The sequence below is a fragment of the Panulirus ornatus genome, chromosome 2 (assembly GCF_036320965.1).
Source record: "Panulirus ornatus isolate Po-2019 chromosome 2, ASM3632096v1, whole genome shotgun sequence".
NCBI lineage: Eukaryota > Metazoa > Arthropoda > Malacostraca > Decapoda > Palinuridae > Panulirus > Panulirus ornatus.
Genome location: NC_092225.1, coordinates 84,762,693 through 84,834,781, shown reverse-complemented (window position 1 = coordinate 84,834,781; position 72,089 = coordinate 84,762,693).

Genomic DNA, 72,089 nt, shown 5'->3' with positions numbered 1-72,089 from the left:
ATGAGAGAGCTTGGGAAGTGAGTCAGTTGTTGTTCGCTGATGATACAGCGCTGGTGGCGGATTCATGTGAGAAACTGCAGAAGCTGGTGACGGAGTTTGGTAAAGTGTGTGGAAGAAGAAAGTTAAGAGTAAATGTGAATAAGAGCAAGGTTATTAGGTACAGTAGGGTTGAGGGTCAAGTCAATTGGGAGGTGAGTTTGAATGGAGAAAAACTGGAGGAAGTGAAGTGTTTTAGATATCTGGGAGTGGATCTGTCAGCGGATGGAACCATGGAAGCGGAAGTGGATCATAGGGTGGGGGAGGGGGCGAAAATTTTGGGAGCCTTGAAAAATGTGTGGAAGTCGAGAACATTATCCCGGAAAGCAAAAATGGGTATGTTTGAAGGAATAGTAGTTCCAACAATGTTGTATGGTTGCGAGGCGTGGGCTATGGATAGAGTTGTGCGCAGGAGGATGGATGTGCTGGAAATGAGATGTTTGAGGACAATGTGTGGTGTAAGGTGGTTTGATCGAGTAAGTAACGTAAGGGTAAGAGAGATGTGTGGAAATAAAAAGAGCGTGGTTGAGAGAGCAGAAGAGGGTGTTTTGAAATGGTTTGGGCACATGGAGAGAATGAGTGAGGAAAGATTGACCAAGAGGATATATGTGTCGGAGGTGGAGGGAACGAGGAGAAGAGGGAGACCAAATTGGAGGTGGAAAGATGGAGTGAAAAGGATTTTGTGTGATCGGGGCCTGAACATGCAGGAGGGTGAAAGGAGGGCAAGGAATAGAGTGAATTGGAGCGATGTGGTATACAGGGGTTGACGTGCTGTCAGTGGATTGAATCAGGGCATGTGAGGCGTCCGGGGTAAACCATGGAAAGCTGTGTAGGTATGTATGTTTGCGTGTGTGGACGTGTGTATGTACATGTGTATGGGGAGGGTTGGGCCATTTCTTTCGTCTGTTTCCTTGCGCTACCTCGCAAACGCGGGAGACAGCGACAAAGTATAAAAAAAAAAAAAAAAAAAAAAAAATATATATATATATATATATATATATATATATATATATATATATATATATATGTTATACTTAATCCCCGTCTTCCGTGTCAGCGAGGTAGCGCAAGGAAACAGACGAGGAATGACCCAACCCATCCACATACACATGTATATATATATATATAAACGCCCATACACACACATATACATACGTATACATTTCAACGTATACATACACAGACATATACATATATACACATGTACATATTCATACTTGCTGCTTTCATTTCTTCCCGTCGCCACCCCGCCACACACGACATAGCAACCCCCCCCCCCCCACCCTTCCAGTGAGGCAGCAGCAGGAAAAGACAAAAAAGACCACATTCGTTCACACTCAGTTTCTAACTGTCATGTGTAATGCACCGAGACCACAGCTCCCTTTCTACATCCAGGCCCCGCAGACCTTTCCATGGTTTACCCCAGACGCTCCACATATAATAAAAGAGGCCCTTGTGTTGCTTAACGATCGAACTCTAGTTTAATATATGGAGAAAACGAATGAGCTCATTAATCTCTAACATGTTTGTCTAACACAGACAAGTTTGATTTCCCAACATGCGGCACTACTGAATGAAAGCCCTTGTAGACAAGTCAATTCTACTATTCAATATGCAGATTTATGCAATTATGTGATCTAAAATCCTATCATTCCTTTACCTCTGCAGAGAAAGGAACGAACTGGGGAAGAGGGTACAGTTGGCGCAAGTATGAAATGTATGAAGTTTCCATCATGTGTTGTTATCGAGTTATCCTGCTGGGAAAAATGTGTCCTTAAAACTGTAATCACCGGTATGGCTCCCGTAAGACGAGATCCACTGGTGAGATTCATTATTATCTCACTAATGTCAGGCCCTCATCAGTGAAAGATTCGGGGAGTCCGGTGTAGTTGCCCTTGACACATCTAAAGCTTCTGACAGGGTGTGGCATTGGGGTCTCATCTTTAAGCTCCCCTCTTTCGGCTTCCCTCCCTCACCTTGCTCCTTCTTATCTAGCTTCCTCTCCGGCCGATCTATCTCTGTGGCTGTTGATGGATCAGCCTCCCCCACTCACCCCATCACACACACACACACACACACACACACACACACACACACACACACACACACACACACACACTTTCTCCAACAGCGGTGTCCTTCAATGTTATGTCCTGTCCCCTACACATGTTCTCCTTTTTCCAACGATTTCATCTCCTCAAATAATTCAATGCACTCAGACGCTGACGACTCAACACTGCATTCATCCACATCCTTCAACTCTACTCCTTCTTTTCTCACTCGATCTACATCTCGTACTGACACAGCCTCCTCAATAAACTCATACTTGGAAAGGATATCTCAGTGGGGTAGACGAAATCTAATGGAGTTTAATGACTCCCAAGACCCAGTTTCTACCCATCTCTCTATCGAAACTCCTCACAACTCTCGTTTCTCCTTTGACGTTTACGTAATTCCACCTCTTGGCTCAATAAACATACTTGTTATTACTTTAGCATTCACTCTTTCTTGGAAACCCCACATTACGGGAATTGCTTGGTCTGCCTCTAAGAAACTGGGTGTCCTGTTTATATGTCGAAAATATTTTTTTTCTGATCAGTTGTTCCGTTCATACAAAGGATTGATTCGTCCTTGCATGGAACACTGCTCTTACATCTGGGGTGGTTCTAGCTCTGAGAATCGAGTCGAAAACTTATAAACTTTCCCAGGCTAACTTACAAACTTGACCCTCTTTCCCTACGCCGAAATGTTGGTTCACTTTCCCTCTTCTATAGGTATTACTTTGGTTGTTTGCTCCCAAGAGCTGGCTGTTTTTGTGCGACGACCACTAGCTAGACCACACAATACCCGGCAAGCTGCTGTATCACGTGAGTACAGTACGGCCGTTGGCAACTGAAAGGGTGGGCCGTTTTGATAACTGTTTCTTTCCCTACACCTCGAGGGTTTGGAACTCGCTACCCTCTCATGACTTCCCCGATGACTATGACCTGGCACATTTTAAGACAGGCTTTTTGTCCGTGGCTGGAGCCTTCAAAAACAACAAAAGCAAAAACCGACACAGAAGTGATGGTATCTCGAATGCATCATGACCAGTGCCAGTGTGGCAGCTAGACTGTCCGGGATCGATTCTCGGGGTACAGTGCCAAATAGTCTTCAACAAATATCATGTGCGTGAACATAACATGGTCGATATATATATATATATATATATATATATATATATATATATATATATATATATATATATATATATATATATATCGACCATATATATATATATATATATATATATATATATATATATATATATATATATATATCAAATTTGCAGTATTCGTAATTGACTTTCATTTCTGAATGATTTACAATAACACAACGTTTGATCCAAACAATGGCCATCATCAGATGAACAAGAACTCGAAGACGCAACACGGCATGTAGAATCAACGACCTTGATTCTACATACTGACATCTTGAAATAAAATGAATGACGAGGTGGTGGCGAGGCCTTCATATATATATGGAAGAATCAAGCCGTGAGTACGATGGGTTGAGGGAACGCACCATACAAGGATTAAAAACACACAGCAAGAGACGTGGTCAGTTATCAGGCCGTCTCTGGTCCCCCTGACCCACTTTGTGGGTGAAAATGGATCCGAAGGCTGCGAGCTTGTGGAGCAGAGGCCCCAACCCAGGGCCCCTTCACTGCGAGCGAAACCTACATTGCGTCTCCTCTGGCTGTGACCACAAGGACTTGGAACTGTTCTGTTGGTTACAGTCACGGGGTAACAACCTCTCAGTCTCCTCACTGAGACCTCGAACCACTTATCTCTTTTCTTTCTAGTCAACTCTGAAGATCAATGCCTCATGAAACCCACGACCTACGCTCTGCCGAAGACTTAAGAGTGAATGACCTTTCTGGAAACTCTCGCAACATCATCTCATGAATCCAGGAACTATACTACTGCCCACTGAAGCTCTGAAGATCACAATAAATAATCACTCTCAAAGCCTGAGCTAAAAAGGAAACAGACACACAGAAGATGCGGGGGCTTTTGCAAGTCAATGGGAAGAGGAAGGGAGTGCTGAGGGGAGGGAGGGGTGGTTTCCTTTGGCCAAGGAAGTTGAAAATCATCACGAAGGCTTTGATGCAAGGCTCCAGCGTGGTAGGAAAATATCGACCTAACCTTAGGCCAAAGCTCCTAGCGTCCAGAAAGGAAATCACATCCACTGCCTTCGTTACGAGGTTACCTTCGACTCGTACAAGCGAAAGTGATGGATGTGACGCAGATTTCTCAACGTTATAAATATTTCTTACTACCTCGCTAGTCAAGCACTCTGTCGTCCCGACGGAAAACAATCTGTTACTAAAAGACGGAGGAGAGTAAAACGAACAGGACGTACTAATATATATATATATATATATATATATATATATATATATATATATATATATATATATATATATATATATAGTGAAACCTTACAAACTGTCAACCATTCATAAGCGTCAGGAAGGTTTGTGGTGTTACAGCCCTGTGCTGGGTTGTCATGTCTCACCAGCAGAGTGACACACCTTGCGTCCCCCAGCCTACCCCTTTATGTCTAGCAGCCTGGCCCTCCCCCCAGTAAAGTTTCCCTCCTGAAGGATAAATGGCAGACCACGGTGGCTATTTTACCACGTTCCCTCTACCATAAATTATAATCTTTCCATCTATTTCGTCTCTTTTTCCCAGTGTCACGCCGGTCCCGTCCCCTCTCCAACCCGCGTATGACCTTCCCTCCACAAGTTACATAGTTGATGTACCTCACTACCACCGCCGCCGCCAACATTAACAAAATTCCTTTCTCTAACATTAACTCCCCTCCCTTCAGTCACAGCTTCTTCCCCTCTTGCCATCCTTGAGGTCCCTCCTCCTCCTCCTCCTGGTGTACGCTGTTCAGCATGCAGGTTTCCTCCGTCAGGGCAGATGGCGCTGTGTGCTGGCTTAGAGGTGGCGGTGTGTGGCGGAGGGAGGGCGGCGTCAGTGAGGCCGGTGGCTGATTAGAGAGTGGACGGTTGCTCCGGCCAACCAACCGCCACCCACCCTCGCTAGCCGCTCCCGCCACAATCAGGGCTGACGCACTGGCCCGCTCCCCGTGTACTATTTTACCTCTTAATTCTCCACTTTATTCCTTCACCTCTTGACCCCTTGGCGTGACCTGTGACCAAAGACCACGCCATCATACCCGAAGGTCGTATCGCACTGCTCAAGGGTTATGCATATCTAACTGCCCCATATTCATCATTTTCACCAAAATACCACACCCAGGCTCAAATAAAAATGACAGTTTTCTTCGTTCTACACAAATAATACTTGACGAAGGCTTTCGGAACCAGCCCAAGGATTTGCCGTTTCATCACCAACTTTTCCTACCATTTCATCAGAAATTTACGAGACTACAGACCTGATTATATACTTGTCTCATCATGTACCGTCACAGTAATAACATTCTCAGTCACTGACTCGTCATACACATCAGGCGGTAAATAATGTAAGGCATCCAAGTTTCTGGGGGCCATATATATATATATATATATATATATATATATATATATATATATATATATATATATATATATATATATATTGGAAAGGATCACAGTTTTGCGAAGCTAGCACGCTAGCTAGCTTCGTCTCTTAGATGTATATCAACTGACATATTTCTCTCTTGTGTCTCACCTGATGCTGTGATTATTACACGAAAGTGCACTTGGGAACATATCGTGTTTCATTTTCCCCGTGGACTCATAGGAATACACACACACACACACACAAATATATATATATATATATATATATATATATATATATATATATATATATATATATATATATATATATATATATATACACACACACACACACACACACACACACACACACAGAAGAATTAAGAGTATTCAAAAGTGCTTTGCCTTCGCAATGCTTATCAAAAAAAATATTACCGGTACATGTGCGCGCATGTGCACATATATGGGAATATGAGTAACAACAATAGTCTGTCTACTGTTTCTGATAAGGGATAACACAGAGGAATCAGCTCGGATAATCATTCGAATCCCTCATGTCTTCCTCAAGATAACTGGTCTCCGGAAATAATCAAGGCAAAATGATCAGTGATCGGGGCGACAGATTCTCAAAAGCCAACATAAATATAAACTAAAGCTGTAAATATTATACACACAATAGTCATCCCACTGAAGTTCACGAGTGAAATGCCACATATCAATAATTTAGCTGCCATTATCGTCGATTTACAAGTTCTGTATAGGCTCTCCGGAAAGAAATATAAGCAAAGTTTTTTCATCGACACAGCTCTCTTCATTGGCATATATTTGGGTTTTTCTTACAATACCATTTTCAGATTTTAGATGCGCGCGCGCGCGGGTGTGTGTCTGTGTGTATGTGTGTGTGTGTGTGTGTGTGTGTGTGATTACTATTTGTGTGTTACTGGGAGAGTTTTACACTCGTGTTCCCCCCCCCCCCTTTTTTTTTTTTTTTTTTTTCCCAAAAGAAGGAACAGAGAATTGGGCCAGGTGAGGGTATTCCCTCAAGGCCCAGTCCTCTGTTCTTAACGCTACCTCGCTAATGCGGGAAATGGCGAATAGTTTGAAAGAAAAGAATATATATATATATATATTGGGGTGAAGAGAGTGGTGAGAGTAAGTGAGCTTGGGAAGGAGACTTGTGTGAGGAAGTACCACGAGAGACTGAGTACAGAATGGAAAAAGGTGAGAACAATGGAAGTAAGGGGAGTGGGGGAGGAATGGGATGTATTTAGGGAATCAGTGACGGATTGCGCAAAAGATGCTTGGGGCATGAGAAGAGTGGGAGGTGGGTTGATTGGAAAGGGTAGTGAGTGGTGGGATGAAGAGGTAAGATTATTAGTGAAAGAGAAGAGAGAGGCATTTGGACGATTCTTGCAGGGAAAAAATGCAACTGAGTGGGAGATGTATAAAAGAAAGAGACAGGAGGTCAAGAGAAAGGTGCAAGAGGTGAAAAAGAGGGCAAATGGGAGTTGGGGTGAGAGAGTATCATTAAATCTTAGGGAGAATAAAAAGACGTTCTGGAAGGAGGTAAATAAAGTGCGTAAGACAAGGGAGCAAATGGGAACTTCAGTGAAGGGCGAAAATGGGGAGGTGATAACAAGTAGTGGTGATGTGAGAAGGAGATGGAGTGAGTATTTTGAAGGTTTGTTGAATGTGTTTGATGATAGAGTGGCAGATATAGGGTGTTTTGGTCGAGGTGGTGTGCAAAGTGACAGGGTTAGGGAAAATGATTTGGTAAACAGAGAAGAGGTAGTAAAAGCTTTGCGGAAGATGAAAGCCGGCAAGGCAGCAGGTTTGGATGGTATTGCAGTGGAATTTATTAAAAAAGGGGATGACTGTATTGTTGACTGGTTGGTAAGGTTATTTAATGTATGTAGGACTCATGGTGAGGTGCCTGAGGATTGGCGGAATGCGTGCATAGTGCCATTGTACAAAGGCAAAGGGGATAAGAGTGAGTGCTCAAATTACAGAGGTATAAGTTTGTTGAGTATTCCTGGTAAATTATATGGGAGGGTATTGACTGAGAGGGTGAAGGCATGTACAGAGCATCAGATTGGGGAAGAGCAGCGTGGTTTCAGAAGTGGTAGAGGATGTGTGGATCAGGTATTTGCTTTGAAGAATGTATGTGAGAAATGCTTGGAGGGGCAAATGGATTTGTTTGTAGCATTTTTGGATCCTGGGAGGGCGTGTGGTGGAGTTGATGGGGGTGCTCTGTGGAAGGTATTAAGAATATATGGTGTGGGAGGCAAGTTGTTAGAAGCAGTGAAAAGTTTTTATCGAGGATGTAAGGCATGTGTACGTGTAGGAAGAGAGGAAAGTGATTGGTTCTCGGTGAATGTAGGTTTGCGGCAGTGGTGTGTGATGTCTCCATGGTTGTTTAATTTGTTTATGGATGGGGTTGTTAGGGAGGTGAATGCAAGAGTTTTGGAAAGAGGGGCGGGTATGAAGTCTGTTGTGGATGAGGGAGCTTGGGAAGTGAGTCAGTTGTTGTTCGCTGATGATACAGCGCTGGTGGCTGATTCATGTGAGAAACTGCAGAAGCTGGTGACTGAGTTTGGTAAAATGTGTGAAAGAAGAAAGTTAAGAGTAAATGTGAATAAGAGCAAGGTTATTAGGTACAGTAGGGTTGAGGGTCAAGTCAATTGGGAGGTAAGTTTGAACGGAGAAAAACTGGAGGAAGTAAAGTGTTTTAGATATCTGGGAGTGGATCTGGCAGCGGATGGAACCATGGAAGCGGAAGTGAATCATAGGGTGGGGGAGGGGGACGAAAATTCTGGGAGCCTTGAAGAATGTGTGGAAGTCGAGAACATTATCTCGGAAAGCAAAAATGGGTATGTTTGAAGGAATAGTGGTTCCAACAATGTTGCATGGTTGCGAGGCGTGGGCTATGGATAGAGTTGTGCGCAGGAGGGTGGATGTGCTGGAAATGAGATGTTTGAGGACAATGTGTGGTGTGAGGTGGTTTGATCGAGTGAGTAACGTAAGGGTAAGAGAGATGTGTGGAAATAAAAAGAGCGTGGTTGAGAGAGCAGAAGAGGGTGTTTTGAAATGGTTTGGGCACATGGAGAGAATGAGTGAGGAAAGATTGACCAAGAGGATATAAGTGTCGGAGGTGGAGGGAACGAGGAGAAGTGGGAGACCAAATTGGAGGTGGAAAAATGGAGTGATAAAGATTTTGTGTGATCGGGGCCTGAACATGCAGGAGGGTGAAAGGCGGGCAGGGAATAGAGTGAATTGGATCGATGTGGTATACCGGGGTTGACGTGCTGTCATTGGATTGAATCAGGGCATGTGAAGCGTCTGGGGTAAACCATGGAAAGTTGTGTGGGGCCTGAATGTGGAAAGGAAGCTGTGGTTTCGGGCATTACTGCGTGACAACTAGAGACTGAGTGTGAGCGAATGGGGCCTTTGTTGTCTTTTCCTAGTGCTACCTCGCACACATGAGGGGGGAGGGGGATGGTATTCCATGTGTGGCGAGGTGGCGATGGGAATGAATAGAGGCAGACAGTGTGAATTGTGTGCATGGGTATATATGTATGTGTCTGTGTGTGTATATATATGTGTACATTGAGATGTATAGGTATGTATATTTGCGTGTGTGGAGAAGGGAGGAAGAACATGTGGGTTGGGTCAGGGGAGATACAAGAATAAGATAGAAGACGTAGAACAGTCAGTTGATTTGCCCGTTCTACGTCTTGTATCTCATTCTTGCATCTCCCTTGATGTGATCATTACTCGAAAGTGCACTTGGGAACTTAAAGTTTTTCATTTTCCTGTGTTTTTACGCACATCACTGTGACCTCTTGCAATATATATATATATATATATATATATATATATATATATATATATATATATATATATATATATTTTTTTTTTTTTTTTTTTTTTTCAAACTATTCGCCATTTCCCGCATTAGCGAGGTAGCGTTAAGAACAGAGGACTGGGCCTTTGAGGGAATATCTTCACCTGGCCCCCTTCTCTGTTCCTTCTTTTGGAAAAATTAAAAAAAATTAGAGAGGGGAGGATTTCCATCTCCCCGCTCCCTCCCCTTTTAGTCGCCTTCTACGACACGCAGGGAATACGTGGGAAGTATTCTTTCTCCCCTATCCCCAGGGATAATATATATATATATATATATATATATATATATATATATATATATATATATATATATATATATATATATATATTTCACTGTACACGCCGCCCATTCTATCTTGGATCTTTCTGTCCGTATTCTAAGACAAAAAATGGAGACTGAGTCAACTTCCACAGAAATCTTCACTTTCGATTACGTTCAGTTATGACCGTGTCGCTCGATGCTTCCACTGTGTCTTTCTGTTTTCCTTTCTTATATCTGTTCTCCACCAACCCTCCACGGCCTCTGGTACATATAGCACGGCGCGTCGTTGTCTGTCTGTGCCGGTGTGCTCCCCCCAGGAGTCAACAGCGACCCTAAAATGTCGTGGTGGGGTAAGGGGTTTTTCTTTTCTCCCCTCCTCTCCTCCCGCCACAATCGGGTGACGCACTGGCCCGCTCCCCGGTACTATTTTACCTCTTAATTCTCCACTTTATTCCTTCACCTTTTGACCCCTTGGCGTGACCTGTGACCAAAGACCACGCCATCTACCCAAGGTCGTATCGCATGCTCAAGGGTTATGCTATCAAACTGCCCCATATTCATCTTTTCCCCAAAATACACACCAGGCTCAAATAAAAAGACAGTTTTTTCGTTCTACAAAAATAATCTTGACAAAGGTTTTCGGAACCACCCCAAAGGATTTGCCGTTTCATCCCCAAAATTTTTCCTACCATTTCATCAGAAATTTACGAGACTACAGACCTGATATATACTTGTCCATATGTCCGTCACAAAAAACATTCTCGTCACTGACTCGTATACACATCAGGCGGAAAATAATGTAAGGCACCAAGTTTCGGGGGGCCATTATATATAATATATTTTATATTTTTATATTTTATATAAAATTATATTATATATATAAAATTTATATATATATATATTGGAAAGGATCACAGTTTTGCGAAGCTAGCACGCTAGCTAGCTTCGTCTCTTAGATGTATATCAACTGACATATTTCTCTCTTGTGTCTCACCTGATGCTGTGATTATTACACGAAAGTGCACTTGGGAACATATCGTGTTTCATTTTCCCCGTGGACTCATAGGAATACACACACACACACACAAATATATATATATATATATATATATATATATATATATATATATATATATATATATATATATATATATATATACACACACACACACACACACACACACACACACACACACAGAAGAATTAAGAGTATTCAAAAGTGCTTTGCCTTCGCAATGCTTATCAAAAAAAATATTACCGGTACATAATCATCAACTCGCGCGCATGTGCACATATATGGGAATATGAGTAACAACAATAGTCTGTCTACTGTTTCTGATAAGGGATAACACAGAGGAATCAGCTCGGATAATCATTCGAATCCCTCATGTCTTCCTCAAGATAACTGGTCTCCGGAAATAATCAAGGCAAAATGATCAGTGATCGGGGCGACAGATTCTCAAAAGCCAACATAAATATAAACTAAAGCTGTAAATATTATACACACAATAGTCATCCCACTGAAGTTCACGAGTGAAATGCCACATATCAATAATTTAGCTGCCATTATCGTCGATTTACAAGTTCTGTATAGGCTCTCCGGAAAGAAATATAAGCAAAGTTTTTTCATCGACACAGCTCTCTTCATTGGCATATATTTGGGTTTTTCTTACAATACCATTTTCAGATTTTAGATGCGCGCGCGCGCGGGTGTGTGTCTGTGTGTATGTGTGTGTGTGTGTGTGTGTGTGTGTGTGATTACTATTTGTGTGTTACTGGGAGAGTTTTACACTCGTGTTCCCCCCCCCTCCTTTTTTTTTTTTTTTTTTTTTTTTCCCCCCAAAAGAAGGAACAGAGAATTGGGCCAGGTGAGGGTATTCCCTCAAGGCCCAGTCCTCTGTTCTTAACGCTACCTCGCTAATGCGGGAAATGGCGAATAGTTTGAAAGAAAAGAATATATATATATATATATTGGGGTGAAGAGAGTGGTGAGAGTAAGTGAGCTTGGGAAGGAGACTTGTGTGAGGAAGTACCACGAGAGACTGAGTACAGAATGGAAAAAGGTGAGAACAATGGAAGTAAGGGGAGTGGGGAAGGAATGGGATGTATTTAGGGAATCAGTGACGGATTGCGCAAAAGATGCTTGGGGCATGAGAAGAGTGGGAGGTGGGTTGATTGGAAAGGGTAGTGAGTGGTGGGATGAAGAGGTAAGATTATTAGTGAAAGAGAAGAGAGAGGCATTTGGACGATTCTTGCAGGGAAAAAATGTAACTGAGTGGGAGATGTATAAAAGAAAGAGACAGGAGGTCAAGAGAAAGGTGCAAGAGGTGAAAAAGAGGGCAAATGAGAGTTGGGGTGAGAGAGTATCATTAAATCTTAGGGAGAATAAAAAGACGTTCTGGAAGGAGGTAAATAAAGTGCGTAAGACAAGGGAGCAAATGGGAACTTCAGTGAAGGGCGAAAATGGGGAGGTGATAACAAGTAGTGGTGATGTGAGAAGGAGATGGAGTGAGTATTTTGAAGGTTTGTTGAATGTGTTTGATGATAGAGTGGCAGATATAGGGTGTTTTGGTCGAGGTGGTGTGCAAAGTGAGAGGGTTAGGGAAAATGATTTGGTAAACAGAGAAGAGGTAGTAAAAGCTTTGCGGAAGATGAAAGCCGGCAAGGCAGCAGGTTTGGATGGTATTGCAGTGGAATTTATTAAAAAAGGGGATGACTGTATTGTTGACTGGTTGGTAAGGTTATTTAATGTATGTAGGACTCATGGTGAGGTGCCTGAGGATTGGCGGAATGCGTGCATAGTGCCATTGTACAAAGGCAAAGGGGATAAGAGTGAGTGCTCAAATTACAGAGGTATAAGTTTGTTGAGTATTCCTGGTAAATTATATGGGAGGGTATTGATTGAGAGGGTGAAGGCATGTACAGAGCATCAGATTGGGGAAGAGCAGCGTGGTTTCAGAAGTGGTAGAGGATGTGTGGATCAGGTATTTGCTTTGAAGAATGTATGTGAGAAATGCTTGGAGGGGCAAATGGATTTGTTTGTAGCATTTTTGGATCCTGGGAGGGCGTGTGGTGGAGTTGATGGGGGTGCTCTGTGGAAGGTATTAAGAATATATGGTGTGGGAGGCAAGTTGTTAGAAGCAGTGAAAAGTTTTTATCGAGGATGTAAGGCATGTGTACGTGTAGGAAGAGAGGAAAGTGATTGGTTCTCGGTGAATGTAGGTTTGCGGCAGTGGTGTGTGATGTCTCCATGGTTGTTTAATTTGTTTATGGATGGGGTTGTTAGGGAGGTGAATGCAAGAGTTTTGGAAAGAGGGGCGGGTATGAAGTCTGTTGTGGATGAGGGAGCTTGGGAAGTGAGTCAGTTGTTGTTCGCTGATGATACAGCGCTGGTGGCTGATTCATGTGAGAAACTGCAGAAGCTGGTGACTGAGTTTGGTAAAATGTGTGAAAGAAGAAAGTTAAGAGTAAATGTGAATAAGAGCAAGGTTATTAGGTACAGTAGGGTTGAGGGTCAAGTCAATTGGGAGGTAAGTTTGAACGGAGAAAAACTGGAGGAAGTAAAGTGTTTTAGATATCTGGGAGTGGATCTGGCAGCGGATGGAACCATGGAAGCGGAAGTGAATCATAGGGTGGGGGAGGGGGACGAAAATTCTGGGAGCCTTGAAGAATGTGTGGAAGTCGAGAACATTATCTCGGAAAGCAAAAATGGGTATGTTTGAAGGAATAGTGGTTCCAACAATGTTGCATGGTTGCGAGGCGTGGGCTATGGATAGAGTTGTGCGCAGGAGGGTGGATGTGCTGGAAATGAGATGTTTGAGGACAATGTGTGGTGTGAGGTGGTTTGATCGAGTAAGTAATGAAAGGGTAAGAGAGATGTGTGGAAATAAAAAGAGCGTGGTTGAGAGAGCAGAAGAGGGTGTTTTGAAATGGTTTGGGCACATGGAGAGAATGAGTGAGGAAAGATTGACCAAGAGGATATAAGTGTCGGAGGTGGAGGGAACGAGGAGAAGTGGGAGACCAAATTGGAGGTGGAAAAATGGAGTGATAAAGATTTTGTGTGATCAGGGCCTGAACATGCAGGAGGGTGAAAGGCGGGCAGGGAATAGAGTGAATTGGATCGATGTGGTATACCGGGGTTGACGTGCTGTCAGTGGATTGAATCAGGGCATGTGAAGCGTCTGGGGTAAACCATGGAAAGTTGTGTGGGGCCTGGATGTGGAAAGGAAGCTGTGGTTTCGGGCATTACTGCGTGACAACTAGAGACTGAGTGTGAGCGAATGGGGCCTTTGTTGTCTTTTCCTAGTGCTACCTCGCACACATGAGGGGGGAGGGGGATGGTATTCCATGTGTGGCGAGGTGGCGATGGGAATGAATAGAGGCAGACAGTGTGAATTGTGTGCATGGGTATATATGTATGTGTCTGTGTGTGTATATATATGTGTACATTGAGATGTATAGGTATGTATATTTGCGTGTGTGGAGAAGGGAGGAAGAACATGTGGGTTGGGTCAGGGGAGATACAAGAATAAGATAGAAGACGTAGAACAGTCAGTTGATTTGCCCGTTCTACGTCTTGTATCTCATTCTTGCATCTCCCTTGATGTGATCATTACTCGAAAGTGCACTTGGGAACTTAAAGTTTTTCATTTTCCTGTGTTTTTACGCACATCACTGTGACCTCTTGCAATATATATATATATATATATATATATATATATATATATATTTTTTTTTTTTTTTTCAAACTATTCGCCATTTCCCGCATTAGCGAGGTAGCGTTAAGAACAGAGGACTGGGCCTTTGAGGGAATATCCTCACCTGGCCCCCTTCTCTGTTCCTTCTTTTGGAAAAATTAAATAAAATTAGAGAGGGGAGGATTTCCATCTCCCCGCTCCCTCCCCTTTTAGTCGCCTTCTACGACACGCAGGGAATACGTGGGAAGTATTCTTTCTCCCCTATCCCCAGGGATAATATATATATATATATATATATATATATATATATATATATATATATATATATATATATATATATATATATATATATTCACTGTACACGCCGCCCATTCTATCTTGGATCTTTCTGTCCGTATTCTAAGACAAAAAATGGAGACTGAGTCAACTTCCACAGAAATCTTCACTTTCGATTACGTTCAGTTATGACCGTGTCGCTCGATGCTTCCACTGTGTCTTTCTGTTTTCCTTTCTTATATCTGTTCTCCACCAACCCTCCACGGCCTCTGGTACATATAGCACGGCGCGTCGTTGTCTGTCTGTGCCGGTGTGCTCCCCCCAGGAGTCAACAGCGACCCTAAAATGTCGTGGTAGGGTAAGGGGTTTTTCTTTTCTCCCCCTCCTCCTCCTCCTCCGCTGCTAGAGTGAGTAGGAGACTCAAAAACTGGCTGCCTTCACATCCAGACGCTTCTTCGTCTCGGCTGGTCATCTTAGCCGCGCCGGGGACATATCACCCCCAACCCCCACACCCTTCGAACATACTCCCGCTCTTCTCTCTTGTCTTTCCAGCTGCTCTCGAGACGCGTCGTCGTCCGCTGTACCCATATTTAGCGTCACCTCAGGGGTTACTACCCCCCTCCCCCCCAAGCCTCCATCCGCTTCTCCAAAGGGAGCCCACGTCATAATCAGGGAGTCTGAATTCTGCCACAGTGCGTGTGAAAGGGACGGTTATTTATCTTCCCTGGAGGACTGTGCGGGCGAGGGACTTCATCTTGCTCCTCTCGGTGTCCCACTCGACGTCTCCAGGGTCCTTAGGACTGACGAAGGGACGGGTCGCCTCGGCTATCTTCAGCGCATGCCTCCCATACGAACGCATCCCACTATACACGGTGCGGCTTATGTAAAAATCATTTGCCGAGGTGGAGAATACACTTGCACACAAACCACATCAATATGTAGACGCGACAGAATTATGAATTCTAATGAGACTAATGGACGTACAGCAATTCAGAGGCATTCTCTCCCACGAGACAAAAGCCTACTATTAATACAATATGCACGGCGGTGATAAAAGTTATCCCCGGACCGCCAAGCTGCTGCTTTCATCCATTCTAACATAAAACCCACCAACATTTAATTCCTCCGTCAGTCGCAGGAATTATCACTCACTAAATGTCCTAGCTAGTAACGATCAGCAAAACTCTCCACAAAATTTACAAAGATGCATGTAAATAACCCCCAAGACACATCTCGGTTGTTGTTTTTTTTTACACGTAAATGATCCCAGATATATCTTTACAAAGGTTATTTACAGAAAATCAGTAATAGCAAGTGTACTCTGTGATCAGCAGTATAGACGACATGTTATTCTCACATTTGTGGCAATCGAGCTCTAATTTACAAGAGATGCTGTCGGGTCCAAAGTTGCTGGAGAAAAGTTAGCATAATAAGTCTTCACCAAGAAGGGGTAGCCCGGCTCGTGCCAGACCTTCCCAGCATCAGCCACCCCCTACATCTGACCCCTGGCTTAAGCGTGAGGAAAGACCTTTATCCAAGACATAATTTCTGTCTTAGAAGAAGGTTTTCCTACGGTCAGCCTTGCGACAGGGAAATGGTTGGTCTCGCTTGTTCCGTACCTACACCCACCCCCCACTACCACTCCTTGGGAACTTTACTCCCTCCTCCACCATCATGAAGGTACAAGTGTTCATCCCGACCTTCTTCTTGGCTCAGCCTTGCCGGCCCGAGGGGGGACATACGTCTCTACCAGCCTCCCTGCCCGAGCGCGGGTGCGTGGCACTGGCCTCCGTCCCTCTCCGCGCGTCTTCCGTGCATCTTGCAAATTAGCTCGGCCGCAACCTGACTGGTGCGAGCCGATATATATACATGTAATGAAATCTATGGACGACGTGAAACAGATTGTAGCCGTCCGGATCCTCGTTACGGGGAGAAGGCGAGGAGAATTAGATTCCAATTAGGAGATTGGATGCTTCTAGTCTGATTTTCTTCCTGCGAGTTTAGGGAGTTCCCGATTTGCTCATCTAACGACGCCGAATTACTGTTTGATTGGCCTGGGCGTCCTAGGATTGCTTCTTGATAGAGAGGATCCAACTTGTGCGGGCCTGGGCCCCTGCAAGTCATTGCCAACTTGGCCAAGACATCTGTGGCGCAGTCCAAACTACAACTGGGTTACGCCACCATGCAAATGTGTACCCCCACCCAAACGCGCCTCTCGCCTGTCTGTACGAGTACACGTCAGTACAATAAATGGATAAACAAATACTGAACGATTTACTGAATTCAGGCAGCCATTCGTTTAGAAAATATTCACGTTAAGTTATCACATAGTCGATGTGGAGTCATAACAATACCTAGTTAATCAATCACAAAAGAGCTTAAGATCAAGATTGCCAGGCTACCTCAACGCTTTGGATAAACACACGGGTGGAGTCTATCTGCATAGTAGAGGAAGTTTTGCAGAGCAAATTTTATGGGTTATACATTACACATTTAGTGGTGATTCGTTGAACATTACGTGACGTAAATTACATATTGGCTTAATTGCAGAGGTACTGTGTTGACATATATTATGTATTTAATGGTGAACATAAGCGATTTAAAGCTATATAATGATTGAGGTGTAGCAGTATTGTGTTGACAAACATTATGTATTTGATGGTGAACATTAAGTGATGTAAAGTTACATACTTGCTGAACGGCAGTAATATTGTATTGACATACATTATGTATTTAATGGTGATAATTAAGTGGCGAATATTTTCACGTTGGTAGCGTTACAGTAGTAATATTGTAGTAGACATACACATAACTATGTGAAAACTAGGCTCTTTGCTAGCTTAACTAGGCACTTGTTCATCGATTGTTTATGACAATGATGGTAGTAGATATAGGCCAATGTTTTTTTTTGTCTGTGTATGTGTGTGTGTGTGTGTGTGTGTGTGTGTGTGTGTGTGTGTGAGTCTGCATGATAATACCGGTACTGATAAATATAATCATTCAAGTTCTTCTGCTTCCCAATGGAAAGACAATCAATGTTCTAAAGCCGAGGAGCAAATTAATATACTATCATCTCTCGAAAATTCTTAAATACTTTTCCTTGTCTTTTCTTTTTCAGTTTCATAATCCTCTCTATATTTCAATCAAGGCCCAGTCTTGATGTGGACTCGTGTCCGTAACTGGAGCCTTCAACATGACAGAATCTACGGTGTTCCGTGTTCATATTGCAGTTGGGTCATCCCGGCTAAGCATATAACAAGAGGAAGACTACAATGTACTGTAGTAGGAAACCTGCGAAACACCGGTACCATACATGATCTAGACATCTGCATACGCATACATTAACTATACACGATCTAGGCATCTGATATACAATTTTTTATGAATGAATACATTCCAACATTCACTTATAATTGAGGAAAGGAAGTTTACAGTACGGCAATCCTAAAAGTCTCACCGAGAGTAGAGGCACAACATAAGTGTACAGTGGAGCCAGGAGTGTCCTAATGTACGGGTGATATGATGTGCAAACCACTCAGAAACTGCTGCTGACGCAGTACAGGGAGACGGACGGACGGTTGGGCTGTTCAGTAACACTGTTGTCATATGACAGTGACGTGGAAGAAAATGGGGAACATCTGAATACCTATATAAACAAAAGCCCCCTGAAAAATGTACAACAGGTAGAGATGCAGGGCAGAACGTGGAGGCGTAAAAACAAAGTTTATCATACAGACGAGAATCATCTCTAAGGCAAAATGAAATGTTCAAAGAAAAGTAACAACTGCCACTTACAGCAACTTAGGAACTCACCGTGTTTGTTTCATTTTCCCTGTGGTTATCAGCATAAATGACAACGATAAAATCACCAGCAGAAAAGGTCATGTAATTTCAGCTGCATTAGAAATACAATCGACTCAAAAAATGCATTAAAATACCTAGCCTCTGTTTCACGTCCTCCACCGCACAGATCCTCTTCACAGCCGCTGTTCAGTATACAGGATTTCCGTGGGTCCAAGTGTTCCTTGTTAAGAAGGAACCATCTCCCAGACGCTCCCTTCCCTTCCTGTTCGGCGCTCACTACCCACCGTTTCCTTACACTGAGCGCCGCCACTCTAATGGAGCATCGTCTTTAACATTCATCATATCGTCCCAGGACGTATCTGAACTGAAGGCAACTTCTACGCAGCTTGCCATATTAACACTGCCCGATCTCCACACAAGAGGATGGCTCTCTCTCTCTCTCTCTCTCTCTCTCTCTCTCTCTCTCTCTCTCTCTCTCTCTCTCTCTCTCTCTCTCTCTCTCTTCCCTCTTATGTCTTATTCATCTTATCTCTCATCAGTTGATCCCCCTTCCGTCGCTCATGTTTTTCCTCCTACTTATAACCTGAATAAACAATTCCCGTCATTAATCAGTCGCGACGTAGCTACCGGAGAAACCAAGACACAACGATCACGTCAGCGCGTCGCCGGGTGTGACTGGCTGCACATCTCCATCACAGGAGTCTATCAGGAGGAGGAGAGGAATGAAGACTACGTCATCCTCATCGTCCAGAGTTTCGAACTAGTCCACAAGACCCGTCTCAACTGACCTCCTTGAGCACGACCACTTGGGTTGCGATGCTCTAAGGCCTAAGACACTTCGAACTCATCGGATCATCACGCAGGAGGGTCGTACCGCCGTGCACACGATTCGTACCGTCGCACTGACGAAGTTAGGTCGCGCCAACCTGTACGGCGAGATATAATTACAGCGGTGTAAAAATTGGGCCAACCCTTTTAGCGGATGTCTTTGTACCAAACAGAGGCGGGTTTGCTCCAGCATTACTTCATTACAACACCTTTTATTCCCTCCCTCTCAGGGGATACACTTTTTACCATTAATTTTTACTGGGGCTCTCCTTCCCTCTGTCTGATGCCGGCCAGTAGGGGAATTTTGACTGTGGCGCCGGCGAGGGGAAGGAGGCGTATTTGGTTTTAATTTATCTTGAGGCGGCAGCGGCAGCAGAAGCGGTAGCAACAACGGCAGCAGCAGGAACAAGGTCTTCGGTTTGTTGAGCTATATCTAGCTTTATTGCACTAGCACCTGGGTTGGATAATAACACTGTAAACAAACCATGTTCCGCAAACTTTTTACTGGAATTAATTGCTAATTAATCATGTAACCCCAGGGCCCTTTTTACGCGGCTCCTGCAGGTTCAAAGCCGCGCTACATCTAGCAGCAGGGTCGTAATGCATTCCTTTTGAGCAAGAACTTCCGTTAGAGGACTGTGCCTCTTTTCGCTCACTGACTATGATGCAACCACACCGAAGGTGACTTGTCATCCTCATGGTAACCTTGTGCAAGTGAAGTCCGGTATACATAGATAGATAGATTGATAGGTTGATAGATAGAGATAGTGTGAACTGGGATTGTGAATACACACCGGGGAGAGCTTCCGAGTTATATTCTAACGTTTCGGCTTGCGCAGAAGCCTTCTTCAAAGAAGCTGAGTAAGATACAAAGATACAAGCCTAAATATCCCCGCATAAAAATGCCACCTCCCCGGACGCCGCCGCTCCGCGTTCCATACTCTCGACCGACCGTGTTTCTCACTACTCTAGCATGTTCTCCTACTCTCTGTGACCGCCATTTCTGCCGCTGGTCTGCCCCAACGTATAAAGTCTCCACGACTCAGAAACTGTCCCTTTTTTTACTCCATTAACACATTTGTCGCAACGTATAATTCACACAGATAGGTGGAAATAGATAGACATATGGAGAGACAGAGAGAGATTATCATTTATCTATTTACTTATAATTACCACTGGAACTCCCTCCAAGAAAGAGTCCTGATGTTAACTAGGACCTCTTTCAAGTGGCTCCTGCAGTCCAAGGCTGAGCAACTTCCAGTAGCTGGGACATGCGAACTTCTCTGAAGTGAGAAGTTCTTCGACGAGACTGTACTCGCAATGATACAGCCTTGCTAAAGGTGAAATTTTCATTCACGGTGTAACCTGCGCCACGTTCTCTGGGAAAAAGATGGCAAGTGAGAGTTAAGGAGAGAAAGTATACCAGCAAATTTCAGGGAAAAAAATTATTTGAAAAAAAGGTGAACGTCTTGGGAGCAGTGTCAAATGCTTTCTTGATGTTTATTGCCGCTAACACTGTGCGGGACGGGGGCTGTGGTTAGTTGAAGCCATTTATGATATAATCATATGACCCAAGGACCTCTTTTTCGGGACGTCTGCAGCTTCAAAGATGCGCTGCATCTAGAAGCAGGGGAATGATGGATTACTTTTGAGCAAGGAGTGTATTGCAGTACTAGGATGGTTGTCAACAGCCTTCTTTTATTGGTGAGAGTAGAATATATATATATATATATATATATATATATATATATATATATATATATATATATTTTTTTTTTTTTTTTTTTTTTTGTCGCTGTCTCCCGCGTTTGCGAGGTAGCGCAAGGAAACAGACGAAAGAAATGGCCCAACCCACCCCCATACACATGTATATACATACGTCCACACACGCAAATATACATACCTACACAGCTTTCCATGGTTTACCCCAGACGCTTCACATGCCCTGATTCAATCCACTGACAGCACGTCAACCCCGGTATACAACATCGATCCAATTCACTCTATTCCTTGCCCTCCTTTCACCCTCCTGCATGTTCAGGCCCCGATCACACAAAATCTTTTTCACTCCATCTTTCCACCTCCAATTTGGTCTCCCACTTCTCCTCGTTCCCTCCACCTCCGACACATATATCCTCTTGGTCAATCTTTCCTCACTCATTCTCTCCATGTGCCCAAACCACTTCAAAACACCCTCTTCTGCTCTCTCAACCACGCTCTTTTTATTTCCACACATCTCTCTTACCCTTACGTTACTTACTCGATCAAACCACCTCACACCACACATTGTCCTCAAACATCTCATTTCCAGCACATCCATCCTCCTGCGCACAACTCTATCCATAGCCCACGCCTCGCAACCATACAACATTGTTGGAACCACTATTCCTTCAAACATACCCATTTTTGCTTTCCGAGATAATGTTCTCGACTTCCACACATTCTTCAAGGCTCCCAGGATTTTCGCCCCCTCCCCCACCCTATGATCCACTTCCGCTTCCATGGTTCCATCCGCTGCCAGATCCACTCCCAGATATCTAAAACACTTTACTTCCTCCAGTTTTTCTCCATTCAAACTTACCTCCCAATCGACTTGACCCTCAACCCTACTGTACCTAATTACCTTGCTCTTATTCACATTTACTCTTAACTTTCTTCTTTCACACACTTTACCAAACTCAGTCACCAGCTTCTGCAGTTTCTCACATGAATCAGCCACCAGCGCTTTATCATCAGCGAACAACAACTGACTCACTTCCCAAGCTCTCTCATCCCCAACAGACTTCATACTTGCCCCTCTTTCCAAAACTCTTGCATTCACCTCCCTAACAACCCCATCCATAAACAAATTAAACAACCATGGAGACATCACACACCCCTGCCGCAAACCTACATTCACTGAGAACCAATCACTTTCCTCTCTTCCTACACGTACACATGCCTTACATCCTCGATAAAAACTTTTCACTGCTTCTAACAACTTGCCTCCCACACCATATACTCTTAATACCTTCCACAGAGCATCTCTGTCATCTCTATCATATGCCTTCTCCAGATCCATAAATGCTACATACAAATCCATTTGCTTTTCTAAGTATTTCTCACATACATTCTTCAAAGCAAACACCTGATCCACACATCCTCTACCACTTCTGAAACCACACTGCTCTTCCCCAATCTGATGCTCTGTACATGCCTTCACCCTCTCAATCAATACCCTCCCATATAATTTACCAGGAATACTCAACAAACTTATACCTCTGTAATTTGAGCACTCACTCTTATCCCCTTTGCCTTTGTACAATGGCACTATGCACGCATTCCGCCAATCCTCAGGCACCTCACCATGAGTCATACATACATTAAATAACCTTACCAACCAGTCAATAATACAGTCACCCCCTTTTTTAATAAATTCCACTGCAATACCATCCAAACCTGCTGCCTTGGCGGCTTTCATCTTCCGCAAAGCTTTTACTACCTCTTCTCTGTTTACCAAATCATTTTCCCTAACCCTCTCACTTTGCACACCACCTCGATCAAAACACACTATACCTGCCACTCTATCATCAAACACATTCAACAAACCTTCAAAATACTCACTCCATCTCCTTCTCACATCACCACTACTTGTTATCACCTCCCCATTTGCGCCCTTCACTGAAGTTCCCATTTGCTCCCTTGTCTTACGCACTTTATTTACCTCCTTCCAGAACATCTTTTTATTCTCCCTAAAATTTAATGATACTCTCTCACCCCATATATATATATATATATATATATATATATATATATATATATATATATATATATATATATATATATATATATATATATATATATATATATTTATTTTTTTTTTTAACTATTCGCCATTTCTCGCGTTAGCGAGGTAGCGTTAAGAACAGAGGACTGGGCCTTTTTTGGAATATCCTCACCTGGCCCCCTCTGTTCCTTCTTTTGGAAAATCAAAAAGAAAAAAAAGAAAAACGAGAGGGGAGGATTTCCAGCCCCCCGCTCCCTCCCCTTTTAGTCGCCTTCTACGACACGCAGGGAATACGTGGGAAGTACTCTTAATCCCCTATCCCCAGGGGTAATATATATATATATATATATATATATATATATATATATATATATATATATATATATATATATATATATATATATAAAGCTACTTATGATCTGATTTGTCTGACCTCACTCTTGACAATGGACACAAACCGAAAGCGAAGCACTTCTTTTGCAACTGGATTGTTAACATCCAGTGATGGAAAGTAGTACCACAGATACGTTTACAAACAGACTTAATGAATAATCCTCTTCAAATCCAAAGCGTACATTATTTGCGCCTCCCAAGTCACAGTGGCATTTGGCAGACTTTTCTCTCTGAATTATGAGTGTGACTTCCAAGCTTTGCCTCACTAATCTACAAGTTTCTGATGTCTTGCACTATCACAAGCAGCTGCGAAGGGACCAAGTGGTTTATCGCTGTTTGAATCCCTTTGTGTATATTATTATTATTGATCTATAATACTTTGTCGCTGTCTCCCGCGTCAGCGAGGTGGTAGCGCATGGAAACAGCGCAAGAATGGCCCTAAAGCCACCCACATACACATATATATACATAAACCCCCACACGCACATATACATACCTATACATTTCAACGTGTACATAGATATACATACACAGACATATACATATATACACATGTACATATCCATACTTCCTGCCTTCATCCATTCCCGTCGCCACCCCGCCACATATGAATATATATATAATCATAACACGTTGTATGACATGCTGTTCAAGAGATGGGGTCCCAAGAATGTAAAGAGTCCTGTCTATACAGCAGAAATAGGTCATCACCAACTAAATATAACATTCGTCAGAAAAGACAAAACGAAGCATTTTACGTGCATACAACTTGTGGATGACTGCAATATACTGAGTGATGAAACTCAGAATGCTGACTGCAAGCAAAAGTTTAAAAATGTTGAAAGACAGTAAAACAAAACATAAAGTTCTGTAGATGAGGCCCCCACAGGTGCAGAACTCCCTCTCCATACTGTCCGACTGGCTCATTAGAAATTGGCAAATACATACGTAAGTAACCTGACAGGTAAATACATATGTAAGTAGACAGACAGGCAAATACATATGTAAGCAGACACACAGGTAAATACATTTATAAATAGGTTCAATTATAATATTTCTTTTATGATCTCATTTCACACTTCGGTCCATCAACATAGGCAAACTGAGGTGGGAGGAGTGAGGAGCGAATCAGATCCATTTGCACTGAAGGTCTGGAGGGCCCTCAGCGCCCGCCTGTGGGAGGAGGTGTTCCCTATTCGCCGGGGACTCCAGCTGCCTGGGAGTCCTAGGATTGGACGGCGAGACTTCTCCCCAAAATTCGGTAGCGGCAAATGGAAAACTTTCCCCCCAAGTTATTTTCACCATCACGGAGCGAGTATGAACTGACCCGCTCTATGGATTATGTCGAGGAACTAGAGAAAAGGGAAGAAAAGGCGCAGGCAGAGAGAGAGAGAGAGAGAGAGAGAGAGAGAGAGAGAGAGAGAGAGAGAGAGAGAGAGAGAGAGAGAGAGGGGGGGGGGGGACATAGGAACGTAATGGTAAAAAAAAAGGGAACAAAAAGGAAACGAAAGAAATGAAAGGGGAAATCAAAGTTGGGTACAGAGGAAGACAAGGACATGACCATATTGAAAAGAGCATAAAAAGGGAGGGATAATGAATACAGAAATAAAGGAAGGTAATAAGAGAGAAGACGGTTACAGAGAACTAGGATACAAGACTGTGGAGAGGATATCCCAAAGTAAGGAGGCACCGTAAAGGAGGGCAATGCTTAGCACCATATGGATCAAAACGATCAGTCCAAGAAAATGAAAATGGGAGAAATAAACCAAATGGTAGAGAGAAAAGGTAACAAAAATAAAAGGCGTAAAGACAAGACAAAGAGGTAGTGGACAGGCATGACTGAGAAACCCCCATGGGAAGAAGGATATGTATAAATATGGAAGACTAGAACACATAAGACTAGTTATCAATGGGGTAGCATCACCACGAGTGAATACAAGGACTGGAGACTGTAGGACTCTTGCTGGAGACTGTAAGACTCTTACTGGAGACTTTGACTGTTACTGGAGACTGTAAGACTGTTAGGGACGTAATGAGACAGAGACCATCACACAGGAGTGGGAGACAAGCATACATCTGGAGGGCCACTGACGCCTGGTAATCATCATACAAGCAGATCCAGTCCCTTTGAAAGAACCAAAAGCAACATACACACGTCAGCTTGTGAACGTCAAGTTATTCTGGGGCGAGGGATGATGATGTTGTGATCCAAGGGGTTACCTCAAGGCCATTCTTGCCTAATTTGCATTAAACAAACACACCATGATTAAGTAATGTGGACAGATACACAAAGTTACCAAACTACACTATGACACACACACACACACACACACACACACACACACACACACACACACACACACACACACACATACACACAGACAATATATATATATATATATATATTTTTTTTTTTTTTTTTTTTTTTTTTTTTTTTTTTTTTATACTTTGTCGCTGTCTCCCGCGTTTGCGAGGTAGCGCAAGGAAACAGACGAAAGAAATGGCCCAACCCCCCCCCCCCCCCATACACATGTACATACACACGTCCACACACGCAAATATACATACCTACACAGCTTTCCATGGTTTACCCCAGACGCTTCACATGCCTTGCTTCAATCCACTGACAGCACGTCAACCCCTGTATACCACATTGCTCCAATTCACTCTATTTCTTGCCCTCCTTTCACCCTCCTGCATGTTCAGGCCCCGATCACACAAAATCTTTTTCACTCCATCTTTCCACCTCCAATTTGGTCTCCCTCTTCTCCTCGTTCCCTCCACCTCCGACACATATATCCTCTTGGTCAATCTCTCCTCACTCATTCTCTCCATGTGCCCAAACCATTTCAAAACACCCTCTTCTGCTCTCTCAACCACGCTCTTTTTATTTCCACACATCTCTCTTACCCTTACGTTACTTACTCGATCAAACCACCTCACACCACACATTGTCCTCAAACATCTCATTTCCAGCACATCCATCCTCCTGCGCACATCTCTATCCATAGCCCACGCCTCGCAACCATACAACATTGTTGGAACCACTATTCCCTCAAACATACCCATTTTTGCTTTCCGAGATAGTGTTCTCGACTTCCACACATTTTTCAAGGCTCCCAAAATTTTCGCCCCCTCCCCCACCCTATGATCCACTTCCGCTTCCATGGTTCCATCCGCTGACAGATCCACTCCCAGATATCTAAAACACTTCACTTCCTCCAGTTTTTCTCCATTCCCAAAATCCCCCTCCCAATTGCCCTTTACCCTCACCCACTGTACCTAATAACCTTGCTCTTTTTTCACATTTACTCTCCCCAATTTCTTTCCACACACTTACCAAACCAGTCACCCCTTCTGCAGTTTCTCACATGAATCAGCCACCAGCGCGTATCATCAGCGAACAACAACGACCCCATTCCCAAGCTCTCCCCATTCCCCAACAGAAATTCCTACTTCCCCTCTTTCAAGACTCTTTCATTTACCTCCCTTACAAACCCCATCCATAAACAAATAAACAACATGGAGACAAACACAAAAACCCCTGCCGCAACCACATTCACTGAGAAAACCCCTCACTTTCCTCTCTTCCTACACGTACACATGCCTTACATCCTCGATAAAAACTTTTCACCTTCTTCTAACAACTTGCCTCCACCCAAATCAAATACCTTCCACAGAGCATCTCTTCCCTATCAAAACCCCTTCCCGTCCTAAATCACATACAAATCCATTTGTTTTTCTAAGTATTTCCACATACATTCTCAAAGAAACCCTGATCCACACATCCTCCCCACTTCTGAAACCACACTGTTTTCCCCAATCTGATGCTCTTACATCCCTTTTCCCCCTCAATAAATCCCCTCCCATATTTTTTCCCAAATACCCCAACAAACTTAAAAACCTCTTAATTTGAGCATCCTTTTTCCCCCTTTTTGCCTTTGACTGCACAGCACGCTTTCCGCCAATCCCACACCTCACCATGACCCATACATACATTAAATAACCTTACCAAACCAGTCAAAAAAAACCCCCACCCCTTTTTAAAAATTCCACTGCAATACCACCAAACCTGCTGTTTTTGGCGGTTTTTCACTTCCGAAAAGGGCTTTTACTACCCTTCCCTTTTCCCAAATCATTTTCCCTAACCTCCCACTTTGCACCCACCTCGACAAAACACCTATACCTCCACTCTAATCAACCATTCAACAAACCTTAAAAATCTCATTTCCATCTCCTTCTCACTTCACCACTACGGGGTATCACCCCCCTTTTTGGCCCCCCACGATTTTTCCTTTTTCTCCCTTGTCTTACCACTTTTTTACCCCTTCCAGAACACTTTTTCTCCCAAAATTTTAATGATATTTCTCTACCCATAAAATATATAATATATATATATAAAATATTTTAATTTTATAAAAATTTTAGATAATGAATATATATTTTTATATTTTATTTTTTTTTAACTATTCGCCATTTTTTTTCCGGCGTTAGCGAGTAGCGTTTAAGAACAAGACGGGGCCCTTTTTTGAAATCCTCACCGGGGCCCCCTCTTTCCTTTTTTTGGAAAATCAAAAAAAAAAAAAGAAAAACAAGAGGGGAGGTTTTCCCCCCCCCCCCGGGCTCCCTCCCCTTTAGGTCGCCTTCTACGACACGCGGGGATCCCGGGGGAAGTACTCTTAATCCCCTATCCCGGGGGTAATAAATATAAATATTAAATAATATATAAAATTTTTTATTATATAATATATATATATATATAAAATATATATAAAGCTACTTATGATCTGATTTTTTTCGACCTCACTCTTGACAAGGGGACACAAAACCGAAAGCGAGCACTCTTTTGCAACTGATTGTTAACATCCATATGGAAAGTATACCCCCAGATACGTTTTACAAACAGTTTAAATTTGAATAATCCTCTTCAAATCCAAAGCGTACTTTATTTGCGCTCCCAAGTCACAGGTTTTGGCAACTTTCTCCTGAATATGGTGTGACTTCCAAGCTTTTCCCCACTAATCTACAATTTTTTGAGTCTTGCACATCACAAGCACTGCGAAGGGACCAAGTGGGTTTTTCGCTGTTGGGAAACCCTTGTGTATATATTATTATTGATCATAATACTTTGTCGCTGGGCTCCCGCGTCACGAGGTGGGAGCGCATGGGAACAGCGCAAGGAATGGGGCCCAAAGCCACCCACAAACACTATAAACATAAACCCCCACACCACATAAACATCCTATACATTTCAACGGGTACATAGATATACATACACAGACAATACAAAATACACTTAAATATCCTTAAATTCCTCCTTCCAAACCATTCCGTCGCCACCCCCGCCAAAATATGAATATATATATAATTTATAACACGTTTATGACATGCTGTTCAAGAGATGGGGTCCCCCGAAAAGTAAAGATTTCCCGTCTATACACAAAATAGGGCATCACCACTAAATATAACAATCGTCGGAAAAAGACAAAACGAACATTTTAAAAAGTGCAACAACTGTGGATGACTGCAATATACTGAGTGATAAACTCAGAATGCTGACTTAGCAAAAGTTTAAAAAAGTTGAAAAACAGTAAAACAAAACAAAAGTTTTTGTATGAGCCCCACAGGTGCAGAACTTCCCCCTCCAACTGTTTCCCATGGCTCATTAGAAATTGGCAAATACAAAACTAAGTAACCGACAGGTAAATACATATGTAAAGTAACAGACAGCAAATAAAATATGTAAGCAACCACAAGTAAATACATTATAATAGGTTCAATTATAATATTTTTTATGACTCATTTCACAATTCGGTCCTCAACTAGGCAAAAATGGGGGGGAGGAGTGGAGCGAAACAGATCCATTTTGCCTGAAGGTCTGAGGGCCCCCAGCGCCCGCCCTTTGGGGGGGGGTTTCCCTATCGCGGGGGCTCCAGCTGCCGGGAGTCCAGGATTGGACGCGAGAAATTCTCCCCAAAATTTTTGGTACGGCAATGGGGAAAAATTTCCCCCCCCCGTTTTTTTCACCACAGGAGCGAGTATGAACTGAACCGCTCTATGGTATGTCGAGAACTAGAGAAAAGGAAGAAAAGCGCAGGCAAGAAGAGAGAGAGAGGAGAGGGAAGAGAGAGAGAGAGAGAGAGAGAGAGAGAAGGAAGAGGGGGGGGACATAGAAGGGAATGGTAAAAAAAATGGAACAAAAAGGAAACGAAGAAATAAAAGGGGGAAATCAAAGTTGGGTACAGAGGAAGAAATGACATGACCATTTTGAAAAGAGCATAAAAAGGGGGGGTAAGAATACAGAAAAAAGGAAGTAAAAGAAAAGACGTTTACAGAAATAGGATACAAAATGTGGAGAGGAACCCCAAAAGAAAGGAGCCCCGGGTAAAGGGGGGGCAATTTAAAGCACCAAAAGGAAATCAAAACGATCATCCAAGAAATGAAAATGGGAGAATTAAACCAATGGTAAGATAAAAGTACCAAAAATAAAAGGCGTAAAGACAAGACAAAGAGGTATGGACAGCTGACTGAGAAACCCCATGGGAAGAAGGAAAAGTATAAAATTTTGGAAGCCCTAGAACACATAAATTTTTTTATCAAGGGGGTAGCATCACCACATGAATAAAAGGACTGGAACTTTTAGGACTTTGCGGGAACTGTAAGACTCTTACTGGGGGATTTGCCCTGTTCCCGGGACTGTAAACTGTTGGGGGACGAATGAAAAAGGACCATCACACGGAGTGGGAACAACAACATCTGGGGGGCCATTTACGCCGGGTAATCACATACAACAATCCCCCCCTTAAAAAGAACCAAACAACTACACTCAGTTGGAACGTCAAGTTACTGGAAAGGGTGATGAGTTGGTATCCAAGGTTACCTCAAGGCCAAATTCTTGCCTATTTTTGGCATTAAACAAAAAACACCATGATTAAGTAATGGGACAATACCAAAGTTACCAAACTACACTATACACACACACACACACACACACACACACACACACACACACCACACACACACACACACATACACCAGACAATAAATATATATATATATATATTTTTTTTTTTTTTTTTTTTTTTTTTTTTTTTTTTTTTTTTACTTTGTCGCTGTCTCCCGCGTTTGCGAGAGCGCAAGGAACAGACGAAAGAAATGCCCAACCCCCCCCCCCCCCATACACATGTACATAAACACGTCCACACACCAAATATTCATACCTACACAGCTTCCCGGGTTTCCCCAGACGCTTAAAACAGCCTTGCTTAAATCCCCCTGACAGCCCCCGTCCAACCCCTGTATACCAATGCTCCAATCACTCAAATTTCTTGCCCTCCTTTCACCCTCCTGCTTTTTAAAGCCCGATCACAAAAAAACTTTTTCACCCCATTTTTCCACCCCCAAATTTGGTCTCCCTCTTCTCCTCGTTCCCTCCACCTCCGAAAATTTAATACCTCTTGGGCAATCTCTCTCACTCATTCTCTCCCCTGGCCCAAAACCCTTCAAAACACCCTCTCTGCTCTCTCAACCACGCTCTTTTTTCCACAAAAAATCTCTAAACCCTTACGTTACTACCCGATCAAACCAAAACCCCCACAAAAAAACACATTTCCTCAAAAATCCATTCCCGCAATCATCCTCCTGCGCCAACTCTATCCAAGCCCACGCCTCGGGAACATAACATTTTTGACCCTATTCCCCAACATACCCATTTTGCTTTCCGAAAGTGGGTTTTCGACTTCCACACATTTTTTCCCAAACTCCCAAATTTTCGCCCCCTCCCCCACCCTATGATCCACTTCCGCTCCCCGGGTTCCATCCGCTGACAGATCCACTCCCCGATATCTAAAAAAAACTTCACCTCTCCAGTTTTTTTTTCCTTCAAACTCCCTCCCAATTGACTTGAAACCCCCCCCCATGTACCTATAAAACCCTTTCTCTATTCAATTTTCTCTCAATTTTCTTCTTCCCCCAACACTTTTCCCAACTCAGTCACCCCGCTTTTTCAGTTTTTTCACATAATCACCACCAGCGGGTGTATCATCACGAACAAAAAAACGGGCTCACTTCCCAAGCTCTCTACCCCAACAGACTCATACTTGCCCCCTTTCCACTCTGGGGATTAAACCCCCCTTACAACCCCCCCATAAACAAATTTTAAAATACCATGGAGACATCACACACCCTGCCGCAAACCCACTTCACTGAGAACAAACCTTTCCCTCTTTCCCACACGTAACAGCCTTACATCCTGAAAAAACTTTTCACTGCTTCAACAACTTTTCCTCCTACACCAATAAATTTTTAATACCTTCCACAGAGCATCTCTATCAACTCTAAACAATGCCTTCTCCAACCATAAATCTACATACAAACCATTGCTTTTCAATATTTCTCACAAACATTCTTCAAAGCAAACCCTGATCCCCATCCTCTACCATTCTGAAACAACACGGGCCTCCCAATTGATGCTCTGTACAGCCTTCACCCTCTCTAAAATCCCTCCCATTAATTTACCGGGAATACTCAACAAACTTATACTCTGAATTTGACACTCACTCTTACCCCCTTTGCCTTTGAACAATGCACATGCACCATTCCCCAATCCTCGGGCACCCACATGTCATACATACATTAAATAACCTTACCAACCATCAACAAACATCCCAAACCCCCTTTTTCTAATAAATTCCACGCATACCATCCAAACCTGCTGCCTTCGCTTTCATTTCCGAAAAGCTTTTAAAACCTTCTTTTTTCCCCCCAAATCATTTTCCCTAACCCCTCATTTTTGCACACCACCTCAAACCAAAACACCCTATTTTCTGCCACTCGTCACAACACATTCAACAAACCCAAATACCCCTCCATCCCTTTTCTCACACCCCGGCTACTTGTACCCACCTCCCCATTTACCCTCACTAAAGGGTCCCATTTCTCCCTTGTTTTAAACGCACCCTATTTTCCTCTTCCAGAACATCTTTTTATTTTCCCAAAAAAATTTAAACTGATAGTCTCTCACCCCAACTCTCATTTCCCCTTTTTTTTCACCTCTTGCACCTTTCCTAACCTCCGTCCTTTTTTTTTTTATACTTCCCCACTCATTGCATTTTTCCCCTGAAAAAATCGTCCAAATGCCTCTCTCTTCTCTTTCACTAATACTTTTACTTCTTCATCCCACCACTCACTACCTTTCAAACACCCACCTCCACGTTTCTCATCACAAGCATCTTTTGCGCAATCCATCCTGTTTCCCCTAAATACATCCCACCCTCCCCCACTCCCCTTATTTCCCTTTGTCTCACCTTTTCCTTTCTGTACACAGTCTCTCCTGGACTTCCCCACACGGGGGTTTCCCCCTTTTCCCCAATTTCACTTATTTCTCACCACCTTTTTCACCCAAACATCCACCCCTTTCTTTTCTGAAAACCCATACAAAATTCTCACCCTTAGCCTCCACAAGAAATATCAGACATCCCTCCCCCCAGTGCACCCCCCTCAGAAACATTCCCCATCCAAAATCTCTCTTCGCACCCTGCCAATTAACACTAACCAATAACGCTCCCTTGGCCATCCTCCTACTTACATAAGTAAAACTTGTATATCCCGCTTTTTAAACCGGGTTTATCCAATATCAGCCCTTTTTTTTCAGCACATAAATCACAAGCCTTAAACCTTTTTCCCATTCAACACTGAACACCCCATGCATACCAATTTTTCCCCCTCAACTGCCACATTTTATAAAAAAATTAATTTAAAAAAATAAATATTATAAAAAAAATAAAAAAAAAAAAAAATATGCACAAAAAATCACCCACCTCTCCCATAACTTCCCAAATTTTTCCCATAAATTTAAACGAAATTACTTTTCTTACATCTAACACATACTCCCCCCAACCCCCGTTCAGGAGTATTGCTTTCTCCCTTTCCCCTTGGGGGTCTTGTCCCCCTCCCTAACCCCTGACTTCACCCCCAACATTCCAAACCACCCTTTCCCTTTACCCATGACCTCGTTTCACTCAGACCAAAACACCAGTTCCTTCCTCAAAAATACTACCTATCTCTCCTTTTTTTTACATCTGGTTACATCCACACACATTTTGGGGCACCCCCCCTCTGAGCCTTCGAGGAGGGGGATCACTCCCCGCTGACTCCTTCTCGGGGTTCCATTTAGAAAGTTAATCAAGGAGGGGGGGATTTTCCGGCCCCCCGGGTCCCGTCCCCCAGTCGCTTTTTTTACGACACCAGGAATACGTGGGAAGTATTTTTTCCCCCCCATTTCCCCCGGGATATATACATATATAATACAGATACCCCACAAAAAAAACACACACACACCTATGCACATACACACCACACACACACATACATATATATACATTTGAAAAATTAAGAACAATTTTAGAAAACAAACTTTTAGCTTGAAATGAATGAAAAAAAAATGAATGTCACTAATGGGTTTAAACCCCTGGGTTTTTGGAAGGGAAATTACAATTTATTACACAAAATAATAGATATATAATTATATATATATTAATAAATATAATTTCTTTCTTTCTTTTAACTATTCTCCATTCCCCCGCGTTACGAAAAACGTTAAGAACAAGGGCTGGGCCCCCTTTTGGACTATCCTCACGGGGCCCCCCCCTGTTCCTTCTTTGGAAAAAAATTTAAAAATAAAAAAAATAAAAAAAAAACGAGAGGGGGAGTTTCCACCCCCCCTCCCTCCCCTTTAAATCCCACAACACCAGGGAATATTTGGGAATATCTAATCCCCTATCCCCCGATCAATTAAAATATAATATAATATATATATAATATATAATATATAAAAAATATATATAAATATAAATTTGGGGTTTAGTGTTTAAAATTTGGAAAAAGGGGGGAAGAGCTTGATTTTTGTGCTGAAAAAACTGATGATTGGAATACCTGTTAAAAAGCGAGATATACATAAGTATACTTTGTATTTGGAATGCCCGAGAGGTTATTGGATTACGTGTAAATGACAGCGTGCGAAAGAGAGACTTTTGGATGTCATGGCTGAGAGGTGAAACTGGAGGTTTTTCTGATCATTATCTTGTGGAGGCTAAGGTGAAGATTAGTAGGGTTTTTTTCAGAAAAGAAAGGGGATTTTGGGGGTAAAAGGTGTTGAGAGAAGTGACTTGGGAAGGAGACCTGGTGAAGAAGTTCAGGAGAGACTGTGTACAGAATGGAAAAAGGTGAGAACAATGGAAGTAAGGGGAGTGGGGGAGGAATGGGATGTATTTAGGGAATCAGTGATGGATTGCGCAAAAGATGCTTGTGGCATGAGAAGAGTGGGAGGTGGGCTGTTTAGAAAGGGTAGTGAGTGGTGGGATGAAGAAGTAAGAGTATTAGTGAAAGAGAAGAGAGAGGCATTTGGACGATTTTTGCAGGGAAAAAATGCAATTGAGTGGGAGAAGTATAAAAGAAAGAGACAGGAGGTCAAGAGAAAGGTGCAAGAGGTGAAAAAAAGGGCAAATGAGAGTTGGGGTGAGAGACTATCAGTAAATTTTAGGGAGAATAAAAAGATGTTCTGGAAGGAGGTAAATAGGGTGCGTAAGACAAGGGAGCAAATGGGAACTTCAGTGAAGGGCGTAAATGGGGAGGTGATAACAAGTAGTGGTGATGTGAGAAGGAGATGGAATGAGTATTTTGAAGGTTTGTTGAATGTGTCTGATGACAGAGTGGCAGATATAGGGTGTTTGGGTCGAGGTGGTGTGCAAAGTGAGAGGGTTAGGGAAAATGATTTGGTAAACAGAGAAGAGGTAGTAAAAGCTTTGCGGAAGATGAAAGCCGGCAAGGCAGCAGGTTTGGATGGTATTGCAGTGGAATTTATTAAAAAAGGGGGTGACTGTATTGTTGACTGGTTGGTAAGGTTATTTAATGTATGTATGACTCATGGTGAGGTGCCTGAGGATTGGCGGAATGCGTGCATAGTGCCATTGTACAAAGGCAAAGGGGATAAGAGTGAGTGCTCAAATTACAGAGGTATAAGTTTGTTGAGTATTCCTGGTAAATTATATGGGAGGGTGTTGATTGAGAGGGTGAAGGCATGTACAGAGCATCAGATTGGGGAAGAGCAGTGTGGTTTCAGAAGTGGTAGAGGATGTGTGGATCAGGTGTTTGCTTTGAAGAATGTATGTGAGAAATACTTAGAAAAGCAAATGGATTTGTATGTAGCATTTATGGATCTGGAGAAGGCATATGATAGAGTTGATAGAGATGCTCTGTGGAAGGTATTAAGAATATATGGTGTGGGAGGCAAGTTGTTAGAAGCAGTGAAAAGTTTTTATCGAGGATGTAAGGCGTGTGTACGTGTAGGAAGAGAGGAAAGTGATTGGTTCTCAGTGAATGTAGGTTTGCGGCAGGGGTGTGTGATGTCTCCATGGTTGTTTAATTTGTTTATGGATGGGGTTGTTAGGGAGGTAAATGCAAGAGTCTTGGAAAGAGGGGCAAGTATGAAGTCTGTTGGGCATGAGAGAGCTTGGGAAGTGAGTCAGTTGTTGTTCGCTGATGATACAGCGCTGGTGGCGGATTCATGTGAGAAACTGCAGAAGCTGGTGACTGAGTTTGGTAAAGTGTGTGGAAGAAAAAAGTTAAGAGTAAATGTGAATAAGAGCAAGGTTATTAGGTACAGTAGGGTTGAGGGTCAAGTCAATTGGGAGGTGAGTTTGAATGGAGAAAAACTGGAGGAAGTGAAGTGTTTTAGATATCTGGGAGTGGATCTGTCAGCGGATGGAACCATGGAAGCGGAAGTGGATCATAGGGTGGGGGAGGGGGCGAAAATTTTGGGAGCCTTGAAAAATGTGTGGAAGTCGAGAACATTATCCCGGAAAGCAAAAATGGGTATGTTTGAAGGAATAGTAGTTCCAACAATGTTGTATGGTTGCGAGGCGTGGGCTATGGATAGAGTTGTGCGCAGGAGGATGGATGTGCTGGAAATGAGATGTTTGAGGACAATGTGTGGTGTGAGGTGGTTTGATCGAGTAAGTAACGTAAGGGGAAGAGAGATGTGTGGAAATAAAAAGAGCGTGGTTGAGAGAGCAGAAGAGGGTGTTTTGAAATGGTTTGGGCACATGGAGAGAATGAGTGAGGAAAGATTGACCAAGAGGATATATGTGTCGGAGGTGAAGGGAACGAGGAGAAGAGGGAGACCAAATTGGAGGTGGAAAGATGGAGTGAAAAGGATTTTGTGTGATCGGGGCCTGAACATGCAGGAGGGTGAAAGGAGGGCAAGGAATAGAGTGAATTGGAGCGATGTGGTATACAGGGGTTGACGTGCTGTCAGTGGATTGAATCAAGGCATGTGAAGCGTCCGGGGTAAACCATGGAAAGCTGTGTAGGTATGTATATTTGCGTGTGTGGACGTGTGTATGTACATGTGTATGGGGGGGGTTGGGCCATTTCTTTCGTCTGTTTCCTTGCGCTACCTCGCAAACGCGGGAGACAGCGACAAAGTATAAGAAAAAAAAAAAAAAAAATATATATATATATATTCTTTCTTTCATACTATTCGCCATTTCCCGCATTAGCGAGGTAGCGTTAAGAACAGAGGACTGGGCCTTTGAGGGAATATCCTCATCTGGCCCCCTTCTCTGTTCCTTCTTTGGAAAAAAAAAAAACAAGAGGGGAGGATTTCCAGCCCCCCGCTCCCTTCCCTTTTAGTCGCCTTCTACGACACGCAGGGAATACGTGGGAAGTATTCTTTCTCCCCTATCCCAAGGGATAATATATATATATATATATATATATATATATATATATATATATATATATATATATATATATATATATATATATATATATATTTTTGCTTTGTCGCTGTCTCCCGCGTTTGCGAGGTAGCGCAAGGAAACAGACGAAAGAAATGGCCCAACCCACCCCCATACACATGTATATACATACGTCCACACACGCAAATATACATACCTACACAGCTTTCCATGGTTTACCCCAGACGCTTCACATGCCTTGATTCAATCCACTGACAGCACGTCAACTCCGGTATACCACATCGCTCCAATTCACTCTATTCCTTGCCCTCCTTTCACCCTCCTGCATGTTCAGGCCCCGATCACACAAAATCTTTTTCACTCCATCTTTCCACCTCCAATTTGGTCTCCCTCTTCTCCTCGTTCCCTCCACCTCCGACACATATATCCTCTTGGTCAATCTTTCCTCACTCATTCTCTCCATGTGCCCAAACCACTTCAAAACACCCTCTTCTGCTCTCTCAACCATGCTCTTTTTATTTCCACACATCTCTCTTACCCTTACGTTACTCACTCGATCAAACCACCTCACACCACACATTGTCCTCAAACATCTCATTTCCAGCACATCCATCCTCCTGCGCACAACTCTATCCATAGCCCACGCCTCGCAACCATACAACATTGTTGGAACCACTATTCCTTCAAACATACCCATTTTTGCTTTCCGAGATAATGTTTTCGACTTCCACACATTCTTCAAGGCCCCCAGAATTTTCGCCCCCTCCCCCACCCTATGATTCACTTCCGCTTCCATGGTTCCATCCGCTGCCAGATCCACTCCCAGATATCTAAAACACTTCACTTCCTCCAGTTTTTCTCCATTCAAACTCACCTCCCAATTGACTTGACCCTCAACCCTACTGTACCTAATAACCTTGCTCTTATTCACATTTACTCTTAACTTTCTTCTTCCACACACTTTACCAAACTCAGTCACCAGCTTCTGCAGTTTCTCACATGAATCAGCCACCAGCGCTGTATCATCAGCGAACAACAACTGACTCACTTCCCAAGCTCTCTCATCCCCAACAGACTTCATACTTGCCCCTCTTTCCAAAACTCTTGCATTTACCTCCCTAACAACCCCATCCATAAACAAATTAAACAACCATGGAGACATCACACACCCCTGCCGCAAACCTACATTCACTGAGAACCAATCACTTTCCTCTCTTCCTACACGTACACATGCCTTACATCCTCGATAAAAACTTTTCACTGCTTCTAACAACTTTCCTCCCACACCATATATTCTTAATACCTTCCACAGAGCATCTCTATCAACTCTATCATATGCCTTCTCCAGATCCATAAATGCTACATACAAATCCATTTGCTTTTCTAAGTATTTCTCACATACATTCTTCAAAGCAAACACCTGACCTACACATCCTCTACCACTTCTCGATGTCTCCCGCGTTAGCGAGGTAGCGCAAGGAAACAGACGAAAGAATGGTCCAACCCACCCACATACACATGTATATACATACATGACTACACACGCACATATGCATACCCATACATTTTGCAGTGTATACATGCATATACATATACATACACATACATATACATATATACACATGTACACACTCATACTTGCTGCCTCCAACCACACCCGTCGCCACCCCGAAACACTTGAAATGACACCCCCCTTCCCAAGCGCGCGCGAGGTAACGCCAGGAAGACTATATATATATATATATATTTTTTTTTTTTCATACTATTTGCCATTTCCCGCGTTAGCGAGGTAGCGTTAAGAACAGAGAACTGGGCCTTAGAGGGAGTATCCTCACCTGGCCCCCTTCTCTGTTGCTTCTTTTGGAAAATTAAAAAAAACAAGAAAGGGGAGGATTTCCAGCCACCCGCTCCCTCCCCTTTTAGTCGCCTTCTACGACACGCAGGGAATACGTGGGAAGTATTCTTTCTCCCCTATCCCCAGGGATATATATATATATATATATATATATATATATATATATATATATATATATATATATATATATATATATATATATACTATCTGCCATTTCCTGCATTAGCGAGGTAGCACTAAGAACAGACGACTGAGCATTTGAGGAAATATCCTCACTTGGCCCCCTTCTCTGCTCCCCTTTTGGAAAATTGAAAAAAAAAAAAAAAACAGAGAAGGATTTCCAGCACCCCGCTCCCTCCCCTTTCAGTCGCCTTCTACGACACGCAGGGAAAATGTGGGAAGTATTATTTCTCCCCTATCCCCATAAGTCAGATTCGAAGCCAGGTTAGGGCGTCCGGTCATCTCAGCCACTGGTCGCCCAGTTTTCTCATAATAACACTGGGCGACTAGTGTTTATGCGCTGTATATGGACTCCCGTGGTATTGTAGTTGGCGTTCCCGACCGTGACGCATTCACGGGCCGTCCAGGGTCGAGCGTACAGGTTCCTATCTAGGTTGCGGCAGTCTGTCAACAGTCAATCCAGCTGTTCATCCACTCTTGGGAATGGTCGATAAAATGGGTATCTGGCTCAGACTATATATATGTATATATATATATATATATATATATATATATATATATATATATATATATATATATATATATATATATATATATATATATTTTTATTATACTTTGTCGCTGTCTCCCGCGTTTGCGAGGTAGCGCAAGGAAACAGACGAAAGAAATGGCCCAACCCCCCCCCCCCCATACACATGTATATACATACGTCCACACACGCAAATATACAAACCTACACAGCTTTCCATGGTTTACCCCAGACGCTTCACATGCCTTGATTCAATCCACTGACAGCACGTCAACCCCGGTATACCACATCGCTCCAATTCACTCTATTCCTTGCCCTCCTTTCACCCTCCTGCATGTTTAGGCCCCGATCACACAAAATCTTTTTCACTCCATCTTTCCACCTCCAATTTGGTCTCCCTCTTCTCCTCGTTCCCTCCACCTCCGACACATATATCCTCTTGGTCAATCTTTCCTCACTCATTCTCTCCATGTGCCCAAACCACTTCAAAACACCCTCTTCTGCTCTCTCAACCACGCTCTTTTTATTTCCACACATCTCTCTTACCCTTACGTTACTCACTCGATCAAACCACCTCACACCACACATTGTCCTCAAACATCTCATTTCCAGCACATCCATCCTCCTGCGCACAACTCTATCCATAGCCCACGCCTCGCAACCATACAACATTGTTGGAACCACTATTCCTTCAAACATACCCATTTTTGCTTTCCGAGATAATGTTTTCGACTTCCACACATTCTTCAAGGCCCCCAGAATTTTCGCCCCCTCCCCCACCCTATGATCCACTTCCGCTTCCATGGTTCCATCCGCTGCCAGATCCACTCCCAGATATCTAAAACACTTCACTTCCTCCAGTTTTTCTCCATTCAAACTCACCTCCCAACTGACTTGACCCTCAACCCTACTGTACCTAATAACCTTGCTCTTATTCACATTTACTCTTAACTTTCTTCTTCCACACACTTTACCAAACTCAGTCACCAGCTTCTGCAGTTTCTCACATGAATCAGCCACCAGCGCTGTATCATCAGCGAACAACAACTGACTCATTTCCCAAGCTCTCTCATCCCCAACAGACTTCATACTTGCCCCTCTTTCCAAAACTCTTGCATTTACCTCCCTAACAACCCCATCCATAAACAAATTAAACAACCATATATATATATATATATATATATATATATATATATATATATATATATATATATGCCTGTTCGCCAAACCCCATCTTAACATGGAAACATCAACAGGCGACTGAGCCTTTGAGGAACACTCCTCGTTTAACTCCTTCCTCTGTTTCCCCTGTGTGAAGGTGACGATAACATTCCAACAAAACAACAACCTCAAAAAACACAAGCACGACAGACAATCTCACATCTGAATCTAAAGAACACTACCAGGTACACGCAAACATTCACCCGCACTCGCACAGTGAAACAAACACAAGTCAGCAAATACACACAAACGCATCACGAGCTAAAAGCAAACAAAATCGTGTATACCCTAACCCCAGACACAGAGGATTGCAATGCTTTTGACCAACTGGGAATACCCAGCAACAACTACAGGTTTTGTCCCTACTAGGAATACCCAACAACGCTTATATGTTTCCCAGTCAAAGGAAAACTATGTAAATAGACAGGGTCATCTCAAGAGTAAACAGTCCGGCGTTTCAAGTACCGATCTGTACCTTGCTTGTGGATCCCCACAGTCACCACAGGAGGAGGTTGCTTCCCATCGTTAAGTGTCGCACGTCCGACTACATCCGGGTCACGTAACTAGGAAGCATCACCTTCAAACCTTCGGTCATTAAGAAACCCCTCACTACAAGACGGTACGAATCTTAACTACGATGGCCTGGTCTCTGACCCGACTCTTTAAGGGTCATATACCAGGTCAATCATACCCAGCGCGCTCAAACCATCGTGTTCTCAGGTGGTTCTACCCTTAACCACTTACTGCACGTGACTACCAAGTTCCCACTGGCATGGTCAGGGAGGAGTGACCTCAACCTTCAGATCCCAACTCGGCCTCGCCTGAGCGTGCAGGGTCGTCCTCCACGCCCTCCCACCCCCACTGCTGGTGTGACGTCACCTGCCCACTACGGCCAAGTTTACTCAATGACTTGCTACAAGTTAGTTGAATTTGGGGATCCAAGTTCGATAGTGAAACTTGCAGCTGAAGCAAAGTATGAGAAGTTTAGTTTTAGTCACGTGACGGCGGCGGCATCGGCGACCTTGTCCTGACGCGCGCGGGAGGCGACCTCGACTTGGGTCACTCCCGCGGCAACCCCCGCCTCTTACCACTCCCGCGTCATCCACCACTTATATCTAACACTTACAAACCTTACTAGATTCTATTACTAATACATAAGTACATTTAATGCTAAGTGAAATCAATGAACATCTTGAACACACGTATTTCAATTTCTTTGGCAAGTAGCGGGGTAACAACGCCAATATGGACAAAAATATATTCTAACTACAACCAAGGATCTTCACAAACACGTAACCATTTAATGTCGTATATGTCTATGCAGTGAATATACCCCACACATGTGCAGCAGCAGACGGCAGGCGCGTCGAGACTACCGCTAGGGGAAGGATAGGCCACACCACCGACAGGAAGCAGAAGCCGAGGACAACCCACTTTATGAAACGCGTCAGGACGTGCAAGCGCGCGCCCGACACCTCAAACTCCCGAAAACTCGCCAAGATTACATCTCTCGCTCAAAGTCTGGCCAAGTTTTTTCTTTTAATCCAGTTTGTTACTTGTTCTTCTTCTTCTCTTCTTCTTCTTGGCACTACTTTGTTGAGGAGGAAGTTGTTAAAACTAGGGCCAGAAGTCACTGGGTTCGACTTCAAGGTCGCCAAGGATGACTTAAACACCTGACACGTGCTGGGTGGGTGGAGAGGCTGGACAAAACCATCCACAGCTTCATCAATCATGATGATGATGATGATGATTCATGAAGACCAGTCATGGTGCTGGACTGCTGATGACCTGAAACATTCGCACAGTTTAGGTGTCTGAACCCGTCAGTACAACCTGGGTTAACACAAGTGTCATTTGTCCACTGACGGGGTCGTTACTCCTCACCCGACGGTGGGAGGTCGTCTCCAGTGTAAGCAGGCCAGGGAGTCCAGAGTTCGACGGCAGGCAGGACCCTGGGGTAATGACGGCAGGACACGGGCACACCATGACCCAGTCACCTTGGCTTCCTGAACAGTACGGGAACTCAGGGAAGTGCCTCCTTATTATTACCCCAAGAACAGTTTCTATAAAAGAGTTCTGGTGTTACCCAGGACCGTTTTCTAAAAGATTATATATATATATATATATATATATATATATATATATATATATATATATATATATATATATACATAATGTGTGTTTGTGTGTGTGTGTGTGTGTGTGTGTGTGTTTCGGGGTGGCGACGGGAATGAATAAAGGCAGCAAGTATGAATTATGTACATGTGTATATATGTATATCTCCGTGTATGTATATATACATATGTATACGTTGAAATGCATAGGTATGTATATGTGCGTGTGTGGACGTGTATGTATATATATGTGTATGTGGGTGGGTTGGGCCATTCTTTCGTCTGTTTCCTTGCGCTTCCTCGCTAACGCGGGAGACAGCGACAAAGTATAATATATATATATATATATATATATATATATATATATATATATATATATATATATATATATATATATATATATATATATATTCCTACGAGTCCACGGGGAAATGAAATACGATAATCACATCATCAGGGGAGATACAAGAAAGAAATATAAAATATAATAGATGATATACAACGAAGAGATGTAGCTAGGATGCCATTTGGTAAACAAGATGTAGCGCACATGAACGCGCACTTTCACAGAACACACAACCCTCCAACAGCCAATGTTCGAACCCACTATATCGTACGTGGTAGGCGGGAGCGCTACCGTTTGGCTATTTATAATCGCCATAGACAAGCGGTAGCGCTCCCGCCTATCACGCATGAGGTAGTGGGTTCGAACCTTGCCTGTTGGAGGATTGATATATATATATATATATATATATATATATATATATATATATATATATATATATATATATATCATATATATATATATATATATATATATATATATATATATATATATATATATATATATATATGCGTCACTGCTAACCCTTATTACATCTTGGCACCACTGCCACACCTTCCATCATCCTGGCAGCTTAACTGTACCCCCCAGGATCGTGGCACCAGTAAGGACTATATCAAACCCTCCGGCTCCCCAGCACCACTGATATCTAAGCCCCGGTCCTTAACCATCTCTCTCTCTCTCCGGAGCCCACGCTGATGCTTTCAACATCTTGGGACAAGTTGTAAACCTACCAAACGCCCACGTAACTCAGCTGAACTTGTCAACATATCCAATTATCATTACCGAGGCTTTTAACACCCCCAAGTATTCTTGACGAACTCGCTAACAACCGTGTGCGTCGCCGAGGAACCTCCTGTCAACCGTTCGCTATCACCGGTCTACCTTCAAGCACCCTGGTAGTATATGCAGGACGCCCACCTGTTCCACTGTGAGGTACGTACGACCGCTGAGCCAGTCAACCGTCCCAGGTCCCGCTACTACTACTGCCGAACCATCCCAGGCCCCGGTACTACTGCTAAACCATCCCTGGTAACTGCTGCAACTACTGAACCATCCCAGGTCCTGCTACATCTACTGAAGCATCCCAGGTCCTGCTACCATTGCTGAGCCATACCAGGTCCTGCTACAACTGCTGAACCATCCCAGCTCCTGCTAAAACTGCTGAGCCTCCCTTGGTCACAGTCCTACTACTGAACCATCCTAAGGACCGGTACTACTGATCTCCCAATGAAAAATAATTGCCCGATAACACCAAGTGCCAAAACAGATCTAATACTTTAGAACTGGTGCCAGTGATGAGCCCGTTGTTATTCTGTTAGCAATAAACATACCAATACCCCAGTACCAGTCATGATGATAATGACACGAGTGGTAAACTTACGAATGCCTCCCTCCTACTATGGCTCCTGTCAAAATCCTGGTAGAATCCTGAACATAGTATTTCCACTTTGAAATGCCATCTGACATCCTCACGCCACCGATGGCCAACAGCCAACTCACATGATACCCAGTGTTGAAATCCTCTCAGTTGATAATCTAAACACAGTTAGAGCTTATACTTCTACACCCATTCAACCCGTCGATGCACGGGTGCCGACAGTGAAATCATACACAACCTGTTAGTAAACATGAAAGTCACCAGTTGCGAGCATGCCAACACTCGCTCTGGTGCAGACGTTCAATCTGTAAACAACCAAGTCCTATAACCCAGCTTTACACCTAAAGCGTTCGTGTTGAGCCCACCTACAGCCCAGTACCACGAACCTGCCAGCCCCTCAGGAGTTGATATCAGATCCACCAACACCCAAGCACCAGTGATGGATGCCTCTTGCAACATCTAGTGCCACTGGCGAGCCCACTGGCACCCCGTGACCACAACGGTCTTCTACACAGACCCCCAGCCTGACCTGTGGCTGGGTCACAAAACTCCGGGGGGAAGCACGGCTGACATTTGGAACTTCAGCTGAATCCTGAGACGTAAGAAATCCACAACTTTAAGACGAGTACGGTTGTTTACATGTACTACACCATGCATTACAGAAACTGTCACTACTTTTACTTACCGATGAACTGCTGCTACGCCTCAGCACCGTCAGGGTTACGTACCTGTGGAAGATTTCGGTTATTAGTGGGCATGTCCATAAATCTAATGTGTACCTTACTAGTTATGTGATGATACAAGGTAAATAGTAACACTACACGTGTAGGGAGGGCTAACATACCCCACAGCCATAATACAAACATGCATTCAAAACTCTCGCCATTCACAAAATTTTGAGGTACAATGGGGAGATTATATTCACTTCTGGCAGCTTCTCTACCCAAGAAATCCACAGCTCATGGCCAAACACCTTCGCTAACGTACCAGGTCACATACGGATCAGCAGGTTATAGCAAGGTGTGCTACTGCTACTTTATGTCACAACTCGACAGTTGTGTGTCATTTTTGAGATATTCTACTGGTGATATGCAGGAGATGACAGAAAAGTAATCTCGACTTCTAACCGATTTATTTCAAAATTCCAACTTCTAATATGGTCCAGAGGAAAAACAAAAGCAAGTGATAACAAACCCTAAGATGATGTAGCGAGGGAAGTGCTAGAAATCACACAGACAATACCTGGGATGGTGCAAGTCTCCTTTTCAAGCTCACTTACTCTCACCCCTCTTTTCTCAATGACATGGTTTCCTCTCTTTCGAGTTTTGGTCATCAAAGATAACTGGTTGCATGCCGAATGTTGACGGCAGAACATCCTCACCTTGGTCACCTTATCAGATAAAGGAATATCTCTATTCCCACATTGTCTAATATTCATCAACATGTTTACTACTTATCTAGAAAAATGTGACGTAATCAATACGTATGATATAATATATATATATATATATATATATATATATATATATATATATATATATATATATATATATATATCCCTGGGGATAGGGGATTAAGAATACTTCCCACGTATTCCCTGCGTGTCGTAGAAGGCGACTAAAAGGGGAGGGAGCGGGAGGCTGGAAATCCTCCCCTCTCGTTTTTTTTTCATTTTCCAAAAGAAGGAACAGAGGGGGGCCAGGTGAGGATATTCCACAAAGGCCCAGTCCTCTGTTCTTAAACGTTACCTCGATAACGCGGGAAATGGCGAATAGTTTAAAAGAAAGAAAAAGATATATATATATATATATATATATATATATATATATATATATATATATATATATATATATATATATATATATATAATTATTATCATCATAGTCTCTGTCTCCCGCGTTAGCGAAGTAGCGCAAGGGAAAAGATGAAAGAATGGCCCAACCCACCCACATACACATGTATATACATAAACGCCCACACAAGCACATAAACATACCTATACATTTTAACGCATACATACATATACATACACAGACATATACATATATACACATGTACATATTCATACTTGCTGCCTTCGTCTATTCCTGTCGCCACCCCGCCACACATGAAGTGGCACCCCCCTCCCCCCCCGCGCACGCGGAGGGGGGTGCCATACAAAGATATATATATATATATATATATATATATATATATATATATATATATATATATATATATATATATATATATGGGTACTAGGATCCCTTTTACAGAAATTGGTCTAGAGTAATCATATACAGATTGACAGACAGACAGATAGAGACAAATACATAGATAGATAGACAGACAGAAATGAGCACTTTAACAGATTCAAAGAGACAAAACCAGTACAACACACATACAACTAATGACCACACACACACATACACACACACACACACACACACACACACACACAGCACAACTTCGTTCAACATACAAGTCAGATCAAGGATGAGAAACCAGGTGTGTCGAGCATACGACCACCGTCCCGTACCTGAAGCAATATCCTCAAAAAGTAATCCACAGAAAAAATCGAAATAAAACATAAACTAAACTCCTACGTCTGGATAAGTTCCGAAATGAAATAAAAAAAAAATCTAAAAAAAATGAAAAAAAATAGTTTTTCCCTATCCATTAAACCCTTTGAAGTCGACAGCAACCTATACAAACGGCCTCCTGTAAAGGCACTCTTGGAGAACTTTTTCAAGGAGTCCAATATAAATTTCGTGCACCGGATTTCCTTATTGAAAAAAACGGAGGAGAGGGACAGCCAATTAAACACGCAAGAGCAAGAAACGTCGTTAGGTACTCATTAGGCAAACGTTTCCAAAATGCTACGTCTTGACGGACGACGAACGCAAGTGTGCAGGACACACACACACACACACACACACACACACACACACACACACACACACACACACACATACGCGCGTCTGTGAAGCCTCGAACAGAAGTTTTACTTTTGCGTTACATGAGGAAACCCTCCAAAACCCCCCCTTGCTCTCCCCTGGCCCAAGACAAACGCCAATCAACAGAAACCCAAGGCAAAAATGAGAACTCCAATGACACACGAGGAAAACGGGAAACAAGTAAAAACATCCCCACAAGAAGCCTCCCCCCTTGAATGATGTTACGAAAAAGAGCGAAGCAAAAAAAATCTGTGGGCAAAATGAGGGGGCGTGGCGAGGGAGGGAAGGAAGGGGTGAGGGGACACAGATGATGTTCTGGAGAGGGAAGACGACACACTCACCTCTCAGCTGATGCTGCGCTGAGGGAAGACGACACACTCCCCTCTCAGCTGATGCTGCGCTGAGGGAAGACGACACACTCCTCTCAGCTGATGCTGCGCTGAGGGAAGACGACACACTCCTCTCAGCTGATGCTGTGCTGAGGGAAGACGACACACTCCTCTCAGCTGATGCTGTGCTGAGGGAAGACGACACACTCCTCTCAACTGATGCTGTGCTGAGGGAAGATGGCACACTTCCCTCAGCTGATGTTGTGCTGAGGGAAGACGACACACTCCCCTCAGCTGATGCTGTACTGAGGGAAGACGACACACTCCCCTCAGCTGATGCTGTACTGAGGGAAGACGACACACTCCCCTCAGCTGATGCTGTACTGAGGGAAGACGACACACTCCTCTCAGCTGATGTTGTGCTGAGGGAAGACGACACACTCCCCTCAGCTGATGCTGTGCTGAGGGAAGACGACACACTTCCCTCAGCTGATGCTGTACTGAGGGAAGACGACACACTCCCCTCAGCTGATGCTGTGCTGAGAGAAGAATCAAACTATGCCATCAGCTGATATTTCAGACCGCAGATAATAGTGAGGGGCAGTGGAGGGAAAACTCCTCAGCTAACGAGCGGATACAAGCGGCGGTGAGAAAGCACACGGACAAGTTAGCACCATCACAATACTGCAAGACACAGAGCTGTCCTAACGATGACGTACTGAGGATAAGAATAAAGCTAAGCCGTCGAAAGAAGAGAGATAAGGATAAGCTCGCTTAATAGAGATAAGGATAAGCTCGCTTATTAGAGAGATAAGGATAAGCTCGCTTATAGGAAAGGTCTCAAAGATTAAAGATGGGGGTGTCCTTCTAATCAGACTCAGGACTAATATGATTAATGATATTCATCCAGACACAGGCAATGATTAAACATTACTCAATCTGAAAGAAGGGGGTGTGGGGGAGATGACTCTACGCCCTAACCAAACTGATCAACTTCACCGCGTTGAAAACAGCGGTGCGACCTTCGGGTCGAATGGCTGGGTCTTTTGACCTGGTCCTTATGGGTCAGGTCAAAGTTCATATCATACGCATCACAATGAGTAGCCAGTCAAGTGTGAGGAGAGTCAGGGACTAGTCTGATGATGAGAGGGGCGAAATGAGCAGGCAGACAATCAGGTGAGGGGAGAATGGTGAACAAGTCAGGTGAGGGGGGAGATAGAGGAGCAAGTTAGGTAAAGGGAGAGTGAGCAGACAATCAGTTGAGGGGAAAAGTGAGGAGCCAGCCAGTCAGGTGACGGGAGGGAAGGGGGTGTGCGGAGCCAGTCAGATGGAGGAGGAGCAGGTAGGCAGTCAGGAGGCACGTGAGATGCCGTCAGTCAGTCAAGCGAGGGAGGAGTGAGAGCGTTAAAGTAATACAATTCCAGGGAGGGAGGGAGGGAGAGGAACCGGAATGTTTGGTGAGGGTTATAGCAGATGGAATGGAATCAGGGGAAAGGTTAACGTTCGTACCAGGGAGACACCATAGACAAAAAAAGGGGTCCATCTCCCTCCTGCTGATACTAATACTCTCTCTCTCTCTCTCTCTCTCTCTCTCTCTCTCTCTCTCTCTCTCTCTCTCTCTCTCTCTCTCTCTCTCACACACACACACACACACACATACACACTTACACACGTGGGTTGATGGCTTTCATATCACAGTCATACAATATCTGCTTCTCATACAGAATACATAACAAATGACTCACACGACTTGTCTTGCCAAAGTGTCGTCGTCGTAAATCCACACGAGAGAGAGAGAGAGAGAGAGAGAGAGAGAGAGAGAGAGAGAGAGAGAGAGAGAGAGAGAGAGAGAGAGAGAGAGAGAGAGAGAGAGAGAGAGAGAGAGAGACTAAAACAGTCCATATAAAATCTCATGGATAAGATTAAATTTTTCCCCACACGTGCTAAAGATGTCATACGGACACACGTGACAAACCACTTGAAATATTGCTAAAGACGTCGCTAGAGAAAGAGGCAGAGCGTCAGGAGAGCGGAGGAGGAAGAGGAGGAGGAGGAGGGCAGATACCATATCTACATATAAGAATAGAGACTTGGGAGGAAGCGGTGAACTACAGACCAGTCCCTCCCCGCGTGACGAATGTGGTCTGTAAGACACAGGAAAAGATAATCAGAAAGCAAATGGATGCCTTCCTGCTGAGGAGAAACTACCTAAGTGAGAGACAACACGATTTCAGTGGGAAAGGAAGTCATGCGTACCGAACATCTGAAGATTTCTACGAAAAAGTAAGCTCTGTATCAGGCAGTGACTAAGCTGACTGGATCGTCTGTATGTGGACGGTCATAAGGTGTTGGACACTGCAGCACACAGGAGGCGGGAAAAGAAGGTTGAGCTTCAGGCAGCAATGAGGTGGGGAGACTTCTTCAATGGATATAAGAGCCTTTTCGAAATACGTTGAGGTCTTCAGTGGCGTGCCGCAGGGTTTTGTACTGGGACCACCGCTGTCCTTGAACTACGTAAGTGACTTGCGAAAAGAACCGGACTCCTGCCTGAACAAGTACGCGGAAGATGCAAACGTCACGAGGGGAAAAAAGAGGATCGTATCAACCTACAAAGGAAACTAGGAAAACCCCGGTGTCGCTCTGATGCATGGTTGACGAAATGCAGTCCAAGCGACTGGAAAGTAATAAGGACGAGACACAGTGAGAGGAGAACTCAATATGATCACTGCCAAGCGGGAAATAAGCTGCAGGAATCAGCGTATGACAGGGACTTGGGAGTTGGCATTGCAAGAGTCTTACATTGGAACAATAATAAAAAAGAAAGAAGAATAAAACTCTGCAGGCAAAATTAGATTACTATCAGAGTACATAGATAAGAAAATATTCAGCAAGCTGTACATATCCTACATTTAGCCCAAACTAGAATATGCTTCTAGGTTTGGTTCATCGCACTTCAAGAATCACAAAGGACAAAATAAATGGTACCGGAATTAATAATGCAAACTTACAGAGAGAGGCTAGAAGCCTTAAATGTGCCTACCACGGACGAGAAAGAATGAGGTGTGACATGATCACAACAATTAAGTAAATGAACCAGCTGGAAGACGTTTATGTTGATCAATCATTCAAAAGACGCAGAAACAGAACATCCACGAAACATAAGCTGATAAAAAACTAGCTAAAAGGATGTAAAGAGAAACTTCTCTCATATCAGAGAAGAGTATGAAAGGAATAAAGTGAATCATGAGAGAGAGAATGGGAACAGCATAAGGAACTTTAAAAAGTTTTATAATGGTACATAAAGTTCAAGAGATGGGGTCCTACAAGTGAAGAGCTCCTTCCCCGTACAGTACAAATAGATAACCACACAGTAATACAAACACACGTTTGACGTCAACAGTAATCGTATATTAGCAAGATGCGAGATACAAAACCAGACGTAATAGCATGAAACTACGCAAGAATCGTTTCAGAAAAGATGTGAAGAAGTATGTCTGTAGTATAGGAGAGGTGGACGAATGGAGCAAACTAAGGAAGTATTCAATACTAGTGAAGACCAAATAGCATGACATATGATGGTCCATGACGAGGTTATCAACTGACTGTGGTAGATAACAGGATCGTAGAGCAAAATACGGACGTCATACACAAGTCCAAAAAGCATGATAGAAAAAAAAGTTCCACAGATGAGGCTCCAACAACTCCCTCCTCCCTGTACCATAAAATAGGTAACCACAAACAATCACATACATAAAAAAACGGACAAATAAATAAAAGCAATAGACAAACAAACACACACTCACTCACGCACGGTCCCATCTACAACCACCATCCACACAAACACTGAAAGACACACATACATAAGCACAAGATCCTGCGCCAGAGAAGGCAACAAGTTAAGTCTCGGGGTGTAGCTCTGCGTGTCGCCAATTTATGAATGGGCGTGATCCTCGTAATTGGAATTTTATGGATCCGATTACACACTCCATTACACTTGGTCCTGCCAGTTTTTATGGCCGCATTTTTTACGGGAAGACACAGCCTCCTACCCGAGTCCCCTCGCATTTAGTCTTTTCAAGTGGCTATAATGTCGTAGCCAATGTAAAGAATTCAATTACAAAGTGCGAATTCGGAAAATACATATATTTAATCAGGGTTTCTCCCACTCGTTCCCTCCTTCCCTGGTACGATCATCGCTAACCCAAGATGTTTGTTCCGCCTCAAAGACTCGTGTATATACACGTCTAAACTGAAGAATTATATTGTCATTTAAGAGATGTTGCTTTCACATAGAAGTGATTTCAAACTTCAGCATAAAATGTACGTCCATTATCTATTTGACGAGGAAGAATAGATACATAACACCGCACTGTTAACCACTGTTAATCAACATGTGATTCTGTGCGTGTTGTGCCACTTCATACGTGTTAATGTTCAATCAATACCTCTCCCAGAATCCTTTATTCTGAAAGGGTCCTGGAGTCACGCCAGGATCCCTTCTACAGGAGCTCCTGAAGCTCTAAGGTTGCGCTACTTCAAGTAGCAGGGAAATGAAAGGCTCTTCCGGAGTGATAACCTCTTAGACGAGGCTGTACTTCCGATAACACAAGTCTCGCCCTGAGTGACTCTCAACCTCCTGCAGGAGGAGTCCCATACATACAGTATGATCATACAACCCCACGACCTCCTCTCTCATGGGTCTCCTACTGTGGGGGAACGATGGACTCCTGAGAGAGAGAGAGAGAGAGAGAGAGAGAGAGAGAGAGAGAGAGGGGGGGGGGGGGGGAGGTTCTAAACAACATTTTACCCCATTCGCTCTAACAGCGATGATGCAGCTTTACATGACAGTAAACACTCGCAGGTGGAGTCCAGTAACACGTCTACATTATATATATATATATATATATATATATATATATATATATATATATATATATATATATATATATATATATATTATAAAAGCTCCTCTGGATATGAGTACACAAAGATGATAACCTAGAGAACATTAACTCCCGACCGTGATATACTAAGGCTCAGCATGTACAAAGCACAGCTACCCACACACCCAAGAGCCCGGTAGAACGATCACCAGAGATTACAGGACCTGTATGTCAAGAGGACCTATATGTCACCCTCCGCCTGAGACAACCTTCCCTCCTCCCACAAGCGCTCCTACACGTACCGACCCTTCCTCCCTCACTCCCTCACCTCCCCACTGCAACTTGGTCCCCCTCAAACTTCCTCTTCCTCCCTTCACACACACTCCCTCTTACACCTCCCACGTCTCTATCTTTCTCTCCCCCCTCGTCTCCTGAGCCTACAGTCCCTTCTCTTGTTTCCCACGCACCCTTCCCCCCACGCCACATCACTGCCTCCTCCTCCTCCACATCACGGCCCACCACCCCCGGGGCTGCTGATCGGCGCACCGTGCCCCGCCAGCCTGTTTTTCCCGTAATTTCCCGGTGAGGGCTGTTCAGTCTTTTGTTTTGACACTTTTCTTTCCCAAGTTTCCTCTTTGATTTTTGCCTTCCACCTCGCCTTTTTTTCCGGCGACCCTTTAATGAGCACCAATATGCACAGATGCACTAATCATTACGAGTTGCAGCCGTGACTGTCGCGTCCCCTTCCTCACGCTGGCTCCAACTTGGGCTTCGTTTTAATAGGGACCATAACACAGACCGACTGAGGGAGCAAGACTACACGGATGCAAACGGATATCCGAACATCTAGAGGTAAATATGGTAAAAGAAATGAAAACTAGACTTAAAAATCTCAATGATTATTGTTCAAACTGAAATATATAAAGAAATATATATATTACGTACTTACAGATAAATATACTCTACAGCATACACAAGCTCAGTTAAATAAACTTGTACTTGTGTATCAAAACCCACTTGAGAATTAGCTCGGCTTTACCATAAATACATTACCCCAAAGTCTGAGTGAAATCATATGTTTTTCTTTATTCAAAATACATCTCTTTATTTCGACCACCTACAAGGATCCTTCCCATTTCCCATTTCAAGATGAGTTCTACGAGTTCAAAATTAATTCAAAATCTAAAGAGAAACATAATATCTGACACCCAATCAGAGCACAGGAACTTCATTAACCATGCACGGACTCATCTTCCCATCTTCCAACCCTCGTACGTTCATAACACATAAAAAAGTCGACAAATCTCATCAAAGTCACAGAAAAACATTTCGTTTCCAATCAGACGACTACAACTTCCTTTAACACGCGCAGCAGGAGCAGCAGCAGCACAGCTTCGAAACTACTACGAGCGCTCGTGCCAACATCATGACACCTTGTGCCCATCACGATGAATATATAGTAGACGTGAGATTTCAATTCCATGAAAATATAGAAAACGGTTGGACGAAAAAAAAACGATCAACCTACAGTACATGGAACCCCACCTTCATCGTGTGGGCAAGCAAGACAAAGGAAGAAGTTAAGACGATGGTGTAGTGCAGAAGAACAACAAGAACCAGCAGGGCCACAGTACCAAAGACAAGCTGTATCGCAGAAGGAGCAACACTCACAATAGGGTGGGTAATCCGTGTATCTGTGCCGTTTTATGATGGTCTTAACGCGTCTTCGTCCAGTGTAGATGACTCTGGTCCTTCCTTATTGCCTCAACCGATCCTAAACACTCTGCCAGTTTTCATTATCCTAGCCATTCATGACCACAACCTAACCCAACAATAAAAGCAGTAATGTAATGAGTGGTACTAACAGCAATGTAATGGGTGCTACAACCAGTTATGAATTGGGTATTACTAAAAGTATCGTAATGGGTGCTACAAGGAGTAATATAATGGGTGCTACTAAAGGTATTGTAGTGAGTGTTACAAGCAGTAATATAATAGGTGTTACAAGCAGTTATGTAATGAGTACCACTAAAGGTAATGTAATGGGTGTTATAAACAGAAAACTGTAACTGGTTCTACAAGCAGCAGTGTAATGGGCTCTACAAACAATGTGACCACGCCTCGTTAGAACTGGGTATAATCTGTGTTCTGTGCAACTCAAACCTGCCTACATTCACCGGTAATACATATACAATACCATGATACATTCACACATGTAAATCATCTTATGCTACGGGTGACATGTAAACATACAAGTGTCGAATACTCATTCCGTATCTTGTTTACAAAATATTGTATGATATACATGTGACATACACAGCTCTGATGACAAGCTGCATGTGAGGGAATCATGTAAGTGTTTAAACCAATGACACTTCAACATCAGGTTGTAAAGGACAGTTGTATTTAACACTGAAGTGTTCCGCTCAAAGCAATGGGTGAAATTCGAACAATAACACTTATTAAAAAAAATGTGGCAAACATTGCACTGCTTGATATAAAATTGTATTGCTGGATATAAACACTACGTCATATCTAACGCACTATTATACATGATATAAACACTAATATAAACACTGTGCTATCTTATACAGACAGTTATGGGCGATATAAACACCATGCTATCTTGTAAACACTATCATAGGCGTTATAAACACTCTGCTATCATGTACACACTATGACAAGTGATATACATAAACACTATGCTATGTTATATACACAGGTATGAATGGATTTAATCACATTCTCGATGACAAACAAATACAGGTGATGTGAGTGCCACATCAGATACAGTTCTATGTGACAGCTAACATAAAACAACACTATGGTTTAACTAAATATAATTTGATAGGTCATACAACACCCGCTTTTGATGTTCACATTACCGACCTGTGTTAAGCTACTTTTCAGCGAGGCCAGACCTTGATTAAGACACCACCATTGTGACTCTGACGCCGAGACACACAATCAATATATATATATATATATATATATATATATACATATTGTGAGAAAGATGAAAAGCGTTATAAACCCACTTAAGACGAGGATGACGTACACACTACTGCATGTTCTATCAACATTTTTATGAACTATACGATCACTGTGGTCAAGAGTTGCGGCGGGTTCATGGTAATATGAACACCCAAGTTGCCGTAAACACTGCCATGGGTGATATGAACACATGGTAAGGGTTGTATATATATTACGATAGACATGACACATCAACATTTAACGGTGATAAAACCAATTGGTTATCGGGTACATACCGGTGACATAAACACTATGCTAATACATCATATCAAGGGTGATATTAACACCAGGTTAACATGCTAACATTACGGGTATTACAAACACTGCTAATATACCATATTATGACTGATATTATCACCAATTTAACATGCTACATTATGGGTAATATAAACACTGCTAATATACCATATTACTGGTGACATAACAGCTATGCTACTACGTTATATTATGAGTGATATAAACATTATGTTAACACACTGCATCATAAGTGATATGAACAACGTTTCAAGCAACATAAACACAGTTACCTGTCATGAGTTACAATATATTTAACCAATGTTACTACAACATTATCCTTTGGGTAATAGGATCACTACAGGATATATAACATTAGTACAAGGGCAGTATAAAATTATAGGAAAACTATATAAAGTGTAGAGTACCCTACAGGTAATGTAAAAATTACGCATCTTTACAGTGCCCTGATATAAACTACCTCACCATGAGTGACATTGTACTACGCTATGGGTGATCTACATAGCACTACGCTATGGGTGATCTACATAGCACCACGCTATGGGTGATCTACATAGCACTACGCTATGGGTGATCTGCACACTTATGGCAGCCACAAAACCGAGTCATATAAACACATTTACTCTGGGTGATAAAAGAAACGTTATGGGTGATGAAAAATTTTGTGGGTAAGACATGGGTGATAAACCCATCAGGCCACAGACGAACAATAACACTTCTGTAAGCGACGTAAACACCAAGTCAAGGCTGCCTTCAACGTTATTATGTTGGTAAAACACCACGGATCAATTGCTGGGGGTACAAAACATCATGTCGGTGATCATGTGGTGGGCATATCGTATGGGACAAACATAAGCGTACATACACAAAAAAATGTTCATCAAACTTTATAACTTCAGGTGACAAGGAACTTTTCAAGTTGTGGGTCATATAAACATTACATTGTGGGTGACATATAACACCCGAGTTATCAGAACACTTATGGATGATATAAACATTGCGTTGTGATTGGCAGATACAATCATGGGTTATATTAACACTTGTGCATGACATAAACATTTTGCCTTTTGGATGACATACACATTCGGGTTATGATATGACTTAAGGATGATATAAACATTATAGATGTGGGAGACATATACACTTCAGGATTTTTATCAACAGATGAGTATGATTTAAACATTATACTGTCAGTGAAATATACATTTGTGTTATAATCAATGCTTGTGGATAATACAGATTACTATTATACTATGGTCAGTATATATACTGACGGTTGTGAATGATATAAACACCTGTACTTTGGCTGTTTAAAACACTCGAAGATAACATTGATGATATGATGGATGTAAACTTGTACCTGGTGATGCAAACAATGCATCAAGGATGTTTGTAACACAATCTCACTGTAGTCACAGTGATGCTGATGCACACACTGGCAGAAGTCACACTGAGAAGAATTCTGATGCTGAAACCCACTTCATGGGTTTCAGTACAAAATATGAAGTAAATCTGAAAATACCACTACGAAACACAGGGCACATCCAACTGCATTAATTTTTTTTTCATAATTCTGGATACTTCGTTAATGCCATATAGAAATCATTCATATCTTTTAGAAAATAAAAAAAATAAACAAAATTCAGAATTCCCGACAGACAATAATGATAAAGTAAACGGCATTATAGTGATAATAAAAAGTTTGATAACCTCTTACAATATCTTGGAAGACCATGTACTGGACTTGCGCTCCTGCCCATTTGCCATTCATCGTTTTCTAAACAGCTACGTCAAACTACTCTCTCTCTCTCTCTCTCTCTCTCTCTCTCTCTCTCTCTCTCTCTCTCTCTCTCTCACTGCTGTTTCCATCGCCAACTGATATGTAAGGGGGAGCCGTGGGTGGAGAAACCCGCTGAACTATCTCACCTCCATCTAGGCACAGATGAGGAGTACAGGACACGAGTGCTGTCGGTCGGCAGGCAACATCATCAGGTCTTTCACTAACTGGGTCTTTCCCGCGTGCTCCCGTGTACCGTGCGACCTGCAAGCGCTGCTCGTAACCCTACAACATGCCATCATTTCACGTGGACCTACAACATACCATCGTTTTACGTGGACCTACAACATGCCGTCGTTTTACGTGGACCTACAACATGCCGTCGTTTTACGTGGACCTACAACATGCCGTCGTTTTACGTGGACCTACAACATGCCGTCGTTTTACGTGGACCTACAACATGCCGTCGTTTTACGTGGACCTACAACATGCCGTCGTTTTACGTGGACCTACAACATGCCGTCGTTTTACGTGGACCTACAACATACTTTGTTTTACGTGCACCTGCAACATGCTTTCGTTTTACGTGGACCTACAACATGCCTCCATTTTACATGGACCTTCATTTATAATTCAAATGCTACAAAATAGGTCTCTCCTACACCTCAGTCGCGAATCCTATTCTGGGGCTATTTCCCTCCTTGGTATGGGCTGTGTGATTCATACAAGATGTGGTACAAAATGTTGGCCAATCGCTAACGTTCATGGGAACATTTTCCACCAAACGTGGCACAATCCAGGCACTGCCAACGTTCAAAGGGACGGAACGTTGTTTGTTCATCGTCATCTCTAAACCATCCGTCCGATCTTGTGTGCACCCCACGGAGCACACACCACCGACGTGTCCGTTCCTTAGAAAAAAAATGTGGATGGTTAGAAAACGGTATGGTCTAGGGAAGACGTTATGTAGCCTCATTCCTTTTTCTAAGTACCGCTCCAGACAGCATCTTTCCCGCGATACTCACTACTCACACTCCTCACCACGGGTCAGGACAACATTTTCCGAGTGAGACAGACAACCCATCCGTCCACTACAGATGAGACAGTTAATCTTGCGCGTAGTCTACAGCGTCAGGAATCTTTTCAAACCAAAATCAAGTTACGTATCATTATGTGTTATATGCAATACCCTCACAGGAAACATCACAAAAGGCATAATGAGAATTCTGACATTTGACATTTACGAAAGCCACGTCACTTTAAACTACCAGAATGTCAAAATTCTAAGCCAAAAAAAAATGCATCATCGAGAGAACACACATACAAGGCCATCGAGCCACCGAGAGGGAGAACCATAAAGAGCAAAACCAGAGACCACAGAGAGTGAGGACCATCAGGGCTCAACCCCGGCTAAATGCGCATTAAAACCTCGGGTAAGTGCATTAACTTTTTATTCCTGGGCTCCGGAGACGCCATAACAGCGTTTTAACGACTCTAACTTGGGAAGAATCAACAAGTAACTCCCCACGATAAACTGGCACGTTGTGGTCCCTGACCGGCGTGTCCCAGCCCAGCCCAGGCCGGTGCTGCGTTCCCTGATCGGCGTGTCCCAGGCCAGGACGGTCCGTGTTGTGGTCCCTGACTGACTAGCGTGTCCCAGGCCAAGCCAGGACGGTCGGTGTTATGGTCCCTGACTAACTAGCGTGTCCCAGGCCAGGCCAGGACGGTCGGTGTTGTGGTCCCTGACCGACTAGCGTGTCCCAGGCCAGGACACGGAAGTATTGCGGCCCCTTGACCAGCGTGTTCCAGGACAACAGCCACACCCTGTCCTAGCCTAGGACCCGCTGGCCAGGCTACAGTACAAGGAGGTGACAGGTATCTACATACCAGGTCGACCGATGGTTCAGAGCTGATAGTAAGAATATTTCAATACCGATGGACCTCAACTAATGATTTCGGCAACACCGGTAACTGGACATATCGTCAGCAGTTCTGATGAAGGCACGTCCATTTTTTGTCTCTCTTTTCTACACGGGTAAGAACTTCACACGCTGCTGGACCGGCACCAAGACCCGGAATAGATAAGTGAAACCCAGATGCAGGAGCGTTCCCAGGATTTTTGCAGGGGACAAAGTGGAGAAGCAGCCCGTAACTACACCAGTGTGTGTGTGTGTGTGTGTGTGTGTGTGTGTGTGTGTGCGCGTGTGTGTCTACACATACCTGATGCAAGTGGAACTTATGTTTACTTGGATCTGGTGTAATGTTACACTTAAGCCACTACCAATATCATCCATGCTGTCCTAAACTTCCTAGTACCTCACATTATGACCACGTCCACTATTTATAATCCTTCCCTAACTCACAGACGGTTTGACTGTACACTCGTCTCTCCCTATCTATCATTATCTCCCCGTAACACTTAACACTCTACCCACTCACTGCCCATCAACGCTCTCTCTCTCTCTCTCTCTCTCTCTCTCTCTCTCTCTCTCTCTCTCTCTCTCTCTCTCTCTCTCTCTCTCTCTCTAACACCCTTTTTTTGGACTAGCATCTCATCCTCCCCTCACAGATACATATTACCCACACTCTCCCTCTCCCACCCTATATGATCATCAGTAGATCGTTCCAGCCAACTCCTCAGCCATTTCCTCAGTTCCCCTCCTCCCCACTGAGCAACCTGCTCCGGCAGTGACCACATCCTCCAGGTCCTCCGCCCAACCAATATGTTTGACTATGCCATCCCCTCCCTCCTCCCTCTCTCCATCTAAAGCACCGTCGTCGCCTCCTCCGTCGTAATAGTTCGCGTGGCGCTAAAGTGATTGATTCAGCGCCGCCGTCCAGGCGCGCCCTCCCGCTAGGTCGACAGTCCCGAGTCCAGAGCGAGTGATATTGGGCCCCACCGTCTCCCGTCGGGGAGGGGGGAAATTTGCATGCCCCGCTAAAAAGACATTTCATCCCGTTTTGATATATTGAGGAAGAAATATCGGGCATTCGAAACACGTACGATTCACCTCGAGGGCGGTGGGCCCGATGTTCGACCGCCGTGGCTCGGCTGAAACCCGCCTTCCGCACCCTGTGGGTAAGATCGCAGAGGGCGCCCGCCTCCGGGTGCCTGATGCGCCCGTGTGCGGCGCTGATGGCCTATGAAAGCTAACGGGGCAAGCCGTCAAGGTGTTTGCCTAAGACAAACTGTTCCGTGAAATTAATGAATTAGATTCGAGTTTCCGACCGGGTCGGTGGAAACCATTTGTCCGTCAATACCTGCGCACACAAAATGAGGATTACCCCCGCCTGAAACCAGTCGTCAGGCACTCAAGAAAACTTATTATAACCACAAGATTTCATCGTGCAACTCTCTAATACATTTCTGAAGTGATCTCGGGGATTATAAGTATGTATTCCATCCTATGTATACAACAAACATCGTCAGCATTTGCAGTATTCTTGAAAAACCTGCATCACATTTTCTCCCCAAAGTTGAAATGGTGAAACAAGAAGTTTGTTCACCTTTCATCTAAAACCTTTACCTTCGCCTTTTCCCTCCACGAACGATGACATTATGTACAGCCACAAACAACCTTCTCAACTTTACGTTTCCACCACATTTTCAAAGCGAACAACAAGATGTCGTCAGGCTCAAGGTACCTTTCCTTGTGTCTCTACCTCGCTATCGCATAATAAATACCATATAAAACCAAATTCATAACTATAATCATACGAAGTAATATTTTTTCCTTGCTATAACATATTATATTGAACTATAGTAAACGTTTTTGTTACGTGTTGCTATACCACATAGCCTTAGATATGTATTATATTATAAATGAAATAGCGAATCGAAAACACCATGATATTCTTCAGTGAGGTTTACGTGTGTTACTAATTTGGAAGTGAACCATCCCGGGTGTGAGGACCAGCCGTATTTATAATCCCGGTAAAAAGCTGGTAGGGACTTAGGGAGGGTCTTCACCATCACACCACAGCTCCTGACCAGCATCATAGAGGCAGCAGCAGATGTAGGGGGTCATACTACGCTTCTGCCACACCTGACCTTCAACAGGCGTAAATAACAGGTGACACACGGCAATAAGGGGTACCACCACATGCCCAGTACTTCATCCTCATGCACTGTCAACAGAAGCGGGTAGTGTGTGGTGCAGGAGGAGGCGACGCGTCCGCCGATGGATCGCACAAAGGTACATGAAGGACAAGACGCAGGAGGAGTCCCCATTCATGCCCGTTATCCCCTACCCTTAAGCCTTTAGGCATAAGCCAGGCGACGCGAGGTAGCGAACGACAAGTGAAAACATTGCCTCCCATATCCTGGACGACCAACACAGGCGGCAGGTAAAGGAAAAAGTGCTCACATATTTCACCCAAACCAACACAGATGAACTAAAAACACCCCCGCCCAAACTAACCCAACTCCTGAGAGATAAATGCATTTTAATTCCTCCGCCGGACAGCCGCTGTAGTTCTTGAGCCCGCCCGCCGCCAGATGTCTCTGATACCCCCCGTTCCTTTAAGAAAAAAAAAAAAAAGAGGTAACATCATCCTTTTAGGGAAAAGCAATGGCTAAACTCGCCCAGTTTTCTTCTTCTCTCCGAAATATCAATTTTTCAAGTACTCACTCGACGCCCTTTACTCCCGTAAGGCACTCGTACTATCAAATATCTCGGGGTCTCGTTTCTTTATCTCGTATTCAAAATCGTCCTCGTTCCATTAAGCCTTCGAGATTAATGACGGACCTCAACTTTTCCAATTTGGGGGGAGTAAAAAAAAAAAAAAAAGAAATAAGGTGAGTGAGGTATAACAGTCTACTTTTGTATTTCACTTGTGCAGCGGCCTGATATATTTCATGGTCTGGTGGCTCCTTCCGTTCTCCTCCGTCTAAACTTTGTGACAGGAAACGATACAACCAATAGCGTCTATCCGCCTGAAATGTCAATTGTTCAGTATCTGGGAGGCGAGTTTATCCCCGGTGTTGCTGCTGTCACGAGTCAGGCCCGGCCAGCACACGCATAACTCCTCTCTCTCTCTCTCTCTCTCTCTCTCTCTCTCTCTCTCTCTCTCTCTCTCTCTCTCTCTCTCTCCTCCCTCCTTCCCCCCACCATCCCTAACTACTGATCCCGCCTTCCCCATTACTGGTAAATACGTACAACTATCTATCTGTAAATCCATCTATCTATCTATCTATCTTTCTACACACACACACACACACACACACACACACACACAACACACACAGATGTTTAGAGTTACTGACCGTGAGTGATCACGGACCAGCCGATCTGAATGGGTTCGAATCCTGAGAGTGGCGATCGGCCCACAGCCAATCCCAGCGGTTCATCCTCCCCTCGGGCCAGTCTCTAAATGGGTACCTGGCTTAGGCTTGTGCGTGTGTGTGTGTGTGAAAATACACAGCTGAGAAATTACGTAATGGTGGTTCATTACAATAACTAGTTACTTAATCACAATAAGCTTTTAGACCAAGGTGGAGCTGGATACTCCTACGCTTTGGAAAGGCACAGACGTGAAATTTATTAACATAGTATAGAAAGTTTTACAGAGACATTTTGTGGTTTAAGCATTACACATTTAGGGGCGATTAGTTGAACATTACTTGATATAAAGTTACTTATTGGCTGAGCTGAGGTAGTAGCGTGTTCACATACATTTATGTATCTCATGTGTGAACATTACGTGATGTACACTTACAAACTTCTTGAACTGCAATCATAATGTGTTTAACATACATTAGGTATTCAACGACGAACATTAAGTGATGTATATTTTCACGTTGGTCGCGCTGCAGTAACACAGTAGTTGACGTACACACAACTAGGGGAAAAGTAAGCCATTTGCTTGCTTTGTTGTGGAGCGGCCTGCATAACTCTCCCCATAACACACACACACACACACACACACACACACACACACACGGGCCCCTGTGGAGTTATGGCTAGCGTTATCAGTATCAGTCAGTGCGGCCTCGCTCGGGGTCTAGAAGGCATGGGTTCGAATCCATAGCGTCCTACACACACACTTTAAAGACCTTCCACTCCTTTGACACAAAATGAGTTGGCTTCATTGTAATATGTAATAATTCCATGTTTCAAAGATTCATAAGGCCAATGTTACATGTTGCATTCTATGAGGAATCTGTTTTACTAGGGCGACAGCCCACTGACAGCACTAAACTTAAACTTTACTTAAGATAATAAAGGACTACGCTGAACGATTTCCCTTATTTTCATTTTCTTTTATTCATTTTTATTCCCTATTTTTCCCCCCCCTGACCGCCCCCCCCCCCTCCCCCCCGGGAAACAATACACTCACCAGCCCTAACAGTCGCTTCTGTTCTTAATAAGGGAAGACTTCTCTTAAACATCTTATTCATGAATTAGGGAATGACAAATGCATATTTCTTTTTTTTTTTACTCAATACTGGTCACCGTTGACTGCACATTCCAACCCTCTGTAACAAGAACTACTCCATACGTCTCTTCTTCACTCGACCATCCAGGGCATGTGGTCAACCACCAATCTATCCAGCGATGCATCACGCACTCTGCTAACCCTAAACCCTGTACATTATCATTATACTTTTGCACTGTTTCATCCACTGGCCCTACACGCTACCTCCATCCATCATCAGTCAACATCCCATTATCCATCACCATCGCCCTCCTGCATAAATCTATCTAATGCCATCATCCAACCACCCATCACTTCACCTCCTATCCATTGACCTACTATCTTCCCATCTAGTCACCCACCTTGCAACCATCACTCCACACCCCAACCATTCCTCCGTCTTCCCCACCCTAACCATCCCACTAGACCCTTAATATACCTAACTATCCAATCCCCTATCTTCCATTGACCCTCCACCCATCCATACCCCTCCCCGGCAACCCGTGAACCAACCAGTCTATCCTCCAGCAACCCACCCATCCATCACCCTCTATTCAGGCCAGACTGGTCAGGGGGGCCAGATCAGACCAGGCCAGGCCAGGCCCACCAACTAACCACTGAGAGCTCCCGACGTTATCAAAGAAGGGGGTCGGCTTTAGCCTTTCCATGCTGAAGGTTCCTCGAGGAAAAGTTTTCCATTTGGATAAATTACCGTCGGCACAAAACAAGCGGCGCATCGCTGTATCGCTCAGAGGATAGCCGGGCCGGCTGGTCCTTAGACACCAATGTCTGAGGCCACCACCAGGGCCCTTCCCTGCTGCCGTCTCGAACTCGTTCGTCAACCTCAAATATTCAGAGCAATGTACATGATGTCGTTTTTACGTACATTCTGCTTTTGTAAGTACGTAAACTCCTTCGATTCCCGTGATGTAAACAGCGTCATCTTTTAAGGATAACCATCTTCTGCTATAATCTACTGTCATTCCCAGTACACCAAGTACGTGTACTGTAATTCGATGACTTTTACACGACAAATTGGTTCTCTTTTGATTTCTTGCATCTGGTCACCTCAAAATCTTAATCGTTCTTCTATCCCACACATCTCCCAGTGTCTTCCTGCCCCAAGATCTTCTACGTTGGCTGATCAATTTCTTGTAACCAACTCGCCCAATTCAACTGAGTATTCCCGGTAATCCTCCCTACAACCTCTGTATCTAACAACTTTAAAGGCTTTTACTTTTTTAAATAACCACTGTTCTACCACTTACTAAACCTTCCACTTGACGAAAGCCCGCCCATCACGTACATCTTATGCTGTATGTCCAGTGTTCTACCACAAACACCTCAACTGACACAGGTCAGCTATTTAACCACCAGATGTCACGTAATACCAAGCGTTATCATACAACGTCAAGTATTCTACTACTCTACCTACAGTAGTCCATGCCTCACCACAACCCAACCACTGTATGTCCCTCGTCCTAACAACACTGTCACGTCAGCTATTCAAAATGCTCATGAACGGATTCAGTTCTCTACCCATCAGACACCCTCACACCACGAAATATCAAAGATCTTACAAAAAAGTCAACAGCTTTATCTTAAATACCTACTGTCACACATATAAAGTCCAGTATCTTCAGTGATAACCCATCCTAACAGTCAACATCCATAATTTTGCTTAATATCATATCACATTACGTCCCGCATCTCACAAACTATATATCAACATCTTGTCATTTACTCCCCACTATCTTCACTCTCCATGACCATTATCGTATAACTTGATGTCCACTGGATGATCTGATGAGCAAAATCTTACAATGTGATGTCCTTTGACTTAGTACCAGGTGTCTTACGTCTTACCGTCCCCTGTCATACTCCTTTACGTCCACCGTCTCAGCAATGAAAAGTCTAATCTTCTACTGCTTAATGTCTCCGACCGCCGCCTTCCCACTTGGTGTACAGCACCTTACCATCTGTACCGTTAAACCAAACCCAAAAAAACGAAGATACAAAACAACCACAACGAAAACTAACTCTTAAACGAGGGGGTTAAAAAAAAAACTACATATAACAAAGGTGTTAACCCCGACCACCACCTGCGAGACATCATAACCACAGTCACAGTCGCATCACAATATCGTAATAGCATCGATCCCTACAAAGGTACAGAACCACCACGACAAACCAGCGAGTCATGACACACAGTTATAGTAGTAATAAACCAAGTACGGTTATCAACAAGCACCATTACAGGTGTCATCATTTTACACGAATCCTCTCTGACAACCTCTCCTCACTCATTCTCTCCACATGGCCAAACCTCCTCAGCTCTTTAGACCACACTCTTCCTACTACCACACCTCCCTCTTACCCTATCATTGCTTACTCGATCGAACCTCCTCACACCACATAGTGTCCTCAAACATTTCACTTACAACACATCAACCCATGATTCGCATCCATGCAACATCGTTGGATATACTATACATTAAAATATACCCACTTACTTCCTCTCTATAGCAATCTTCTTTTTTCAAACATTTCTCAGTGCTCCCAGAACCACGCCCATGACAATTTCGCTTCCATGGTTCCATTCTCTGCCACTCCCAGGTATTTAAAAGACACCACCTTAAATTTTTCTTCACAACCCAAACTAACCTGTACCCCTACCCTACTAAACCTAATAACATTGCTTATATTCACACTTATTCTCAACTATATATTACTATGTGTGTGTGTGTGTGTGTGTGTGTGTGTGTGTGTGTGTGTGTGTGTGTGTGTGTGTGTGTAACATGAAACATCAGCCAATATTCCAGTACCCATAACAACATGGTATCACTCAAGTGGCAATAACGAACAAGGAAAAGATGACTCGAACACACGACTACAAACACTGTAACTAAGTGGCCTCCCTTGAGGCAGGACAACAGATAACAAACCAAAACACAAAGACTGATACCTTCACCACGCATGAACAACAACAACAATGACAAAAACAACAAGAAGCAAGACACCAACAATGGCTATAACAAAAACAGAGCCGTAAAAAAAAAAAAAAGAGCTTGGGCAACTTTTTAAAATCTGTAAAGCCGGCTCTGTGGTCCCCCGTTATTAAAACCAGAGCGTCACCTAAGGGGCCGGAATTTCCCCCAAGTTTTGGAGCGACGCGTCGCCCAGACTGTCACACCTAAACGACTTTTGCTTCTATGGTCGCCCGAGGAACGACCGTCCGTCTCACTGTCTACCAAACCCGATTGATGGACGGAGGTATGATGGTTGAGCACGACAGTATCATCCCTTAGTGCATGACGGCATGATGCTTCAGGACGGAGGTATGATGCATGAGCACGACAGTACCATCCCTTAGTGCATGACGGCATGATGCTTCAGGACGAAGGTATGATGGTTGAGCACGACAGTACCATCCCTTAGTGCATGACGACATGATGCTTCAGGACGGAGGTATGATGGTTGAGCACGACAGTACCATCCCTTAGTGCATGACGACATGATGCTTCAGGACGGAGGTATGATGGTTGAGCACGACAGTACCATCCCTTAGTGCATGACGGCATGATGCTTCAGGACGAAGGTATGATGGTTGAGCACGACAGTACCATCCCTTAGTGCATGACGACATGATGCTTCAGGACGAAGGTATGATGGTTGAGCACGACAGTACCATCCCTTAGTGCATGACGACATGATGCTTCAGGACGGAGGTATGATGGTTGAGCACGACAGTACCATCCCTTAGTGCATGACGACATGATGCTTCAGGACGGAGGTATGATGGTTGAGCACGACAGTACCATCCCTTAGTGCATGACGGCATGATGCTTCAGGACGAAGGTATGATGGTTGAGCACGACAGTACCATCCCTTAGTGCATGACGACATGATGCTTCAGGACGAAGGTATGATGGTTGAGCACGACAGTACCATCCCTTAGTGCATGACGACATGATGCTTCAGGACGGAGGTATGATGGTTGAGCACGACAGTACCATCCCTTAGTGCATGACGACATGATGCTTCAGGACGAAGGTATGATGGTTGAGCACGACAGTACCATCCCTTAGTGCATGACGACATGATGCTTCAGGACGGAGGTATGATGGTTGAGCACGACAGTACCATCCCTTAGTGCATGACGGCATGATGCTTCAGGACGGAGGTATGATGGTTGAGCACGACAGTACCATCCCTTAGTGCATGACGGTGCGATCCTTCAGGACGGCGGTATAATATTCAAACATTATCGTACGATTCCTGCGTGACGGTATAATGTTAAGCACTATGGTATACGATTCCTCAGCAAGAAAGATATGATGTTTGAGCACGACGGTATGATTCTCGAGAGCGACGGTACGATCCTTCTGAGTACGACGGTACGATCCCTTTGAGTACGACTGTGCGATCCTTGAGCACGACGGTATAATGCTTGAGTATGACGGTACGAACCTTTAGGACAACGGTATAATGCTTGAGTACGACGGTACGATCCTTCAACACGACGGTATAATGCTTGAGTACGACGGTACGATCCTTTTGAGTACGACGGTATGATCCTTTTGAGTACGACGGTATGATCCTTGAGCACGACGGCTATAATGCTTGAGTACGACGGTGCGATCCTTCAGGACAACCGTATAATGCTTGAGCAAGACGGTACGATCCTTCAACACGATAGGACCCTTGAGTCTGATAGCCTGGTCTCTGAACTGATCGTTAAGGCTCAGGTCAAGAGACCAGGTAATTATGCTCAAGGATTGTACCTTCGTGCTGAAGGATCGTACCGCCGTGCTCGAAGGTTGTACCGTCGTGCTCAAGGATCGTGCCGTCGTGTTCGAGGGTCGTACCGTCGTGCTCAAGGATCGTACCGTCGTGCTCAAGGATCGTACCATCATGCTGAAGAACCGAACCGTCGTGCTCGAGAGTCGTACCGTCGTGCTCGAGGGTCGTACCGTCGTAACGAAGAAGTTCAGCTTTGACAGCGCACACTTGAAACTCACAATGTCCTAAAACAGCACAGTAAACTGCCCCTGGCCAGCCAGGCGCTGCCGCTAACGACTACACAAACTGCCCCTCCGGTACCTTGTAGAAATTCTCCCACAAATGGCCATCGTTACGTTTTCTAAAATAACTCAAGAAAACGATATATTGAACGATTCTTAACGATCCACAATGATGAAATGAAAAAAAAAGGGGAACAAAAAAAAAAATAATCAGAGAGAGTGAAGCCAAGGTAGTATCTACAGCCAATCACATCCCATTACCTGTCGCGAGACGAAGCAATTAGCCAATCAGCGCTCATTAATGGCTGTCGTTCCCCCGTATCCTGCGCTTCCTTTGTTGTTTGGGGAAACTCTCGTCTGGCGGGAAATTCCACAAGTGAACGCAGGAGGGAGGGGGAAAAAAGAGAAGGAAAAAAAAAAAAAAGAAGTTTAAGACGTTTTGTGACCCGTTTTGTTGTTGTCGTGTGTGCCATTGTAGAAGTAATTGGGGCGAAATAGCCTTGAGAAGTTTTTATTTGGCAATGAAATTAGATGGTATGGCTTAGTTCGAACCACACTCTCCCTCCCCCAGCCTCAATACCAGAGTTTATATTCTGGATGTGGAGCAACAGATCGTCCAAAGTGGGTGGGGGGGGGACACCAACCCCCTCCCCTCCTCAGGAAGGTGGCGGCACAGAGAGAGAGAGAGAGAGAGAGAGAGAGAGAGAGAGAGAGAGAGAGAGAGAGAGAGAGAGAGAGAGAGAGAGAGAGAGAGAGAGAGAGAGATGCCTCTGAGAAATGGGTAAGAGTTTGCAAGAAATGGACGAAGAATGGGGGAAGAGTAGCTAAGGAATGGGGGGGAGGGGGTTGCTGAGGTGTGAGTAAGGGACGAGTGGCTAAGGAGGGGGACGGGTACCTTAGGTGTTAGGGACGGGTGCCTGAGGTGTGAGGGACGGGTGCCTGAGGTGTGAGGGACGGGTGCCTGAGTTGTGAGGGACGGGTGCCTGAGGTGTTAGGGACGGGTGCCTGAGATGTTAGGGACGGGTGCCTGAGGTGTGAGGGACTGATGCCTGAGGTGTGAGGGACGAGCAAGGTGAAGAGGGGAGGGGTGGAGTGGTGGCTGGGAGTGAGGGACGGCTGGGAAATGAGACCTTCGTTGAGGGAAGGTTGGATGAGAGAAGAGAGAGGAAAGCTCAGCAACGAGGGAAGGAGCAGTGGGGAAGAGGATGGATAAGTAACGGATGGAAGGGAAAGCAGTGGACCTGGGTGATGGAATACTGAGAAAATGATATCTGCCTCAACCCATGAAGCTGTCGCAGCTGGTTCTAAGAAACAACAACATCTGCTTCATCTGAAGAAGCTGCTGCAGCTGGATGTAAACATTGAATGGTTACACTACCAAAGGCCACAGCAACTAGCTGTAAAAAATGTAAGGTGACTAATACAATAAAAAGATACTGAACGTTCATGTAAGAAAAAAAAAAAAACAAATGCCTTTCCCAATAATTAACCTGATCAATTAACTCACTGACCCCGACGGTACGACCCTTGGGTACGACCGCGTGACAACCGAAGGGGCTCTCAAGAGGCCAGGGTCAAAGGTCGACAAATCCAAGCGTCGTGTTCTCCTGCAAGACCTCACTAAAATACGAGCACAGATACGGCCAGTTATGGCTGGGGCATCTCCCCTCGGCTGCCCAAACGGACGGAGGGACGTGGATACCCGGGTTATTATATATGTATAAGGATTACGACGGACTCCATTACTCTCCCTGAGGACCAGTCATCAGAGAGAGATTGGATAATTAGAGGAACTATTTCCATTCGTGACCTGGTTGTCGAGTAATCGTTCCTGGAGACTCCCTCACTTATTCGTAATCACCGACACTTAATATAAAGTTCCAGTGATCTATAACGAGTCAGCACGGCCCTCTGATCGCCAGCAGTGTAACAGGCAGTACTGTACTCGGGGACAAAGACATGATAAAATCCATGCATCTCTTCATAACTAACCCAGGACCAATTACCATGAAACAGTCGTGGCATTACACAGGACCTTTCAACAGGCTCCTGCAACCCATGGCTGCGCTACCTCCAGTGGCAGGGAAATATAGATTCCGCAGTATGAAATTCTTTGACGAGATTGTCCTCCCAGTGATACAGCCCCGCCAAATGTTAAGTTTTCCCTGGCAGTGTAACCTCGTGTAGGCGGAGTCCGGTAACACCCACTTGCTTTATTATTCCAGACAAACGCAATGTTATATACAACAGCAAGGTGTAACATGCAACACGATACCATATGTATGATAGTATTCGAAGGGAAACCTCACATACACTGCCAGGTATACCATATCATAACACAGCCAACTATACCAGCTTCCTTGACGTAGCGGTTAGCGTTGCTGACCATAAATCACGAACAGGCCTTCCAGAGTTCGAATCCTAAATTTACAACCTTACATGTACAGCAAAATAACGCAAAACGTACATCGCCATACATACAACGGTATAATGTACAACATACACCAGCAACGTAACGTACAATATGCAAGGTCAC